General features: G+C 38.6%; 2 protein-coding genes across 4 annotated transcripts; both read right to left on the bottom strand.

Moving 5' to 3' along the window:
* Window positions 1-2103: 2103 nt before the first annotated feature.
* LOC311163311 (uncharacterized protein C8orf88) lies at window positions 2104-9805 on the bottom strand (the record flags this gene model as incomplete). Its single annotated transcript, XM_084222104.1, has 5 exons — window positions 2104-2142; window positions 3808-3914; window positions 7365-7449; window positions 8823-8899; window positions 9718-9805. The coding sequence occupies 5 exons, from the start codon at window positions 9803-9805 to the stop codon at window positions 2104-2106; spliced, it is 396 nt and encodes a 131-aa protein (XP_084078230.1).
* A 15341-nt stretch (window positions 9806-25146) lies between these two features.
* On the bottom strand, window positions 25147-49031 carry PIP4P2 (phosphatidylinositol-4,5-bisphosphate 4-phosphatase 2). 3 transcript variants are annotated; one of them, XM_084208745.1, is made up of 7 exons: window positions 48860-49031; window positions 42886-43034; window positions 41400-41506; window positions 39584-39707; window positions 33780-33832; window positions 27802-27892; window positions 25147-26723 (listed from the first exon to the last, which is right to left on the bottom strand). In XM_084208745.1, the coding sequence occupies exons 1-7, from the start codon at window positions 48963-48965 to the stop codon at window positions 26580-26582; spliced, it is 774 nt and encodes a 257-aa protein (XP_084064871.1). In that variant the 5' UTR covers window positions 48966-49031; the 3' UTR covers window positions 25147-26579. The 3 variants fall into 3 exon arrangements, with proteins under 3 accessions (XP_084064871.1, XP_084064872.1, XP_084064870.1); XM_084208746.1 differs by lacking the exon at window positions 48860-49031 and adding an exon at window positions 46145-46446; XM_084208744.1 differs by lacking the exon at window positions 48860-49031 and having other exon boundaries at window positions 42886-43246.
* Window positions 49032-55320: the final 6289 nt, after the last annotated feature.

The following is a 55320-nucleotide window of genomic DNA, read 5'->3' as shown; positions in this document are numbered from 1 at the left end:
CACAATGAGGTCCCTGCATGCAACCAAGGCAATTTGGTTCTTATTTTATCTGTAGTTTTGAGGCGAGTTATTTGCCTAAACAAAGGCATCTAGTGCACCTGAGTTACTGTAGAGGACACCAACTGGTCTCCAGCTCCCAGCTGAGGATGACACGTCACCTGTAGTTTGTCTGTCATTCATGCCAGGCCCATGCAGCATGTGGGCTGGAATTCCAGGTAAGTCTCAGATGACACCAGATGCCTACCTTTAGCAACTGAACCAAGCCCTTTGCCAATAAAGTTCATGAGGCCTGGGTTCTCCACACAAATATGGATGTCAGAGAGGGATACCTGCACATCTGAAGTTATGTGCCCACGTTACAGACAAATTTCACCTTTATCTCTCTCACTGTAACTCAGTGAAAGTGAATGCTTCAACACCAAAGTCCAAGGCTTTCCTCTATTGACATGATCCAGCTACCAATCTGTCCATTTGTAAAAGGGCACTGAAATTACCCTCACAAATTACATAAGTTTAAAGGTTTCTTGTCTTCATCGAAGCAAATATCTATTCATACTCCTGAACAACTGGCTGCTGTTTTTCCTATGCCAAGATGTTAGGCTAATGTATAGCATGGGAATTTTTGTCACTACTGACTTACCAACAAAGGAAATAGTGACATGTGACACAGAATCAGGGAATATCCTTAAATGAAAAATGACATACTACACTAAGGTTTGTAAAATTTTTCATTTTCACTGGAAAAAATGTATTAAAATCATTCTTACAATAACCTGCTTTAGAACTTCATGTCAATTAGGTGCTGGAAGGGTAAAAAAAGTTGTAGGAAGTCATATGTCCTTACAACTATAGAAACTCACCTTTGTATTTATACTAGTAAACAAACACTTTGATGAATCATACACAAGAAGAAGTTTGAGAAGTTTCACTTAGGAGTTTTGAGAGCTACACAAAGAAACTGTCTTTGACACATATTGGGAAAAAAGATCCATATGATTCACTCTAAGAAAATCTCAGTGATTAAAAACTAACCAACAAAAAGATTTGCATCATTCAGGAAAAGAAATATAGCGCCAATCCAATGCAACTTGACAGGTTTTTGCATTACTGCAATTGCCATTTAATACAGACTCATTTAGCTTTCGTAATCATTCGTGACAGAGGGTAAAAAATTGCCTGCAGTACCCAAATGATATTATTATAGGTCTAAATACATATTCAGAAGTTAATTCTATTCATACAAGATACTTATTAGTGATGCCTATCAACTGATGGATGCTTTCAGGAAGTACTTGAACTACTGCTTTCCACTTCAGTATTGGATACCATAGTCATTTAAGGGAAATAGAACTAAGTCTGCATTGGTACACCCATTTACCTATGTAAGACAGAGGATTAAAATCTGTCTTGTTCCTCAGTTTTTCCTATTACTTTCTACTTTTCAGAATCAAGAACAGTGGACAATTATTTACAAAGAACATTAAGGAATGCAATGCATTGGCAGGTCTCCTGTTCTGATGCAGGATGTGAGAAAATGTCTCTTGTAAGTATTACTAATAAGAGACTTCATACCTTGAAAGAAGGTATGTGTATCAACAAGATATTAAAGAATATCTTGTGTCAAGATGAAGATTTTAAATTAAGAAGAAGCAAGTCAACTTTTGTAAAAAAAAAACTCTCTCTCCTACTAGAGGAGTACCTAAGACATCTGAGATTTGACAACGCCAGTACTCGTTGTTCCATCTTTACTTCTGAGGAAGGGAGTTGGGAGCAATCAAGAAGTCCAAGTCAAGTATTTATTTAGAATTTATGGTCAGGCAAAATATCTGGCTACATAACACAAACAATTCAATGACAAAGTTCTGCCACACCAATATGTAAAATTATTTATTTTCACTTTAATCATATTGCCATTTCAGGCATTACAAATTAAAGGTTTGTCTCTTAAAGCATTCAGGCAATTACAGGAAGAAACAGGCATTTTCACAGGTTTCACAGGGTCGTACTTCCATCTGCAGGCACCCAAGTACCTTCAAAAATCTTGAAGACCTACATCAAATGTAGCTCCCTCAGTGACAGACTCTGGATCTTCCAAACAACATGTCACTTCTTGCAGATGTCAATGAAAGGTTTGTTCTTTACCTGTAAGACAAACCAACCCTCAAATTACTTCCATTTTAACAGACCACTTCAAGTTTTCATTTCAGTCTGCTTGTAATTATTTTCTACTCCACGTACATTTCACAATTTGGAATTTTTTAATGATAGCAAACAGTTCTATTTTCATTAATCATAGTGACTTCATCTAAAATTTTCCTATGTGTATCAACGCAGTAGTAAGTTACATCTGTTCAAATGCTGAGCTATGTATTGGTAGCCCTGATCCCCACATCTGAAAAATTCCCAATGTCCTTTGGGACAAACACAGTCCACAGTCCACCAACTGTAACAACTTCATCTCCCTTCTACAAGTCATTCTAGGAAGTTTCCTTCATCTGACAATACCACTTTTACTCATTAATGGGCACATACTTCAGCAGTGGCTTCAAAAATTCAGAACTAGGGAAGTCTTAGATAGGCATGAACTGTCTGAATACTCAGTTCAGCAGCAAACTGTTGAAAACCACCTGCTCCAAAATACAAGCTCACTGACACTGTAGGATTGTCTGTTTGTCATTAGCAATTTTTTTGCAGGGCACCTCCTGCCACTTTTAAGCATCATTCATTTGATTTACACCTGCATCTCATCAATCCCTCTGGTTTCTGTGCAGAAAAACAGATAACATGACCAATCAATAGGCTGGAATTTTGGCTGAACTAGGTGATCTCACTGATTTCTGTATAGGGACTCTCTTTTTTCCTAGGAATGTAAACATTTGAAAGCATACAGATTATCAAAATTTGCCACTCTTAGAAACCCAGGTGGTGGGAGAGGGGAGAAAGTTAGGAAATTGAAGAGCTGAGACTTCCAAATCTGAAAGCAGGTTTTCAAACCAAGCTTTCATCTTGAGGGTAAATAGAAAGATGTAAAAAGTAAGATGAGGGAAAGGTGATTATGGTCATATATTAGTTAATTTTTGTTTTTTCAAAGGACAAAAATTTTTGAAGTTTAAAAATGCCTACAAATGTGGCCAACAAAGTAACCATGTGGACATACTTTTCCATAATAGGAATCCTATTTCTAGCAGAACTACATCCCAATGGTCTCAAAAGCAACCTAATATGTAGCCTAATTTGATATGATGTTTACACAGAAGATTCTCCCACAACTGGGGTCCAGAATGGGATCCAGTAGATGTTTTCTCCTAGCATATGAAGTTTTGAAGGATTATTTCATCACAAACATTAAGGCAGCACACATGGATATCCTTCATATTCATTTCTACTAATTCCTCCCCAAAACCAAAGACCAAAGATAATGAAAATAAAAACTGCCTTGTGCTCATTAATAGTTTTGTGGTGGACACTGATGCATGAACAACTCTAACAGTGGATTAAAATTTTTACCAAGCTGTAAATTTATCAAGATTGTTCTCTTCTATTTTGAAAACATGGAAACATATCTGATCTTTTTCCTGAAAACAAATTAAAAACCCTTTCCCTTCATGTGGTAATACCCAGGGTAAGATGTCAAGTATCAACTGGAGAAGTTGCATACAAAAATTGTGTTGAATTTTTCAATCTGTCCTTTAAAGGTTTTACCAATTTGATAGGCCATTTTGAAGGAAAATGCTTCCTGTCAAACAGTTTATCAAAAATTCTATGAATGATTTTATAACTTGATTTACCACAAAAGAACACACTTACTGGCTTTTCAAGTACAATTGGGTGATCAGGAAGAAACTCTGGTTTCTTCTGAGAGAGAGAAACATTTGAAAGCTTCAGAAGGAAATCTCTGCTGTATTGGATCCTTTCTGTGAATATACAAAACCACTAAGTTCGACATTGTTGTTTAAGGAATTAAGATTGGAAATTCAGAAAAATTATTTGGTAACTTATAGAATGGTAGAAATGCTACACATGGAATATAAAAATCAGTTTTAAAAACAGAAGTAATTTAAGTCATATATTGCATCAGGAAATTCTGAAGTAGATTACAGAGCATTTCACTTTAACTGTATCAAACCGACACAGTAAACAGAAAAGAAGAAAGAAGGTGAATGCAACCTTACAACAGACAGACTCCCTGTATCTTGTTCTAATTAGCAGAAACACCACAAACTGGTCTTGAAATCTACAAGAAAATCTGCTTATAACTCACTCCAAAGTGCCACCTATTTCTAAGGGGCAAATAACCAAAATGGGGTGTCTCTTTTCTTGGAGCTAATAAGTTAAATGTCTTTCAACACCTAAAAGTAATGACAAGATCTGCTCCACATAAAATGGCAAACAGATTAATAGCAGTGAAATACTTTTGAGGGATTATGTTGGATCAACAAGTGTCAGAGCCTTTCCGCAGAATATGTAGGCTTCTCATTTCAGTTTATAGCGCTATATCTACTATGGCATAGCTTTGGATACAGTATACCTAGCAATGTCTGTATTTATGCTGATATTCTCAAACAAGAGCAGAAACAAGAGAAAAGGAATTAGGCAAATAAGGAACAAACCTTATCTCTGGTCCTTGATGACAAAGAAGCATATTGCTTTAGAAATGATGGGTTTCCTGCAAGATTATTACACTGTCACCTGATGGACAACAGTTTTTGCTTCTCAGACTGTAGGATGTTGAAAAATGAAGCTGCTATCAATGATGACACAATTTTTTCCTTTTGAACACAAATGATGCAGTAACTGGTGAACCTAAGGGAGGGCATGTGGGTAACTTTGAAAAAAAAACAGTTTAAAGAATACGAGCATACTTGAAAACTTATGTCTTGTTTTTACCTCCCTTTGATTAAAAACCTGTGAAGATGATGACTTCTGTAAGGCCTTTAACACAATCTGCCACAACATCCTTCTCTCTACATTGGAGAGATGTGGATTAGGCTGGGGGACTGTTCAATGTATAAGGAACTGGTTGGACAATTGCATCTGATCTCATGTTGGAAAAAGTGCAGAGGAGAGTCCCTAAGCTGATCACAGGGTTGGAACACCTCTCCTATGAAGACAGGCTTAGATAGTTGGAGATGTTCAGCCTGGAGAAGTGTCTTGGGATACTTTGGGGCAGCTTTCCAGTACCTAATGGGGGCCTACAAGAAGGCTACAGAGGGACTTTTCAGAGGCATGTTATGATAGGAAAACGGGGAATGGCCTTAAGATGAAGGACAGTAGGTTTAGGTTAGATAGGAGAACAAAATTCTTTACTGTGAGGATGGTGAGGCACTGGAAAATGCTGCACAGAGAAGCTATGGATACCTCATCCCTGGGAGTGTTCATCATCATGCTGGATGGGGCTTTCAGTAATATGGTCTCCTGGCAGGTGCCCCTGATCATAGCAAGGGGTTGAACTTGATGACTTTTTAGTCCCCTAAACCATTCTATGATCCAAAGAGTAGTGGTCATGTCTGGATGCAGATCAGTGAGTGAAGAATGGAATCCCTCAGGGCTTCATATTTGGACCAATACTATTGAGTAACTTCATCAACAGCAGACAGTGAGATCAATGGCACCCTCAGTAAATTTGCAGGTAACACCAAGCTGAGTAGTGCAGTTGACACACCTGAGAGACAGAATGCCTTCCAGAGAGACCTGGAAAAGCTCAAGAAGTGGGCCCATGGAAACCCCATGCTGCACTTAAGAACTGCTGAGACAGAAAATTGAAAGCACAGTACCGCTGAAGAGATACCAAATGGAAATTATTATCTGGAACCTAAAGTACAGCTGAACATAAACAGAGTTCTAGAAGAAATTTCACTGTGCAAGGAAAAATAAGAAGAAAACAAAAGACTTATTTGTAAGCAGTAGCTGAATAGTAGGGCCTCTAAAGCTGTGTAACTCGGAAGGAAAAGATTACAACTATCAGCAAACAAACAAAAGCCCTTTGAAAACAAGTGTGAGAAAAAGTCTGAGTGTGGAGAATTGTGGAGTAGACTCAGGGAGGCATCACAGAGCAATTAACCACTGCAAACGATCCAAAGTGTTGGATTATACAAGAGACCAGGATCTGATGAGAAGCTGTTTAAGATCTTGTAGAACAAAACAATCTCTACCCACCATAAGCAGAATAGATGACAAAGAATCAGAAAGAAACCACTAAACAGACAGAACTTGACAAGTCTGTCATCTAACTAGATCCAAAAGCCAGAATTCTCTTCTATTTATCAAGATCAAAAATAGAAGAAATGAACCTGGGCTTTAAAGAAGATACATGGAAGACTTATTTTCAAGTCAGTAACACACAACAGAACCAAACTAATGCTCAAGAACCTGAGAGGTGGTAACTTCAGACTGACAAAAACACAAAAGTCTCATTAAAACCTAATATAATTCTTTCAAATTTTGAGTACAAATAGCAAAAGAACAAACTACATTTTCAGAGATTACTTAAGGATTGGAAATTACAGATGGATGCCTGATTACAGGCAGACAGAGACAAATGAAACTGTCTCAATAAACTGGTGACCTAACCTGGGTCACTGACGCAGTTTCTGTGACATGTTTAAGAATGAAGAATTAGGTAGGAAGCAGGGCAGGGAAGTACTGTGAGAATGCATTTGAAATCTGAGATTATCCCTTAATAAAAAAAAAGGAGCAAAATTTTGACTTGGCTAAACTACCATTTCTCTATGAGTACAGCAGCAGGCAGTACAGAGAGAAAAGCATAAGGAGCAAACCTTAAGGAGAGTACTGACACAGAAACAAACAGTCCAGAATTAATAATTTAAAAAATTAATTCATATCTAACCCTTGAAATGCTATTATTTCAGAACCAGGACAAGGAAGCCAAAATGCTGCATTCTTAACTTGATTACATTCAACAGTCTGTATGCCACAACTGAGCCCTGCAACAGGCTAAAGGATGCAACTGAAATCTGTACTTCTACACACAAGCAATCTATATAAACCCAGGGTTTAGTGTGAAGAATTTTTTTTATGTTTGGGGTCTGTTTTTTCGGGGGGTTGGCTGTGGTTTTTTGTTTGTTTTGTTGGGTTTGTTTGGGTTTTTTTAAGAGTTATATCCCGATATGCAAGCAGCTGTAGAGCTTCCACTGGTAGCAGTGGAAGTTTTCTACCTCAGTTACGGTGAACTTTTACACCTTCTCTAGAGTTTTATGTGAAAAGCAGAAAAGTTTTGTACTGCTCTCCAAACTATCAATGCACTGGCTGATCAAAAATAAAGCGCAGCCCACATCACTTCAAAGTTCAGCTGTCCACCAACCAGAAAATACAATCCTGACACAGCTCCACATGCAGTATTTTACCTTTTTTTTCTCCTGATTCATGTTGTTTTGGTTGACAGAGCATCATAGTTTGAGTTAAGATCTTCACTTCAGTCATTTCAGATGACTAAGACAGGAAGGAAAATTATGAAGCTTATTTCCTTTAAGCATATTAAAACAAGGATACATGTTTCTTAGTTAAAAGTAACAGTTGTAGGACAGTTTAATTTGACCCTGTAGAATGTTACTCTTGATTACATTCAATAAAGGAATAAGACAATACAGATGAACATATTTGAGAGATAGATATTTTTTACACAGGATTTTACAGTGCTATTGCTAGTCTTTAAAAAGAACACAATTATCCCTTCCTTTTCTATTATCCCGCCTAGAACGCAGCCACAAGCTGCCACATTTGGGAATAATAAAAGCAGGAAGGGCTTTCCTTAAGACCAAAGGATGGACTTGGATTCTTTCATTTAGCAAAAAGGAGATGGTCAAAAGTATTATTCAAAGGTCTTTTCCATATGCTACATTAAAGAAAAGGTAAAAAAAAATATAAAAAATACAGCTATGCCTATATCAAACAAAGGCAAAGTGCAGCTACATGTAGCTAAATACTGATGAAACTGAATATTACAGCACTGATGACCAGAGGCTTATTTAAAAGGGAGTAGTTTGTTCTCTTCAATAATTACTGCTCAAGAGACAACTGTGAGTGTAAATTTCCCTGTGTTGGATCAAAGATAGGCTCCCAAGACCTTGACTTTTTTTTTAAATTTTTTTAAAGTCAAAGGCAGGTTGCAGAAGATTAATACGATAAAGAAGGCCTATTGGATTACTAAAACTCTTCTAAAATAATAAAAAAATAAAGTAAAAATTAAGGAACAGGTGTTTATTCTAACAAAAACCCCCATCTATCAACACTCTGAAAAAACATTCAAATCAGAATCAAGAAACAGTCAAATTCAGGCTATGAAACATGAAGCATTCCATTTGGAAGACTTCAAACTTCATTTTCCAGCAAACAGCTACAACCAATTTCAAGTCTGAAAAACATATTTGTACCATGTCCAAAGTCAAGCACTTCTAGCAATAAAGCATAAAGTTTTATGCTGTTTGCTGTCTCAAATGAATTTGTGCATGTGCTAAGAACAAAAAGATTTCTAATTTTATTATTTACAGATAATAAGTGAAGACAGAATACATGTACTCTAAGTTTAAAAGAGCTGACTCAAATTCAATGAAGACTAAAGAAATGCCACACAGATTTTCGTAAGAATCTTAAATTCCTAAGCTGCATTTTTCAGCTATTAGTGCATGCAAATACCAGGGAAAGACATTCCTGAAACTCCTAATTCTTTTCAACAGTTCTGACACTGCTGGTTTAAAACATTCAGAGTCAAGGACACTCCAAGCTGGAAATAGTTTTCATTTGGTTACATAATAGGTCAGCTGACCTCCAATTTATAAATAATTATATTTTTCCAAAATACTCACCCAGTTAACCTTACTCTGCAAACATACTTCAGTGCTGCTGGGTAATTCAGTCCGAATGTTTAATGCAATGGGTGATGCTGGTGAGCATAAAACATTAAGAAAAAATAATTTCAACAGACACCACAGTATTATTTTGTGATACTTGCCCCAAGAAAATTCCTTGCTGCACAGACATTATACAGGCATTTATTCAATTTAGAAGCTCCACGTCACCACAGGACCCCTTTTCCGTTTCTTCCATAAATTTCATACAGAGTAAAAATTGATGATGTCACTTACTTTCAGTCCACATCAGCACAGCTGATGACTTTCTGGCCACCAAAAATTTCTAACTTAACAGTAACAACTATAGTACTGCAATAGCTAGGCTTTAATCTATAGTAATCTAAAATTTAAACCAAAATATTCACCCCGACATAAATACTGCATGATTATTTTTCTGGAAGTTTTTTGGGTTTTTTGTTTTGAATTTGTGTGAAAGCTAGGTAAGAACAATGCAGTGCAGTGTACTGTACCTTAGGCATCAGTACTTGCAATAAAACCAAAATAATCTGTTAAATTATGTGTATTCTATGTTTTCAATAGTAGGATCAGCTACCCCAAGAAATCCAAATTTAACACAGAAGCCTGATCCAGCTTTCTGAAGCTGCATTTCAGATGCCAATCTAGAAGAGCAGTACCAAGGAGATCTGCATAAATCTAATACAGTTTAAATTGAGATTTTATCACAGAAATGATGTGCTAAGATCAACACACAGCAAGGTATTTACTCAATGTAGTTCAACACATTAATTTAAAAACAAAACAAAACAAAACACCTTACACATCCTTGTTACTTCCCAAAGCATAACCCAAACTGTGGTAAAGTGAACTGCACCTTAGCCACGCTACTCACCTTGTTTAGAAGACAGTTGATGCACAGGTCGTGCTGGCTGAAGGGATTTACCAATAAACTTTTTTGCTTCTGTAACATTTTGAAACATCGCACTTCAAAAAAGCAGCTGAAATCATTAGCATTCAGTTTCACATATGGATGTTAAACAAGAAGAGCAATCTACCTACTCCTTGTTAGTTGCATTTGACAAAGCAATATTATATCTGGAAGGAAAAAGCAGAAAGGTCTGATGCATCCATATTTTAAGATGATTGAACATGCTGGATAAAATTTGCATGAAGACAGAATCAGACACTTCTCTCATTTTTCCTTCCAATTGAGCTACCCTAGCTTCTTCTTAAGATTCTTTCCCTGTACGTCTATGTACACGTGTGGAGAAAGGAGATGGGGACATGATGGAAATAAGGGAGTTTCTAACATTTTAGTTCAATGGGTTTTTAATTAATTAGCATCAGCATTTCCCTTATCAATCTGTTGTCTGCACAGGAGTTCCTTACATATCTATATAAACTTACAGGACTGTTTTTTAATAGCTACTTTAGTTAAATTAACACAGTTTTGTATCTTCCCACTCAGTTTGGCTGCTATAGAAGAATCAAAAACTGCTAAGGTGGAGCTGAGCTGAAAAATCTCACACTTTAAATAAGCAATCAAAATGTTCACTTGTAGTATCTGTATCTTAATGGATCTCCCTCTCATTCCCATCTCTTTTGTCAACTGGGAGATTTTATGACTTGAAGGAATTTCAGCTTTTTTAGAGAAAAAGAATACCAGAAAAAGCAACCGCCACAATATAAATGATATTGATTTTTTTTTCTCTAAGAAAGTTTACAAGACAACGGAATAACTGTTATAACAAAAAAATTCAAGAAATAATCACAACTGCAAGGGTTACAACTACATTGTCCATTTTCAGTACAAAACAGGAAAAGAGAAGCTAGGCTATTGGTCTTTGTGTTATAGGAAGACAACTAAAAATCATCTGAGAATTTACTACATTATAATTTTTTGAACCTTCTAACACAGTCAAATAACAATTTTCTGACATATGAAGTTGGAGCCCAGTAGAAACCAACTGTTTCATGGTTACTGTCAGAATTAGAACAACTAAACTAAAGCTAGGAAAAAAAATTTGGTTTGATTATCTAATTTTCCTACCCGCTCATCTTAAAAAAGAAAGACTTCAAAGGTGTAGTCAAAAGCAGCAATGAAAATTGCTGCAGCTGAATTAACTAAGACTACACATATGGATGACATAATTAATTTTACCCAAATTATGAATGCTTGTAAAAATCACATTTAACCTTGATAGTGAATTTCCACAGAAAGCAACGCAGTAATAATACACATTTGCATCAGAAGAGTGAAAAAAACCCAACAAACAGGCAAGTTTTCCTTCATGCCCTGACAACAAATGATATGCACGCTTTTTAATAATAGGAAAACCTGTTTAAGAGGCTGCCTATCTTCTAGAATGCAGCACACCTCTATTTTTTCATAGTGTTCTGACAATAAAAACAAGTCGTGTGGTGACAGCAAAACACATTTTGCCTCTCTCCCCTCACCCTCCCCCAGGAGGACTCTAGAAAAGATCTCAACAAGTTGTCTACCCCAACCTCCTCAATTAATAGAATGTTCCTTCTGACCAGTGTCAAGGAAAGTGGAGAAGGAGTCGTTTAAATAGCTGAGAAATAAACTGCTTCCATGACAGACTACTGCAGTAGGGGCAGCATCCCAAGAACGGCCCCTTCCAAGGCCACACTACTTCTCTGGGGTCACTCCCATGGGAGACCTGCCCAGCAGAAGGGAAGCCTGGTGGCACCAGCAAACAGGCCTGAACCAGTTATCTAGAGCCCAGGATTTTTTTTTTCAGTATCCTAATAAGCTGGATATTGATAGCAGCGATATTCCAAGAGCCCATCTCAAGTGTTCGGAAGGCTCTTTCCTAAATGCGTGCAGGGGAGTTGACGCTATTTTCATGAAAAATCCCCACGAGTAACCAGAAACTGACCGTCCCCCCTCGCCCGAAATGGCACCGCACTGGGAGCCCCACGAAGAAACAAAACCTCCCTCCGCCGCCCGGCCCCTCGCCCCCTGCCCAGCCCCCGTGCCCTCCCGGGGGCCGGGGGATGCCCAGCCCACCTCCAGCCGCCGGCAGCGCCCCTGCCCCGCGATGCCGCTGGCCGTGGTCCCGCTGAGCCCGGACCGTCCCTCAGCGCGGCCGGGCGGGGCGGCCTTCGCGCGGCGGCTCGGCCGCGGCCGCGTGCCGGGCGGGGCCGTTCAACGTCGCGCCGCGGGCCGGGCACGGCCGGGGCTCCGCGGGGCTTCCCGCCGCTTCCCGCCGCTTCCCGTCGCTTCCCGCACCCTCTGGGATTCAGGGCAGCGGGGCACACCGGAGAGCTGCCCTCAGAGAAGCAGGCCTGCCAACGGGCAGGAGAGGCGAGCTGAGGTGCTCTGCCCAGCTCCCTCTGGGGTTAGACCTGAGAGGGACTGGAGATGGATAAAGGTGTCTCCTCCTCTGACCCACAAACGGAGTCATGTCCCGTCAGGGCCTTACAGTGGAAACGGGGAGAAATCAGTGACTTTTGAACACAACTGTGAGGCCTCTACAGCTAACCTCATCGAGAAAGAAAAGGGCAATTTGCAGGCCTTGGAAAACTGCCCTGATGGCTTGGGGCCGGAGGGACGAGAGAATGGCCTCTCGTTTCTCAGTTAGAGAAGTGATGGCATCCTGTATGGTTTGGAAATTCAGAGTTTTTCTCATTTTTTGCTCACAACATGTAATTAACAGTAGCAATGAACACACCCTACTAACTCTCAGAGAAGCACACTAAAGTTCCCTGATGTTAGTTTGCTGGACTTCACCTTACTTAAGTTAACAATATTAGTTAAAAGTTCTTAAGTTTTTGCTGATTTTATTTAACATATATATTTCATATCACCTACTGAGAACTCCAGAAGTTCAGAATAGAAGGTAACACCAAGTACATAATTACATAAATAACAAGTAATTAATTATTAATATCCAATGTTAAGGTTTATAGTCCTGTCAAGTTTATAAAGACTGTTTTGCTGTTTCCATCAAGCATATTGGCTCTGCTCTGCTGCAGTCTCTGAATTTTATTAACTTAGGTATTCAGAGATTAAATTGTCCCTAAAATAGAGGCTATTATATACAGATGTCATGCTCCTACAGTCTTCTCTCCTAACACATCATCTTCCAGTTGGTTTCCTGAGCTGTTCATGCATGATGTGCTATCAGCCTTCTCTTTGCAGACACTGGTGCAGCAACCTGCATACTCACTAACCCATTTCCTGCTGTTTAAGGTCTGATTTAAAGTAATTTCTCCCAAGCGAATTAGTTTATACTCAGACACGTCCTGTTTCTTCTGACCCACCATCCATTCTCACAAGATTGTCATGTAAAACAGTTGCTGTCCTATTCTTATCAACCATTCCCTTAGCTACATAAGAACTAACTATAAATTATTGATATGTAAGTGCCCATAAATATTAAATGTCTCTGGCTGTTACTGATGGGAAGTCAATGGGGCAACTAAAACAAAGGTGTGGTTTTTCATGGGGTTGTTGTGCTTTTTGAAAGACTTACACAAGAGCGACGTTACCCTTCTTCACGTATTGAAATGGTATCACCTACACATGTAGCAATAGGAGTTCTTCCAGTCTTTTTGCATATTTAAATAGGCTAAGGATGAACTAAACAGTAAAAAACCTCACACGTGTTTTTCATAGGGGCTGTAAACTGGGTTGCTGCTGGGTTGTAAGGCAAGGAGAAGGGGCAGGAACAAGAACACAGTGGGGAAAAAGGAGTGTGCCAGGTATTTTGAAAGCTTGTTGCTTCTGGACGTGCCGGGGAGAGGGGAACATTGGGGCTGGCAGTGGATGTGTTGCGCGGCGCTGCCGCGGCAGCAGGAGCAGTTATCACCCCGCACGCTGCAGCGGAGCTGGCACTGCCGCACGGCAGCGGGGCCGCTGGGCTGCAGCCAGCGCCCGAGCCCGGCAACCTGCTCGGCTCGGCAGCTTCGCCCGCCCACCGCGCAAAGGGGAAAATACATTCGCTCATCACCTGTCTCCCAGTTTGTCTGGTGCGGGCAATTACACTACTGAAAATTTCTGTTTCGTTTGGTCGGTATTGTGTTCTTAAATGATGATAATATAGTGTCCTCTCAAATACCTGATATATATGTATATATGTTAAATATATATACTAAATATACTTAAATATACTTAATATACTAAATATATTAAAGGATTTTTAGCTGTGTGAACAAAATGCTTATATGTAGGAAAAAAACAAAAACAACCCAAAACCAACTGGTTTTTCTATTTGATGAACTAATCAGGGACATTGGGTTTTTTTAACATACTGATTGTGCTCCTAAGGGCTGCAGAAAGTGACAGAGTCACTCTTGTTCCCTGTACTAGATATAATTCAGGAAAGCAGAAAGCATTTATTAAAGACAGTATCAATATTGCACGTGTAAAAATGAGCAATTGCACATCTAAATGAGCGTGTAATTGTAATTGCATGTGATCTTTGGCTTGTGATGGATGGCACTTAACAGCAAAGTAATGGCTTTGTGCTGAAATGAAAGGACTCTTGGGTCAGCCTGAGGGCACACTTGTAGTTGCAAGTTTTAAAAGCCTTTTCCAGTGTAATTTGATACTCAGTCCTGCAGCCAAGTGTTATCATATTTGAATATGTAACTGTAATTTATTTAGCAGTACTTCTTTGGGAGATTTTTTTTTTCTTAAAGCCACTTTCAAAATAATTTCATCACAAAGCAAAAAAAAAAAAACAAACCAAAAAAACCAAAACAAAACCAACCCTCTCACCAAACCACTATTTCCAACACTTTATTAAGTGTATACTAAGTGTATGCTTTATTAAGTGTATGTTAAGTGTATGCTTTATTAAGTCAGTCAACAGAACACAGCAAGAGACAAGAATGTCCATGTAAATATATATATATGCACACACAGAATATTATGGTTGCACTTTGGTGGAATGGCTACTTTCAGCTAAACTAGTGATTTGCCCCGTAGGGGTAGCCCAGGGAAAGAACACAAAAACTCTTCTACCCCCTGACTCTTCCTGAAATGGAGCTACTTGATATATCGAGGTTCATCTTTCAATAGAGTTGAGAATTCAGAATATTAATCACGAGTATTAATCTTGTTCTTTTTGACTACAGAAAGTGTTGAATTAAAAGTGGGACGCTATTGCTGTATTTAGTGCTTACTATGTGTAACTAGAGGAATGTTTATGATCAGCATATAGTACTATATAAAATATCAAAAATATTTTCTTCACATACAAAAATTTTCTCAAGTCTGTCAAATGTCACACTTCTCAAATTAGGATTCTGTATCTTCCTTTAAAATTAATTTTCTGGTAGCATTAATTGTAACAGATTCTCAATATTTTTCTTTAAATGTGGAGAAAAAAATCTCAACAATGTTGGTCAAAAGCACTGTGTAAGTACCAAAGAACGCCTACATGACAGATAAAATTATTTTATAAATAAAATACATATCAAAACTAAACACTCATTATTTTGGGGGAGGTCTGCCTTGTTCATCTCTATTGCTGAGGATGAATTGCAGAGGAAAATTCCTGCACCTGAACTGAAGGTGCATTCAGGATGCACTGAATATTCTCAGTAACTGCAGACATCAAACCCAACATCAGCATTTCAACTGACCTTATTTTGAAGGCTCTGAAACACCAGCTGCATGTCTTGCTTCTTGAAAGGGCTCCACCTGCCACAGGCAGGAGGATTAAAGGGCAGAAAGGCCCATGAAACATGTAGGCTCTGCTGTGTCACAGAGGAGCTGGGCAGCAGGGTGTGTGCTTACTGCCTGGACCAGTGCTGGCACTGCACCTTTATCAGACTTGCCCTCTTGTTTTGATACACAGAACAGTGTCTCTGTTGAAGAATTGGCCTGTGGAGAGCAAAACTCAGATGCAGAGCTTGAGTTTGCTATGGGATTGCATTGGATAGTGGAAAAAGATGCCATGGGACACTTGATGCCTGGAGAAGGAAAACTGATAGACTGCAGCTAATAGCTTGACAAACTTACTCTGTATATAAAAGAGGGTATTAGCAAGTATCAAGGTAACTGCTGCTCGCTTTTTTTTTTTGGCATTAACAAAAGAATAAGGTAAAGAAGTTAGGAAAGATTTGTGGTTCTGCTTAGAACCAATCAATAAAAATTTATCTATATCTATTAATCGATTTTTCATTACAAAGTCTTATAATCTATGCCTGTAAGTCTATAATCTACCACATATGCTTAGTAGTAGATAGATGAAACAAATAAAACAAAAGACAAAACTCCCCTACACATACAGTTCTCTTGTGTGGTTTTAGATATTCACAGGGAAAGAGACTCACACATTTAATAACTAATAATATTCCTATCAGAGTTCATTTTGCTTTGGGAGAACTGAAATTCTGAAATCACAGCTTAATATATTTAGTGAAAGTTTTGCACTTTTTTCCTGGGCCACAATTTCACCTGTTATTTGTATAGATTCCTTTATTCTGAATTTTTACATCTGATGCATCTATCATAGCTGAATTACAAGACCTTTATGTATGTTGGAGTTAGTCTCTGAATCTGAAAAAAAATCTTCAAGAGAAGTCAGCTCATGCTTCAATGCAATGAAGAATTCTGCTTTCCAGTATTTCAGTCATGGGAGTTGGTTAGTTTTTAGGGTGATTGAGATTGTGGTCATAGCTTTTAATACCATGAGTATAGAGTCTTATTACTAAGACATTGCTACCTTTAGATTCAGACTCAATCAGCATGATTTAGCAAATGGCACCAAACCATGTACTGATAAATAAAGATGCAGTGGAATGTGGACAGGATAGTCAGGACCAAGAGCCTAACAGGAAGAAAAAAAAAAGACCAAAGTTTGGAATGTTACATAAGGAAATGTATTAACTGTGCAAAAGAGTAGTGATTATAAAAAAATACACACATTAAAACTATGCACTCATGCTTCTTTGGATTGAGATAATTGTTTGTGTCATAGCTGTGACATGGTCATCAAAATTGTTGACAACTTTAGTTTACATGCCAAATAGGAAATATAATTTCAAGTTAATACAACTGTTGTGTGTTCAGATGTATGCATATACATGTGACCTAATTGAAAATCAATCCTTTGTAAATTAATCCACTTTTATACACACTGAGAAATAAGATTTGCTTTTCCACCTTGAAATACAGTGTAAAATGGCTAAATGCATATTGCTGACTATTGGAATGGAATAATTGTGACCTCATTTAGCTTTTGCTAGAAGTGAGGTATGGCTGATTTACAAGGCATGACAATAAAGTTCCTTAGTTATATTGCAACTTAAATTATTTATTTACATGAGAAAGATTAATATTTCTATAGCTTTTAAGTTAGTACCTACATCAGTTCACTGTTCTTCTATGCAGTGAGTATCTAGTAGCCTGCAAAGATGAACTAATAAGACAGCAGCCAGTGTAACTTCAGTGTGTTTTTGATCTTTCTGCATTATGAAATACATTGTCTCCATTATCAGAAGAGGCAGGGGATGAGCATTAGTCTTGTCCTAAACAGAGTTTGGAGCATACACCTTCCCCCTGCACAGAGATAATCTGGCTGCTGTGTGTGCTTTTGAAGACAGTGAGAATGTAAGAAAGAACAAAACGTTGGGCTTCACTTCACTGTGTGGAACTGTGATCTCCTGCCATGTGAACTAGCATGAGAGAACCAAGACAGTGAATAGAAGCAATCTGAGAACTAGCAGTTCAGAGGAGTGCAGAACAAAGTCTAGCAAGTTTTGCCTGTCTGCTTAGCAGCTGCTTTTTCTCTGCCAGAAATAGCAGTTTCATAGACTCAGGGAAGTAACTCCTGCCTGTGCAGGGACTCCTTGTGATAGAAACTAATTGCCAGAAGCAGGAGAGCTCTGGCAAGAGAACACTTACACTGGGGTGCACTAAGGGAAAATGCATTGCGTGCCTTGGCTTGGCATTGCCTGCTGCAGATCATCCTGCTAAAAGAAGCTAGAAACTGCACAGTTTATGCTCCAATGCACCCATCCTTTACTTACTCTCAGCTATCTAAGCTTGCCACTTCATTGTGGCAGTGGACCCATCAAATTTTGACTGTTTGGTATCTCAGGACAGCAGGGTGTTCTGGCCAAGAAGGAACTTATTCTTGCCCAAATGCTTCTGATCGTTTACTGTGTGTCTCTTAAACATAAAGGCAGGGACAAAGCAAAGGTTATCAAAAAGCAAATGAGAAGAAGGAACAACATCAGGTCAGAATCACAAGAACTGTTGCTGTCATTAACCAAACATAGAAATAATTAGAAAAACCCAAGCACATGAATAAAAACACATACAAAAAAGCAAAATTACTACCTAAAAATTCTAGTTTGGAACTGAAGCCCTGTGACTACCCCAGGAATTTAAATTAATTTGATTTTCTGAATATGCAGAAGTTTCTTTTTCTGTGTAAGAACTGAAAAAAAAGTAATTCACTGCTTGTAAAATGAACAGTTGAAGTCTGATGTTTGTGAGAATAAGCACACATCATAGCCCCCTAACTGGCAAAAATGAAAGGATTTTAATTTCATCTTACTGAAAATAAAAAAGAAATGTAAAAAAAATCAGATCAAGTTCTCATTTTTGTGTAGGAAATACTGTTTGTTGATTAGTCTGTGAGCACAAGCTTGCAGAGCCATTTGGCCCCATAAGGCAGTTACAGGTGTTCCTTTGTTTTAATTATTAAGTCGCACTTTCTTGGGCTTTAGAAGTATTACACTAATAATATGTCTTGGTCTGGGACAAATTCATACCAGTACATCATATCTATCTATTTTTTATTATTCTACCACAGCTTATACTAGAACTTTTTTTAAAATATATTTTTATGGAGCTTTAATGTGGATTTGGTGTTTATCATATGAGTGTAGTGAAAGAAATGTGCAAAAAAATTGTCTGCTTATATAAACTGTGTAAATAAAAATACATTTTCTCTCCAACTTTGTAAATATAAAAAACTATTTTCAAATAAGTATTTCAATTTTCATGCTTTTAACTGCCACTACCAATCAAACACAGCCTTTATGAAAAAAACTGTACATTTCTAGAGTAATCTTTCAAATAACATTTTATTTGCAATTTAATCAATGAATTTAATCCATTTTGAGATTTCTTTAGTTCTTAATCCAAAGGTTTTAATTATGCACAAGAGCATTTAGGAAGTTGAGATTTTGAGGAAGTCTTCTCAGCCATTCTTCAGAGAAGTCTATCACTAGGATATCAGTTTCCATGAGGAATCATCATGTAAGCTGCTGTGACCCTCTCCACCTGTCCCACCTTCTCCACCCAGGAAAGTTAAACGGGGCTGTCAGAATCCCACTGAACATTAGACATGTGCTGCCCTGGATCAGGAATCTGTTCAGTTTACCTCACCTCTGGAAAGTGACTTCAGGGACTTCACTGTGTTATCAGTCTCTCTATCAGCAATACCATATTTTGTAGGAGAAGTAATCCAAACTTGATGTCCTGAATCCAAGCAGTTAGCATTATTGAAACTACATTCTACAGTTGTACTAAACGGAAAATGTTCTATCACTCTACTCAGTGTCAGAGAAAGAAATGGTTATATTCAGTGTAGCATATTTTCCTCATCAATTCAGAAAATATTGTGGACTTAAAGAATGACAGAGATTCAATAAATAATAATGGAATAGGAAACTTAGGTTTCAGTCAGCTCACATAAATATCTCATTAAATCAACTCACGCCAAGGCTTACTTCAAGTCAAGATTAGGATCGGCTGTTGAAATGACAAATCTGAAATGAAAATTCCATTCAAGTTTTCCAGCTCAGCCAGCCTGTGTGCTTACAAGTGTGAGACCAGAAGCAGCTAATCCTAGTAGAAAAGTAAATGAAGGTTCGTCTCTTTCACCAGGCAGCAACTGACAGAACCAGAGGACACAGTCTCAAGCTGCATCAAGGGAAAAACAGGTTGGATATTAGGAAAAACTTTTTTACAGAAAGGGTGATAAAATTCTGGAATGGCCTGCCCAGGGAGGTGGTGGAGTCACCATCCCTGGATGTGCTTATGACTGGATGTGGCCCTCAATGCCACGGTTTAGTTGAGGTGTTAGGGCATGGGCTGGACTCCACAATCTTTAAGGTCTCTTCCAACCTAGTCATTCTGTGAAATTCTGTGAATTCTTTGGAATTTCACAAATACAAACATTGGAATTGCAAAAAAAAAAATTATCATTATCTTCTTTCTCTGCCTACTGTCAGGAATCAGATCAGTATTAGCAACACTTAATGCTGTATTAAAATACATGAGCTGCTATGGGCATAAAAAGATTCTGCACTGTGATGGAAGTACTGTCCTGCTCCTGTCACTGCAGCAAGGGCTGGCTGCTGTCACAGCCAGGCTGCTTCTCTGCAGTAGAGAAGGGCAGGGTCTCCCACCCTAGCAATGCCTCACTGCCTGTGTGTGACAAAAACTGCTGTCCCCACATGCAGCCATGCATCAGAGTGAGCTCTCTGCACTCATGACCTGCTCTGTTTCCTTATGCTAAAGTATGGGAAAAGTCAGTCGTTTTCAAGCTTTCACTTTGGAGTTCTAGAAACAAACAAACAAATAATTCTTTTTCCCAATCCAATAGCACTACTTTTTCTTAGTTTTAAACTTAATTGAAAGAGAAGGGCTACAGAGTAGTGTTGTTCTGTATTCATGACACTAGCTTAAAATCACTATATTTAAAAGATTTTGTTTTCTGCTTTCTGCTTTTAAACAAAGATGTAGAAAAAAGGCTTATTCTCACACACAGGTGAAATTTTTCCTGAGTCTTACACCTAGCCATATTTCAGATCACTTTGCAGGAGAGTTAAAATCACCAACTGATCCTACCAAACCACTCCAAACCAGGGTGCAGGGGTAGCTGGAATTGTATAAAGCTATGTGGTTTTATTTAAGCATAAACAGCTTTTTCCTGTTCTCATTCCTGGCAAAACAGTACTATTTGAACTGAAACTGCACAGAAAATATATATGAAACTTTTGGGATGGAAAATTTTTGATCAAAAAGATTAATATTTGACATTATAAACATCAAAGCAAAATAGGAGACACCTATAGCTCAGGTTTTAAAGCACGCTTCCTAGTTCATTGACCTGTCCATCAAAATAACAATAGTGTATATTTATGCTAAAAGCAATGTAAAGTATTGCTTTCTTACTCCTAAATAAGAAAGGTGCAGAAACTCCAAACCACACTATAGACTTTTTTAGCCCTCTTCCACACTGATTAGATGAGCTCAGTAATTTTTGATGGCGGGAAAAAAAAACCCAAAACCAGAGAATGCCAGTTTGTCAGACTCTGGTTTCTGAAGGGAAGACTCCTTAGGTGCCTGCATTTTCAATGAAATACAGCCAGAGAACACCTGTGAAAATTTCTTCTGTCTGCTGGTTCACCTGGTTGGTGGCTGTTTGGGGTTCCTTGCTATACAACCTGCTCAGGGCATAGGGCTCCAAGCTTGCAGAGATTCATGGAAGTTGTGTTATACCTTTCAAATTACTGTTGAACAGAAATTCTGTATTAAAGATTCACATCTTCAAGGTACTCTATGTTTTATCTCTCTGACATAGTTGGAAATTATGCTCAGTATGTTGTTAAAGCATTCCTTAAACAGGCAAGAATTTGGTATACTTCATAAGTTTAACTTGAGGAACTGGCAGATACACAGTGGTATCAGTTGCAGATATAAAACTTTAAAGCATACAAAGAAAAATACCATAATCCCATTTACAAAATAAAGGAAGACCCAATATACTCCAATAATGCTACACAGACAAATAATATAAAATTCTCTACCTATTTCCTATCTAGGCAACTTTGCTAATTTTCTTAACAAACTGAAAGCATGGCAAGAAAGATATTATGCATGGGTAAGAGACTTCATTAATAGACAATGAAAATTTAAAGATTGCTTTGGAAATACTAAAAATTGACTCTTGATCCTTCTGTGAGCACAATATGTTGTATGCCATTTAGTCTGTCAGCAAATTCTTTCTCCCAAAATTTAACTCAAATCAGTCCTGAAATTCCATCAGCTAAATAATTTTTCCTAGGAAATACTGAACAAAACAAAACAAAAACAACAAAAAAGTAGCATGCCCTAAGAGATGTTTTCTAACCTCAGTCTCTTATTCTCTTCTCCAATTGTTTGGGGTGGTTTTAGACATTAAGCAATGCATGTAAATCTAAGGAAGCTGGAACTATAACCATGTCATTACAAATTTATATAAATTCATGCAGAAGAGCTCCGATTGAATTTACTTTGAAATAAATGGTGGTTTCTCCATTGCACAATATGGTGTTACTGGATAAAATGCTAATATGCAATAGTCTTTATGACCCAATGCATCTCATCCAGCTTTGTCTTTCAGCCACTGCTTATAAGTGTTCCCTGACCCACTTGATAATCATTTTACTAAGTCACTGCAATGACACACAGTTTGTCATCTGGATTAATTTCCAATCCATAGTCATAGCTGTTGCTTTTGCTCACAAGATGTAGCTGAACGCACTTCTTTCAAATGAACTGTTAAAAAGAACCATAAAATCCACTACACAGGTCCAGATCTAAAGTCAGTTACTGTCATATCCTTCTTTTTTTTTTCCCTAAAAGCAGCCAACATGAATGCCTACAAATGAATACTAAAGCAGAGGAGGTGATACAGGGATACCTCCCTGGCAGACTCCCCCAGATTCCACTGAAGTGTAACATTACAAGTTGCTAGCTAATCAAACTAACAAGCAGCTTTATTGTTCTAAAGTAAAACCCCTTTTGTGGCTAAAGCTGTAGGAAACTGAGCCTAGATATTCTTTTCTTGTTGGCTCAAATATCCATAACAAAATTCTTGCAAATAACTTTAATCAGATTAAGTTCCTCTCTCCCCTCTCCTTCAAGACCTCCCTCCAGCCTTCTGCTCCTTCGCCTTCATGCAATGTGCTGCAGGTTGACAGCATCAGTGAAATCACAGAAAGAAATCTGAATTAAGGAGGCACTTCCAGAGTTACTTTCAAGAGGGATATTGTGTTTCAGCAATGTGTGTACAATGCAGTTGCTCATACTCCTCCAGTACAACTCTGCTGCTAAATCCTGGGATTGGGATAGGCACAGTTGGAAGGCTCAGGAATGGGGACAATTTAATCTGGTTACTGAGTCAAATGTTGTAACTCCCCTATAAAGAGACTAATTTTATGTATGAAGGGGGATTTAATACAATGAGAGTCCAGCTTTCAAATACTATACATTCTATGAAATATTATGGGTAGAATTTTTTATTTCAATTAATTTAGTGATATTCATTTTTTAACACTGATCTATTTTTCCACAACAGATTTTTTTGAAAGGGAAAGTTCAGTCCCTGGCACTGTTAATCCAAATCACTCAGGGAATTAAGCAGGAAAACAGGATGAATTAATATAATGCAGTCACTCAACTTGCTCTCAGTTTCTAACAGCTGGAATTAAAAGAGATAAACAGCATACAAACTTGACAAAGCATTAAGTATTTCCAAAAAGCTGGTATGCATGGCTTGTCACATCTTTGCAGTGTGCTAATCACTATATTTGAATAATTTTACTGATGGGTTTCTCAAGCTTGCTTAGAACATTTCTAAGATATTTTTAGAGTGCATACTCCCTTCAGTGTGGAATTTTTGCTGTTAGAAAGGGCAGTGAGATAGATCTAACATGACAAATCATCTTGCTTCTACTCACCTATTTATTATTCAAGGCCTTAAAGTGAGTTACAAAGATTTTCTAGAACTTCATATGAAGCTGCTGCCCTGGCATTCCCTCTGTTTATAAAGGCATACACTGAAAGACAACATCCATTTCTCAGCAATAACCACTAATGACTCCACAGCTGCTCCAGCATCTTCTCCAGCATCTTCTCCAATTCATGCTGAATTTCTTATCAGACTGGTCTGAAAGATTTACCTTCTTTCAGCATGCTACTTGTGACAAAGATCTCCTAATAACCTAATTTTCAGAAACACTACCCTCTTGGCCTCATAAGACAACATATTAACATGTATGGTGGGTATAAAAATCAGTAAAAGACTTATTCATCAATAGGTTTATAATTTTTAAAATTTAACAGTTTAAGATCTGAAGTCTTTCCTAGTCAAGGACACAGTTTGTATAAAAGCTCTGGTGGAAAAGAGTGGAAGGAGAGGAGGAAAGGGGGAGAACTAAAACCTCAGAGTACAGAAGTCCTTAATCATTAATTTCAGTAAGTCCTTCCCATACCTAACACAAAAAAAAATACCTTGAGGAAAAGACTATTGAAAATGAACAAAACCAATGAGTGATTATAAAACCTGAAAGTTGTTCTATTGGTCAGTATGCACAGGACAGGATTTTAATTAAGTTCAGAGAAGTTTATTGTATTGCTATGTAGTTCAGCACAGAACATCACAACTGTCTACAAACAAGCCTGCTTCACAAAAAGCCACATCCATTGGAGTCCCTGAAAGTCCCATCAGATTCTACCATTACATTTCTTAGCTGGTAAGAATATCACAATTCTATGTACAATCTATGTGCCAGCAGTGGTTGAAATGTAATGACATTTCATAGGAATAACTTACCATGTTTTACTTTGCAAAAGGAAGTAGTAGCAAACATTGTGCTAGTACACTGATCCTGAGAAAACTAAGCTGCTTTGTCCATCCCTTCTGCTGAAAAAGGTTGAGAAAAAAAAGAAGAAACACGAGACAAGGAAATAAAGTACAGCTTAACACAGGGGAGAAAAGTACAAATTCCTTTGATTCATTAAAATAACACCATACCCAGCCCCCTCCCACTCCTACCCTCACTAAATTTACAAAAGCAGTGGATGATTTTCTGTACAGCCCTAACCTACTTTATTTTACAATGTGGAGTGCAGGCAGTATTTTGAAATACCAAGTACCAGGAAAGAATATTCATAGATTCAAAGGTAAGTGAATACAGCAAATCTCAACAGCAAAGGGATGTAAAAAGCACTAGGAAAAGAAAGGAGTATATTAGTCATTCAATAAGCCATTGACTCAAGAAAATAGATCCCAACAGTGGTTTCATCCCTTATTTACATCCTCACTCTTCCTAAAACATCAAGATAATTGCAATTTAGTATTGCTATCTTATGCTATCCTAAGGCTACCATTTGGTAAAAATTCCAAGCTCACCCTTGGTGCGCCATGCCTTTGTGGCCCCTGTATCATATTAGCAAATTCATCCACTTACACATTTTTATATACATATAAATAACAAAATACATTTAAGTTTGAATAATAATCTTTATTTCTTTATTAGCTTATTTGTAAAAGGTACATTGTAATCCTGAGCTACTGCTTTTATACATTTAGCGTCATACAAAGACAGATCATTTACAGTTCGATCATTTACATTTATTGTGCTCCAAAATCCTTATCCGGGTATCATTTTGACTTAGCAGGAACATAGATAATTTAAATTACATGTATCCCTGAAACATCCATATTAATTTACCCATCTGACCCCATTAGCTAAATTACTAGTTGTCTAAATCACTCAGGACATTCCTTCTGAATTTAGCAAAAACTTGTTTAAAATTATAAAGATGGGCAGTGCAAGAACTGGTCCCTCAATCCTTTGGGAATACATCATTAGAAAAAACTTTCTGTTTCCGTATTCTCTTGGCAAGTCAGTGCTAAATTGATTAGATGTACTTTGATGGAATGGTCCAAGTAATAGTTTACTAATTTCCTTATTACAGCAGTTAATGAGAATTTACAGTGTCTCCCTTTGCAGTGACCAGTGTCATAACTCTCCCAAGCAGGGAAAATCTGATGTGATCAGAGGAAAGTAAGAGGCAACCCATCACCGTCTTATTGTCATCTACATGACACTGAAGTATTACAAAACAAGTCATATGAAATGCTTCCCTTAGACCCTGTAAAGGAACTTGTAAGAATAACCAGAGTTAAGTTCCATAATCCGAGCATGGCTTTTAGGATTTGCCAGTTAAAAAAAAAAAAAAACAAAAAAAAAACCAAAAAAACAAACCGAACAAAAAAAAACAACCGGAACAAATCAAAACCAAAACCTCAGTCCCAGGATCCTTGAGGAAAAAGCATTTATTCTAAATGAAATCTAACCCTGGATAAATGTAAATTTAATTGGACTACCAAAATAGCATCCCTCTACCTGAAAAATCTCCAAGCATACAGTGTTTACAAATGTCTCTCTAGCAACAGTGTCAGTCTTTTAAACATTCACAACTTTCATTTCCTGAATAAGGTCACTATGATCTTAGGCAAAAGATGCAGTAAAGCAGTTCAAGCAAAATGCTTATTGCTTAGGTTTTAAAGCAAGCCACTTGAATATAATTTTAGTTAAAATGTTAAGTACAAATGTGAAGCTACTGTAGAAACACTTATAAACACTCTTGCTTTTGAATTCTTACTGATAATCTAGAAAAATGGCAGACGGATTTTAACGTAACAAAGGAAATGTAAAACTTAATACTGTCTGTTGAAATAAAATTCAACGCCTATAAAGACAGAGTTATGAACATGTAAACACAGCTTTAGTATTCAGAGCTAGGGAATCTAGCAGCAAAACAAACTATTTGCATATAATGTAGTGCAATGAACATTTGTTCTTAGAGACCCCCAGTCTTTAAACTACTTTGAAGAGAATGGAATCCTTACAGGAAAGGTTTTAAAAGTGTCCAAATGTAATATCCAGAACTACTAGATGCTCATCTATAACCTAACAATTTCTCTATGCAAAACTGTGCTCTGGATAGCTGACTTTAATGGCCCCCCAGTAGCAGGCTCGAATGAGGCAGATTAAACCTAAGAGATAAGCAACAGCCCAAGAAACATATGTTGCGTGAAATCGCCTGGCGAAATCTTGTGTACCAACCTAAAAAGAGAAAAGAGCAGTGTCAAACATACAGCACTATCTGTTCTTCAGGGAAGAGCAAGTTATATTAAGGAGAAGCATTTCAGCACCTTTTCAACTCTGGTAAGGGTAAATTAGGTGTTAGCTTGATTATGCATAACCATAGGATAATTGAGCTTGAAAGGGAGATCAGGAGATCTCTAGTGCCAACTCCCCAGTCAAAGTAGGGTCAACCCCAAGGTCAGACCAAGTTTTTCTTGGTTCTAACTCAGCTAGGTCACAAATAATTCCAAGGATGGAGGCTACACAAGCTTCTAGACAAACTTCATATAAAAATGAAGTTAGAATAGAAAAAATCCTATCCTTTCACATAATTTTCCAATTCAGTAAGGTCATAAAAAATTAAAAGAAATTTGTCTCTCACTGTTTTTATTTCTGGCTTTGTTTCCATTAGGGAACCTAGAAAATCTTTCATAACTCATTTAAGATCACACATAAATAATTATTCAAGTTAAAACAGAAGTTAGAGGCATAATGAGAATTAAAATATGAATTCACTGGAGGTATTTCCTAACAAGAACTTTTCTGGGATTCCCAGGTAGAAAGCTGGCTCTAGTAATCTGTATGAGATACTGGTAAACCAGACACCACTGGTTCCACTTAAGAGAGTACAGCTTTTACAAATTACAAAGACTCATACATATCTCTAGTACTTGGAATCCCATTCACCTCTACTGCAGTGCAACTTATATTTTTGGCTATACAGTGACATGTATTTCTGGAAACACGGAAGTTTTGAGAGCTCTAGCAAGAGCAAGATGTTCCAGTATTTCTACAGTGAAGTGAACCACTTTTCATAAAACTGAAGTTTTTAGAGATGAAGAGTGAAATTTAACATGAGAAAAAAGAGATTATCAAAGTGCCAGAATACCTTTATTTAAAAAAAATCATCTGAGTAGGCAAAAAAAAGAGATAAGCCCACAGTTTTAATAGAGATGACAAAATCCACACCAATTTAGGAAGTTTTACTCAAATGACTCTTTTGAACACACACACCCCCCAGCACACAGCTGCAAATTTATCATGGGACATCACTCACAGTTAATCCAACACCAATGAAGATGCATATCATTCCAATTGTGATGTATGCACAGCAGCGCCTCCGTGGCAGTGCACTTCCAACAGAAGAACTGTTACAAAATAAATGGTATTGTAAACTAAAAGCAAACAAAAATCCCAAACCCAACCAACCAAATAACAATCACCACAAAACCCACCCCTACCATCACCAGCAACTGTTCAGTCTCAATGTGGAATGGAAAGAGAATGGCAATACAACATCTTCAGTTTATAGAGCTGTAAGCAAAGTTTACGGTCATACTACAAACTACAGGACAGAGTCCTCATTTTAGTTTTAAAGGAGAACTGTTGGAGACTATCTAGTACCTAAAAATCTAGGTGCTTACAAGAAAGGGAATGGTGCCACACACACAGTTTAAGTGTGTCTACCTTCTGCACCCACAGTTCATCCCAATAATTGTCGTGGATAGCCTCTGGATGGCAAAACTCAAATTGCTTTTCAGCTTCCATGCTGGTTGCAAGACACCCTTCAGACTTTTAGTACATCAGCATATGGCTGCAATACTTCACTGCATCTAAGTAACTGAAAATAACTTCTCCACCCCTACATGTCATTAATAACAACCTTCACTATCCATTTCTTGGATACTCAATACTGTTCAGTGACTAAACTGCTCTGAAGATAAATACAAATTATTTTAGTCACAGACATGCAATTTTTTCCCATGTTCAACATCTCCAAATACTGAAATTCTTTAGGCTATTAAGTCAACTTGAAGAACATGACAAGTTCTTCTTACTTTGCAATTTCTTTCAGAGTTCTACCACAATTTAGATGAGCTGCACAAATAACTTCTGACAACCAAGGTAAATAAACCCCCTGGAAGTTCTGTCACTCATCATCAAGACGAGGAACTCCAGGACAGACAACTCTGACTCTACCTGCTGCATCAAGACAGTGCTTTATTCTAACAGACTATAAATGCAAATAAAACATAACATTATCTACTACAGGTTAGAAAAATTATTCTAGAAGCTCAGCATTGCTTAGCAAATACATCTTGAGTCACACATTTGCAATCACATACAGCTTACAAATGAGAAAAATAGGAATATGATTTAAGTCCACTGAAACACAGTTAAAATGACTAGAGAGGCAGAAGTGCTTTTATAAAGCACAAATTAGCCATCTTAGAGGTGTTTTGAAGCATCCTGAAGAATACTATCATTAGTTAAATACTTCATCCTATTCTGGGAGATCAACACACCTTTGGAATAGCGTAATGCTTTTGCTTATATCATGATAGTTCAACTTATTCAAGATAAATGCACAACAGAAAAAAGCACTGCTGAACAATTGAAGCAGTACATATGTCATATGACTGACCAAATTTCTGGCTCCAGTTAATTAACCACATAGCAGGGCCTCATATGCTTAGCATGTGACTAAAATTTTTTAAGCATTTGTCTTAGAAAGCCTTCAAAAAGATTGCTTTAAGCAGCTTTACTTCAACGTTATTTCTTTACAAGGAATTTCTGAAATGCTCCAAGAGAAAAAACCAAACAAACAAACACCACTGCAGTCCTCCAGCTGACACAATGAGCTTCATCTTTCAAGGCAAGAGTTGAATAAAGTGACTACTCACAAGCCATTTTCAGAGGAGCTGGAAAAGTCCCCAGTCAGTACTGCTCATTAGCTTCCATGGGGAAATTACTTCCTTAGCAAAACCTCACAATACATAGTGAAATGGGGCACTGGAGGGTGGCTGGGGTAGGATTAGGGTAAGAGAATTCCCAGTCAGGCAAATAATGGTATCTTACCCTCTCTCACACACACCTCCGTGCACTCCCCCAAAAGCCACTCTACAGCCATTCTAGAAAAGGGATATGTTGTTCAATTCCAAGTTACATGAGTTAAAAAAAATAAAACCAAAGTGTAGTTTTATAAAAGGGAACAAGGGAAGAGACTGAGTTTGCCAAACTGACCTTAGGTTCCCTCCTTTGCAGGATTTTGTGGCTATGTACTCAGAGTTAATTCTATTACAGAGATGGATACAATAGGATAAGCTGGTAAAAATGTCATGTTCAATACATCTAAAACATACATGATATTTATTGTACCGTGTATTGCCCACAGAGTCAAAGCTCATTCTGGGAAAGAGACTTTCACTTTCAGAGCTGACTTACAGTCTTTATTTTTGTAATCATAATATTGCAGGTGCTGTGTGTATTTTCCATCCGTATTTCTCATGTGTCTCCTCCTATCCACTAAGAAAGGCTGGGGGAGAAAATCAACTCAAATACCACAAAATGGAAATGTAAAGAATGCTTAAATTTGGCTGCTTTTCTCTTTCCACAGAAAGCAATGATTAAATAAAGATATTAAAGTTTTTATAGTCATGTAACAGACCTAGGAGTCCAAAAAATCACTACTCATTTTTCACCTCCCAATAGGGATGTTAGCCACTGGCCTCCTCTAGATAGCGAGGTTTCCTGTACCCACCCCAAATTACACATAAAACCCCCAAATTAACTTAGAATAGAGAAAGTTGAAACTCTATCCCAAAAACCTACCAACTGTGAAAACTCTGACAAGCAAAAAAACTTTGACATCTGGCAATATTAAAAATAGGATCAAAAGAACTTTCTTCCTATTACAGAAGCAACCAATTAGTTCCATTGTGGGAATAGGAGGGAACTCTCTCAAAAGCAGCAGTTCCTTCTTTCTGAGCTGATGCTGAGGAAGCAAAGGCACCTGCCAGAACTCTGGGCAGCAGCAGCAGATATAAAAGAAGCCAAATCCAATACTGCATCAGGGAGTAATTAGAAGAGGGGAAAACAGCTATGAAAGAAGTACCACTGGAAGGAATGCTGGGTCTTTTGTGCTCCAAGTGACAGGAATTATGACCAGGATTTCAAACATGCTTTTAAAAGGAAAATTAGAATGCCAATATTTTGAGGTAAATAGCACTGGTGAAATTAGCCTCCACAGCAGTAATGGGGTTCCAATGTCTCTCTCTTTCCTAGAAGTCCTTTACAGGGCAAAGGTGTTATAAATTCATCAGGGGTCACCATTTTGGCAGACCTTAAAAGGTAAAAGAGATAGGTTCTATAGGAAAAAAAACAGATTTGACATTCTGTAATAATAACCTGTACCATTCAATTCCCTTTCTAGTAACTGAATTAATGAACTGAATTTTGTAGATGATTTAATAGACATCTTGAGAAAGAGAACAGCAAACAAAAAAACTGTTCCTGCTGCTTCATCATTAAATGGGAAAAATATGAGAAGCCTTCCCTGAACCTCTCACTCTTGGAAAACAAGCTGATAAATATCTGGTATTTAAAAATACAGAAGAACACTAAATCAGCAAAAAGAAACCATTTCTCCCCCATTCCCAGGTGTCACTATAAAATACAACCGTATCATGACAATTTCCTCATCAGCTACATTTATTTTTCCTATGCAAGTAAGGGCCTGTGTCAGGCAGAGCCACTATGCATCAAAAGGCTTCTGCAAACACCTAACCTATACTAACATGACAGGTTTATAGTCCACTTCCAAAGAGATTTGGTCATTTACCCAATAAGATTTTATTCTCTACAGCCCAATTATTTTCTTACATTTCCCAAGTTATTTTGCAAGACAAAACAAGTGCATCACAAAACAAAGTCATATCACAGTGGCAGCACATAGATGGGATTAAAAAGGGACAAGAAGATCCTATTTGCCCCTACATTCAGATATGAGAGGTTCCTTTGTTTAGGTACTATGAGGCATGATGGCTTTATTTCTCCCTGAACACTGTTTCATTATTAACTTTTTCATGTAATAACTGCTGATCTCCCCTGCAGTTTTAGAAGACATTATTAACATAAAGATCTACTATCCATCAACCAAATGGAAGGTCACAAACAAATTACTTGCAGAGATTCACTGCACTTCTAAAAACATTTGAAACCAAATTATGAATCTAAAAGTGTCAGCAGATGTCTCCTTGAAAAACTTACTGTTGCACTGATTCAAGGGGCCTTTTACCTTAGTCTACACTATCCTTTTCTCAGTGACAATTATCAACTTAATCAACAGAAGAAATGAACAGTTCTACATCTGACTACTCAGCTGCTAATGAAAGAAGTTTTGCATTAATAAGATGAAAGCCTACATTCCCTTCAAACTACTTGGCTATGCTGACCTCTGACAAAGACCTGATAGAAAGCAGGTCACCACAGTTATTTGTTCCATCATCATGACTCAAAGCTGTGTCTCACCTACGCTGTGCCCTAAATCCATGTATCAGAAATGTTTATGCTGCTGGAAGTGCAGAACTCCCAACCATCACATCCCAAAGGCGGGAAAACACCTCATTTGAAGCTAAATTACAATATTCCACAGTTTGCATCCTCAGCTCAAGGACAGATGTGCCCACTTGTTAAAATTTGTTTTGCATTCTGCAATACAGTTGCCATGCAAGCTGTAATTATCATAAATTGCACTGCAGAGAGGCTCCCACTTTCCTACATATGGATAGCATGCTTTGCACTTTATGGAGGAGAATATTACAAAAAACTTTGAATTCAGCAGGAATTTAAAACAGAAGCCAAATTAATCAACACAGGACAGACCAAAAGATCACATGCTGTGACTTTTGACTGTTGCTTGGAGCATAGTTTATTTTGTGGCTGTTCTTGTTAGGGTTGGGCTTTTTGTTTGTTGGTTTTTGTCTTTAAGGTTAAAGAACAAATAACACTGACCTAGGGAGAGTCAAAAGAAAAGCCAAGGTCAGCTAACAAGGGTGACATAAAATAAAACATAATTGCAATTAGTTTTAAAACAAACCAAACAGTAAAACTCCAACCCCTCCTCAAGGACTGAACAGACTTAATGTGTCAGTACACACACCCCTGCAAAGTAGCATCTCTTCAAGACTGAGTTTACTCAACCTCAGCAAATTAGAATATATCCACAACTCCACACTCGGTTGGTTACACCCCTGAGGTTAAACACAGGACTAGACTGACTTCTCTAGCAAATACTCCAATAAAAAGGTTTAAATCAGTGTTGAAGGCCAGGCCATGCCCACACCTACAGTACATTTATCCAACACTTTCTTCTTCCTAAGGGACCTGCTAGTTTTCCTACAACATGCAACACAGCTGAGGTTCTCCATTCCCAGTGGAAAACACATTTGTTCCTTTAACTGGAAGTCACACTTGCCTGTCACAGGAAGACAAATATTTAAATAAATAAGCAGGACATGAAGGTCTCTGAAGTAATATTTATGTCTTATTTCATACCATGTTGCTGAGATCCCATATAAATTGAAAGTATGTTACTAGTGCAACAATTCAAATTAAGAATTCCTGAGCTCAGATAAGAAAGGCCAAACAAATACTCAAAAAGAGAGGCCCAAAAAAACCCCAAACCAAAACAAAAAGCTTACAGCTCTTGTACTCTAATTTTTCTTGTTCTTCTTTAAGTTATAACATGAGTACCCAAGTTATTCCACAGTCATTCATAAACATTAAACACGACAACACATTAAGAGGCTTAACACAAGTTGGGTGCTGAGTTTATAGTACCAGTAAACCTTCTTCCAAATTAAGACAAGATTATTTCCTTTCCTCCCTTTACAATAAAGCAATTCAAGTTCTACCTTTAAAGATGATATCTGATTACTACTATGAAGAGGTAAAATTTCAAGGACATAAAATGTTAATTTTAGCAACCTATTCCTGTCTATTGTTAGCAGCTTATTTTTGCCTCTATCAATTCAATCAGAGCATTTTCATAAATGCAGGTGGATATGTCAAAGCTACTGATTTCTGCATAAAGAATGAAGAATTCACATCCACACAAATCTGCTTTAGCCTTGAAGTTCAGGTGAGCACAGCAAAATAATCAGCACAGACAACACATTTTACTCCAAAGACTTACAGAAGAAACACTGGCTACTTCACAGTAATTTACATAACCTTGCTTTTCAGAGTACTTACATTTTTTTGCAGTGTGGGCATTTTGCTAGTGTGTTAAACCTCAGTTCCATCCACTGTAAAAAGAAAAAAAGAAAAAGGTTGAAAAGCAGACCTGAGAAAATGGTTGTTGCACTTAATGTTAAATGTCACCAAGGAAACATTTTGCTTCTCAGACTCTTTGACTTGTTTTTTGTTTTCTTCTATAAATGGGATGCCCTTTTGTCAGTGGCAACATCGGATTAGGATTTCCATGTGAACATTTCCCATGACTTGCCTTAGTATTACAAAATATGCTTGACGTAACGTGGTTGCATCCACAGGCGTAGTATGGGCAACATCATAATATTAATAGGTTTTCTTCTCTTACTTAAAGACTGTGAATATACCCAGAATCAAAATAAGTGTGTTTTCTTTGGCACAATTACAGACAGAAGTACTTTCCAATCTTTTCCCAACCCTTCCATCATTTATGAAAACTAAGTTATGGGTATACAGAAAAATGTGGTAAAGAATATTTAAGAAAGTAGATATCAGGTTTTACACCAATGAAATAGAGAACACTACTGACTACTTTACATGACTGTTAAAAAGATGATATGTAAAACTGTACATACTCAGGTCACCACCTTCCATGCTCAGACTGAAATCTATGTGGGAAACAGCCTTAATGAAAGCAATGCCTAGAACTAACTCAGCCAGGGGATACACAGTTATATACTCAGTTAAAAGCAGCAGGTTCTGTTCTATTTCATTCTGTGATAACAGTATTAAACAAGCATTTTAAACATGTTTGCCTTGGTCAAGGGAATAAGGCTCTTTTTCTTCTCTCCGTAAGCAGTTATTTTGTAACTGCAGCTCTCTTCCCTTGCTTTCCTCAAGAGGAAGGTAGTTGGAAGTTTTCTGGGTGATGCAAAAAGTCACAGTGCAAGTTAAAAGCAGGAGAAGAAGCCACAATGCAGATCCTCAGTGCCTCCATGAAGCACTTCCTTATCTCCATGAGAAATCTGAAGCTGTCCAAATGAAGTGAAAGTGTTGTAACTCCTACAGCCACAAATCAAAATCAGAGCCCACCCTCATATGGAAAACACCACCAACCTACAGCAAACACCACTTAAAAGCTCAGAAGAATTTATGATTTTTATGAGCAAAGAAAGATGTGTCTTCTCATGCCTTGTCAGTATAAAGAGATTTTGCTGTGAGCAAAATTTGAACTGCGGTATTTATTGAGCATTTTCCTACCTCTTGAATATCTCCCTCAGTTTTTTTTCACTCGGGGATAAATCTCCACTAAAAATAAATCCATCTTTTATTCTCTTGTTCTGAAGTATCCATTTACACATTTACAGGACAACTACGTAACCGGTATTATTTGTTTACAAAACTTGACCAAACTGATGTAGCAGAGTTTTATTTTATTCCTTAATAAAACTTCCGTAATGCTTCCCACCCAGACAAAGCTTTTTAAGAGCATTAATTCTACTTCCACATTCCTGGCAGAGGAGCAAGTTCAGTACTTTTCTGCATCCCTTTCAAAAACCTACTAAATTTCCCTTAATTCTACACAGTGAAAGTGGGATAAAATGCAATTGTCATTATTGGAGATGGAGAGAGGCCTTGCCAGAGCAGTTATTTCAGCTTTTTAAACTGCAATTCCAGAAATAAAGGGAAGTCTAATTTTCCAGGATCTATATTTTACCTAATTGTAATTCAGCTTCACTTCTATAGACCAGTTTCAATTCTATAGCACAGTGCAGGCAAATCCATTTCCTTGGTTACTCATTAATAATCTTTCCAGAGTTTTAAGACTTCTAATTATTGGCCCAAATTTTTAATGGCTACAAACTCAAATGCATTTGGGCTGCAAATATTGATGGAAAAAGGAGTCAGCAATAATCTGTTTTTATTAAGAGATACCTGGAAATAACAGAAACAGCTATGATGCCTCTTACAAAGACCAGAAGTATTTGTAGAAAAAGAGCAAAATTGTGACAAGACTTTCAAAGTACAAGAACTCAAATCATATGAGCACAGTGGGGAAAGGTTATGTTCATGTACATTCTAAATCATGCTTGAGCTGGCATTTTTTACCCATACTCCGGAGGGCTTTAAAGTACCTAATATTGATTCATGTTGTTAAGAAGTTACAGTTACATGAAATTTAGCTCTCTGCTGAGAATACAATGATTTTTTTTAATTGCAGCAATACAATATACAGCCCAAATCCCTGGTTAGATGTACTGAAACACAGATGAGGAGATGAGGAATACAGAACTCATCAATATGTCAACTGTGGACAGAACTAGACATCCATCAAAGGAATTACTAGAAGAACAGTCAAACATTTTCCTTCTAAGCCTATAATAGTTCCCAGTGCATTCAACACAGGACAGTGAAAAAAAAAAAAGCCCAAAACAAACAGACATAGGTACATAAATACATACACAGTCCTACATACAGCTGCTGCTGCAAAAGAAGCTTCCCCTCCATTCCCCTCTGGTCCTTTGGGAAAGCAAAAGACTTTCGCAAACTAAAACATATCTTATTTTTCTGAAAAGTTTAATGGGCTTTCTATGCAATTATTTCCAAAGTAATATTCATATTTGATTACTTAAAGAAAACAAAATTGACAAAGCACAGCTGTCAAAGCATAGTGCTTAGCCTGCAGCCTGTGGCTTCCATAGCTTGCCTCTGGCTTCTCGTCCCTGAGGTCCCTCCAAAAACAGGACAGTAGCAGGAAGATGGCAGAGAGGGAGAGGACACAGGGACAGCCCTCCCTTGTCCCCCATTTCCAAAGGCAACTCAGCCTCTGACAGTCACAGACCATTGCAGGTAGAGGTCCCTCAGAGAGGAGAAGCAGGCTGGTTTCTGTTGGCAGAAACAGTAACTGCACCGTCAAAATCCAAAAGCTCCCAAAACAGCCCAAACCAGATTAAACTGATATTTAGCAACACAGTTAAACCCTCATCCTGCCCTCCTTTTCTATTCTATCCCTTTTTCCACTTGTCAAGTCCAAACCTGCCAGAAACAGTAGAAATACTAACACAGAAAAGACTTATAACAGGTTACAAGTGAAAAAACAAAATCTGATTAACAAGATGTGAAGTACTGATAGTTTGGCTACAATTTCACTTCAGTACTAAGCCATTCTTCCAGCTAAGACACAGAAATTTTAAGGCACTCTATAGAAAGGAGTGTGGTTTTCTAATTTGTGAAAAACACCCCTCCATGTGCAGAGGCAAGCAAAACACAGTCATGTTTTCAAATAGAAAAAAAAATCTGGGAAAGGTGGTGAACAAGCTGATACTCTTAAAAGAACACAGAACATTACAATTTGACTTTTCCATCCCAGGGATTCTAGCTTTGCTTGTCTATTCTATTTATTTTTTAACTGCCAAGTAAAGTAAAAGGGATAGCCTAGTGAGTTGCTGAGAGATGCATCTAGCACTACATATTTTCTTCACAATATGGAGATCAAAAGGCAGAAACACTAACTCAGAAACAGAGCTTCCAGGCTGGCTAACACATTTTTGTTGCTTCTCTGCTCATTCTCAACTCCAAGCAATTTCCTGATTTTTCTTAACTAGAAATTTTATTTTCAGAATCTCAAACTTAATTACAGAAAAAAGTAGAAGCAAAAGACTGATGGGAAAGCTGTGTAACATGAGGTAAAAAAAGGTTTGTTTCTTGATAACTCAGCATAAAAAAATAGCAAGCTTCCAATTTCTAATGGTTCAGAAAGTTTCTTTTCAACATATCATAAAGTGACAAATTGGTCTTATCCTGGCAGACAGGACTATGAAGTTCAAAATGTTGCAGTTCCCTAAAGCAGCCAGAAGATATGAACTCACATGCACAAATCCCAAACTAGAAAACTTAGCCTTTTAAAGCATAATCCAGTTGTTATGGGTAACACCAGACTTCATGGATTTCTTTTTTTTTCCCTTATGTTCACCTGAAGTAGTTCATAGTGTAAACTGCAAAGTTAATCTTGACTGTACTTATATAAAGTAACTAGGAGATCAAGATAGGTAAAACTCCTATGCCTGTGAAAGTCTCTAAATATAGGCTGGAAAAAAATGGCAAACAGAAAACCCACTTCACCTATCTTCAGTTTCAGAATACTGTTCTTTAGCAAGGGTTACAAGAAATTATGTGTTTTTAATATATAGGCTGAATTAGTATTTCTAGAGCATCTCTCTAATTGCTTTCCAGTTAGCAGATTACTTGTAAACTCCTCATTATATTCCTATTTCTTTTCAGAAAAAAAAAAAAAAAAAAGAAGCATAAGGGCCATCTCCAGCTCCCTGCACTCATCACTCAGTGTAATAGTTAAGACATTATAGCACACCTGTCCTGGATTCAGCTGGGACTATTAATTTTCTTCTTAATAGCTGTTACAGTGCTCTCTTTTGGATTCAGTAACAACGTTGGTAACATGCTAAGGTTTTACTTGTTGCTAAGTAGTGTTTACCCTAAGTCAAGGACTTTTCAGTTTCCCATGCTCTGCCAACAAAGAGGTGCACAAGAAGCTGAGAGAGAGCACTGCCTAGACAGCTGAGCTGACCAAAGGGATATTCCATACCATAGAACATCATGTTTGGTGCATAAACTGGGGGAAGCTGGCTGGGAGATGCTGATCACTGCTGGGGCACTGGCTGGGTCAGCAGGTGGCGAGCAATTGTATTAAGCACCACGTATTTCTCCTAGGTTTTATTCCTCTCTCTCCTAGGTTTTATTCCTCTCTCTCTTTTCATTACTATTATTATTGATATTATTATTATCACTAGCAGTATTCTTTTTCTGTTTCAATCATTAAATTCTTTTTATCTCAACCCACAAGTTTTACCTTTCTCCCAGTTCTCCTCCCCACCAGGGCAGGGGGCTAGGTAGTGTTTGCAGGGAGCAAGCAGCTGTGTGGTACTTCAGCTACCGGCCGGGGTTAAGCCACAAAAGCACCTCACTGATCCACAAACCTGAAGTGAAGACTTGAAGGCACAAGCCATTATAGAGTCTACCACAAAAGCCAGTCCTTCTCTCTCTGCTGGTACAAGGTGACACAGAGTGGAATCCCCCAAGCTTCCTTTTTCTTGCACAACATGTACTTGAGTATTCTCTGATTTTTATGTATCTTACAATCCTTTGTTTCACAAATGTGCCACCTCTCTGCTGACTGTTTTCTTTAACTGTACTCCTTATCTAGTCATTTCCTACAACTCACAGACCTGAAAGAGATTCAATCACTGCTGGATGATGAAGCCAAAGCTAGGTTACTTGTGTACTGCATTCAAAATTGAAGAGTGGCAGCACCTTATCCATTTAGAAAACTACAGCAAGTTAACAGCAGAAGAGCATTTGTGCATCCTTCCACTTCAAAAATGGGATCAACTGGCACTCTCACATATAAACCAAAACCTCCAGTTCTCCAACAACCTACAGATATCCCAATGGCAAGTGCTATAACCAACAGCTTTCTAGGGCTCATACAGCAATGACAACTGCTCCCTTGGCCACTGCAGAACACAGCCACCACTGCAAGTCTAAACAGAACCTGGAAAACCAATTTCCTCTTCCAGCACTGCCCACTCCCACATTATGAAACAATAAGACGTGGGCTTTATCTATCCACGAACAGAAAGACTGTTAAGTTTTTTTGAAACACATAAAAATAAGCAAATACAGACCATACATTCATATTACTGAGTAAAAAAGTTTTAGTTCCTCAGTGATGCCAGAGAGTGAGGCAATACACTCTAAAAACTGCTTACAACAAACAGCTTGAGGGATAGCATGGTGAGGCAAGAAGGAGAATCTGATGCTTTACTTACAAGGAATGTATTTCCACAGTGCCCACACACCACTCTAGTTCCATCTGCTGGAACTGGCAAGGCAGGTTGAGCTGGCTGCTCCTCTGGAATCAGCATCACTGGACCAAGAGTAATGATGCGCCTACTGTGTTAAGAACATTAGATACACATGTAATTAAGCTAGCAAAAGAGAAGCTGTGTTCAAGCAACTAACTTAGTCACTACCAAATATTTTTACACATTTAAACTATAATCTACTTGTTAAACAGCTGATGCACCCAGTTTTGGTCACTCTCCAAAGTATTTTCAGTTTTAAAAATATTCTCTTTCCCTGTAAGATCAGCCATACAAGCCTAAACCCTAAACCCAACCCTTAGACTTGCAAGCATATGATATACATGCTCCTCAGAAAAATGAAAACTTAATACTCAGGCTGAGCAAGTCTGAGAATTGAAATGTACATACCCATGTGAAACATGTAGAAAGAGTAAGGATCTTCCATAACCTAGTTCTCCTTACCACACTACTGACAACCATGTCAGTGTAAGAATATCCATATTTGAACAGTAAAAATTCCATTCACATTGAGTAAACCGAAAAGGAAAACCAACCTAGGTTGACTAAATGGAATCAATTTACTTTAAAGTATTTACTTTTATGTTCACTGTGTTTCCAGTTTACACAATCTGGCAGTCCAAAATGACAGTCCCCAAATTAACCAACTCAGAATGAGGATGAGACTTCTTAGAAAAAAGTGAAGGGGAAAAATAAAGCAGTATTTAATTTGCATTGCATCTCTTCCATCTACAACCAAAATTGTATTCTAAATGGCTTTCCTTCAATCTGGAGTCTTCCACTTAGGTCACACTCTCAACTCTCTCCTTCAAAGTACACCACACCAATTTTGTTCAGTTTTTAGCAAGACAAATACATAGGCTATCTTAGGAAAACTGCTTACATGTATGCTTTTGAGATTATTTTAATGAAATTAAGGAATTTCTAATTTAGTTCCGTTACCAACCATGTGATATATTATAACTGAACTATCCTATGAACATTTTTGCACTCTGAGAAAATGTTTGGAATGTTCTGAAGTCCTACCCAACCAAGCGTTAGTAAAAATGAGTTAATTCCCACAAGTCTCAAACTATGTTTCAAAACCAGAACAGCCAATAGACTGGTGACTAACTAGGGCACTTGGTGGGGTAGAACTCCCCTCCACACATCTGCAGACTCAGCCTTCCTCTTCCTTTCTCCTGTTAGAGCTGCACCACTTCTAATCAAACTCCTCCCACCTCAGTGGAATCTTTAACACCTTAAGCCCAATGGTAAGAGCAATCACTGTGGCAATCACAATTGCTTCTTTTATAACATGTGTGTACATTAAAGTTGAGAGCTGAAAGGACCGTGAAAACTCAGCATAACTAAGGAAGCTGAAGTCAAGCTGCTACTCCATCTCCCATCTCACTCCAAATCCCTACTCTGAGCTTAGCAGAGTGATTATTCTGCATGGTTACAATAGCTAAGTCTGCAAGAATGAGAAATGGAATTTCTTCTATTGTTCTTCATATTATTTTTGACTTACAAAGTAGTCATATAATGGGACACACACATCTGAGACTTAAAGAAAAGGAAGAAATTTTTTTCTTCTTTAATATTAAAAAAATATATTCAAAATGGACACTAGCACTGCCTGCAGCAATTCAGTAATGCTCTGTAACTGTCCATGTAAAGAGACCAAGGCTTTGAACCTCTTTTAGTTTTAAATACTCAACACAGAGACAACAGTTGCTTTAAAGAAACCCATCTCAAGGCACTGGAAGTGTTTTATTCTTACCAGTTTGGTCTTGGACAGCCTATTTTCCGAGATGTATCCTTACAGATAAGGAGACAGTTACATTGACATCTAACATACTTCTTCCCTGAAGGAGGGTTTTTGATTGGCTAAAAAAAAAAAAAAAAACCACAACCACCAGAGAACACACATCAGAAGTCACAGCAATTCACTTTTTTCCACATAACAGGAAGACAAAGCAGAAGTACTTCAGTGAAAAGTTCTTGTTAACAGAAATACACTTCCTCTTACAGAGGAAACTTCAGAGTCAACACAAAATTAGAAATTTTTTTCTTTCTTAAGAAGTGAAAATTTCCTTATTAGAACAAACAAATTCTGCAAACTCATGGAAAAAACATTCATACTTTAGCAATGACAATTCAAGGCTTAAGTCCAGTTATTTTTTTAATGTGAGTTTAAATAGTGATGTATTTAAAAAAAAAAAAAATTCAAAACCAACCACCCAAAACCAGTCAAAACATCAAACAACCTTTCTTGCCTGATACAATAGCTTTATTCAACAGTGAAAGGATCACAGTCTGTTTCTTGGTCACTAAGAGACTATGAAGACATCACCAAACTGTAATCTTATTTTAAACTGCACTGAAATTATCTTTCTCCAACCTGGGAGTAAAGTTTCAATGTCCCTTTCATGCAGCAAATCAAAAGGTGCACAAGACTTTGTTTGGCTTGAAACATTATATATTGGACAGAAAAGTGACTACCAGTGGCAGGTTCTCTACTTTCTCTTCTAAGTGGAAAAAAAATTTCCTGCCGTTTTAAAGCTTTCTGTTTTCAGGACATAATTTAATGTTCTTTTTATATAACAAATGCATAATAAATCCACGTAATAAATCTAATCCAGTGTTTTGCACAGAAATGCTTGCAGAAGCCGCGAAGCACTGCAGTATCACATCCCAAAACTAAAACTGGCAGGAGAACAATAAAAGCAGGAGGCCAAACAGTGAAGACCTGAATTAAGAGGAGAAGAAACAAATAGGTCTGTGATCACTGGAAAAGAACCTAGGACCTAAACATTTCAAAGTGGTTTTATTGTGGTCTTTTACAAGCTAACCAAGTGACTGATTAGTATTCCAGGAGAAATGCATTTATCCAGGGAGAGGTGCAGGTTCATTACTTTGTTTCTCCCACTCTCAGAATAACTCAATTCTACACTGTTCTTCATCCCATCAAAACCAATTTTATCCTTCTTTACAGAAGAGTAATTACTTAAATGACATCTTTGCTTTTCGTCCTCCTCGGGAGGAGACACCCTGCACAGCCACCTTGACCACATGAGGATTTATCCTAACTGCTTGTGACCACCCTCGTGGCAGCACGCCTCCAGCTTGCACACCAGCCACACTGACAGTCAGCTGGGCTGCCTCGTCCTTTTTCTCAGGGGTGGCAGGAAACGACCCACCTGTCCAGGTGAGGGCATGACTGCTACCCTCAGTGCCCTCCACAAAACACCAAAAATCCATTTTACCGTAGCTTCATTGCAGACTGTGCATTTAACCACGTGTTGGTGGAGCTTGCCATCCAAATTGATCAGTGACTGGCACACACGGCAGTTTATCACAGGAACACCGCTGGCATCTGGGCTCGCAATGGCAGTGTATGGAGGGGGAAGCTCTGCTGCAAGAGACAAGGAAATCTCAGCTGAAAAAACAGAAGATCCTAAAACTATTCCAGCAAGCATTGTTTCCAGCAGGCACAGGCTCAAAAAAGAAAGAAAAAAATCAAAAAAACACACCTCAAACACAGTGTTTAGTATAAACATAGAACAGAACTAAGTTTGTTTTCCCCTTCTCCACAACTTCTGTGTCCACAAACACATAGTTGTAGGTAAAGCAAACCAGCAACACAAACATACAGTGAATTACCCCAGAAATCTGGATCCAACAGAACGCATCTATCTAACTTTATTTCAAACCAACTTTTTGTAGTCCACAGAAAATGCATAGAGAAAAAACACTAAAAAACTCCAAACCTACTACAGTTTAGTAGTCTGGCTTCTGAAGAAAAAGACCCAGAAACTAAAACAAGGCACAGGTAAGAAGAGTCATAAACAGCATTCACAAATATCTAAAAGGACTGAAATACAGTCAAGTGTTTATCACGTATTAAAAGATACTACAGGTAAAAACACAAAAAAGTTCTGTTAAGAAAACAGGTCTTAGGATAGGAAGTGGCATGAAATGCTTCTTTTTTTTTTTTTTTTATTAGAACAGTAAATGTATGCTATCTTGAAGAAAAACCCCTGAAGTCTCAGAGTTTCTGCTTTCAAGGGTTCCAGATATTTTTCTTGTCCAGGAGCCAAAGTACCAATGCACAAGAAGGTCTTCAGTCACTTTGGAGAGTCTGACACTAGGAAGGCTTTAATGGCCTCAGGCCTCCAGGGAAGAGCAGACTTTAAACTCCAGCTTTGTCAGTCTTGAGCTCACAACAAAACAGGGAGGAAACACTGAAGATTATCTGAGGCTTAAGAATCCATGGAATGAAAATAATTCAACACAGTGATCTCTCACAAGCTTATCACCACCACTCTTTGGCATATAACAGCATGGACTTTTATTTCATCAAGAAGTTCAGGACTTTTCAGGTAAGCCAATTCAGAACAGGCATATTCAGTAGTTCATACTTAGCTGTTTAAAATACTAGTAGTTCAAAACGCTCTGCAGCCTTGGGCTTCAATAAGTTTTTCAAAAATTACATCCAAGCAGCTAACAAAATCTTCAGAGAAGCAATGAGAGCTCAGCCTACTTCCCATTTACCAACAGCACTGAACAGAGCAGTATCTGCTGGAGGGTGGTGAGGGAAATCATGGGCTGCTATCAAAGCTGACAAGCCTGAGTATTAAATTTAAGCCTGTAAGAATGCACTCATCACTCCTTCACTGTCTTGAAGTGAATGTCATAAGCTGGAGGGATATAAGAAAACCTGTCTGCCCTTCAGACCCAAAAGTCACCACACACCTTTGAAGTGCATGCTGAACAGCCATGCTGCTATCTCTCTTTGCTACTTGGTCTATATATGACCCAGACCTGTGCTTGATTTTAACTCACAGAGGCAGCAGGAAAAAGATGGATACCTTGAGAGTCTCAGACTCACATCCAATATACTTGAATTATTTCAGATGAGAAACAAAATTAACTTATATGCAGCAATACAATTCTGAATTCATGACACCAACTGATGCTGTATTTCTTGAGGAAGTGAACTTCACACTTTCAGTTCTGATACACTGGTTACAGAAAACAACATCCTTAAGAAATATCAGGTAACAGTACTGTAATTTCTTCTGTTTGTGAGTAAATACATTCTGAAAAAATGCAGCATCCAGAAAAATAAATATTAAATATCAGTATTTCGCAGTACTGTGATACCCTATTTTAAGTAAGGCTGTCACACGCAGGACATGAGACATTACAAGATATTAAAAAACAAACACACACAAGACAAAACCCTAACCCACACACTTTGGCAAGTAGAAACAAGCTCAAGCCTACCAGAGCACTCCAGAAATCAGGTTAGAGTAACCAGCGTGGCAAAGCCAAGGCTGCTCCAGTGGGTTTTGGCAGGGAGCAGGCTGCTTAACTGCTCCTGCAGGGAGCAGCTGACACTTTCTGGCTAGGGGAACAGGCAGCCAGAAAACAAAAGCCATGTTCCAAAGACTAAATACCAGACTCTCTGTCAAGACACCTCTACAGTTCACTCCCAGCTTTAAGGCTGCTTTTTTGAAAAGCAACAGTTGTTTTACAAAAGTTCTTGACTTTGTCCTCTCCATTTAAAGCGTGACAGCTCCGTTCTGTGAGCTGGGAATAGGGTGGCTAAGGCAAGCAGTATCTTTAAGGGTACCAGAAAGCAAAGAGACACACAGCCACCAACATTTCAGCTTTCCACAATCCACAATACTTGAACAATTGATAACCATACCTTCTGGACATTTATAAGTTTTCTATACCCATTTCCAAGTGACAACTCTTATGAAGCTGGTAAACTGAGGTGTGTGAACCCGTACACACAATGCCAGCCACTTCTTCAGCCTCATACTGGAGCTGCCTGGCTTCCAGGTAAGCAGCCTTGCTGCTCCTGTCCTGCTGGCTCAGCAAATATCAGATAGCAAGCGAATAATGGCTGCTTTTCAGAGCAGCGCTGCAGCAAATAACATTTGCTAGGGAGCAGAAAGCATGAGGTATCTTGGCACTGCAACCTTCATGCTCAAAGAAAACGTGGATTTTGAAGAGGTCCAAAAAAAAAGCCAGCAGAAGCCACCAAATTAAATATAAAGAAGAGTATACTGGGGGAGGGTAAGTGGGTGGGGGATGGTGAAAAGGAAAATAAAGACATTGTCTCAGAGTTAGCCGCTCATTACCCCTTAAGAAAAAGATTTCAAAGCACATTATCATACTTCGGTATACTTTTTTTTTTCTTGACATCTTGAATTTCAGGCTAAGTATAGTATCTAAAAACAGTGCATAAAGGTCTGTCAGTCTGTCATGCTGGACGTGACTGGTTGGTAGACAAGCTTCACATACACACCAGGAGACGTAATTAGATAGTGAATTCCCTGCTGCTGATATACCAGTTTACAGCTATATTATCAATTCTTCTTTAAAAAACAAAAAAAGAAAAAGCCAACAAACAAAAAAAACCCCACATACACACACAAAAAGCACCCCCCCAAAAAAACAAACTGAACAAAAAACCCAACACTAATCAGCAAGATTAGCCAAGTGTCCTACCATGCAGTACCTCTGACTCCCTCTTCACCCCTACAGAACATCGATGCAATGGAAGATATCCCATTTGCAACCTGAGAAATTCCTTGTGGTGCTTGTGCACTTTCCTCCCCTGGTAGTTGAAGGGTGGAAACAACAGAGAACCACTTGAAGCCTACCAGGGTCAAAGAGAAATTAATTTTATTTGATTAAAAAAAAAAAAAAAAAGTTCCTTATCATGACCTGTGAGGGAGTGGGTAAGGAAAAAAGTTTAATGACTGATGTCAGAAATACCTTGTTAAAAACTAAGAAATCCTGGAAAAGGCCCAAAACCCCTAAAAGAAACAAACAAAAAAGCACTGACTAACCACCCTACTACAGGGAACAAAACTGATACTTTCAGATTTTGTCAATGTTGTGAAAAGTTTCTTAAATACTGTGGCCTGCATCCACACTGAAAAGATTTTTCATGCTTGCATTATTAAGAACGCTGAGCCATTACCAGGATTCAAACATCCACCAGTTTACACAGGGAAGGGTCAGCTGGATCTCAGCTGCAGCTCAGCAAGGGAAGAGAAGGCTACCTTCAAAACCTTCAAAAAGTCTCTCTAATTTAAAGTTCAGGATGATGTATTTGGCACAGTAGATAATTATAGGGATAAACCTATTAATGTACATTCAGGTGGTAGTTTTGACACAAAGGGCTTCTTCCTCCTTCCTCTGCCACTCCACACTATCCAGGTGATGTTAATCAAGGAAGCTCTGCAGAAGGAGTTTGCTTTGGAAGCAAAGCCAATTCTTCCACAGGAATGAGTCTTCCCTCTAAGTCTAGCCTTGTGCTAGGGAGAGAGACGAAGACAGCCAGTCAGCTGGAAAGGCAGTTTAGCTTGCACGGATCCTTTCACTAAGGAAAGCCGACAGAGAAGGGAAGTAGAGCTATGGGCCTGTGCCACAGCCCTGCACAATTCTGTTCCACAGCTGTCTTTCTGAGAGTTCTGCACAGCAGCTCTCAAGTGCTACCTACTATGTTTGCTTATGGACTGATCAGACAAGAGATATTCGACATTCAAGAAAGCTCTATGTTGGTTCTGCCTCATTTTTGGGAAGAAACCACTTATCTCAAGCACCACATCCCACCACAGGTGCCCAACCAGATATCTCAAGTAACAGATGCCCATTGAAGGCACAGGAGGACACAGCTACTAACTGAAATAATAATTTAGAATCCAGCTCATTTCCAGGTCATGAGTTCTACCCTGGGGTCAAAAAAGAGTCACTAATCTAATGCATTTGCATTACTTTTTAAAGTTATAAAGACTTAAAAAAACCCAAAAAAAACAAAGAGATTGAAATGTATGCAAAAATGGTTACAGGATAAGGAACACTAAGAATAAAAATATCAAACCCCAGAATGTAAACTAAGGTAGATATATGGATACATATATATTTTTTTTTTTACTTGGGGGATAATGCCAATACTAAAAAATTGATGGCAAATAAACCCCAACTAAAAAGCCAAAGCATCCAAGCTCTGCTGTTTTTTAAGCCAATACTACTTTGTTCACTTCAAATCAAAGTAAAGAGTCAACACCAGCTACAGCCCTGAAATACATTTTCATATCAAGAAAAGAGGACTAGCTTTCCACAAGATTAAATATAATTCAGAATAGACAGATGCTCACTCATTCCAGTTGCAGGCATGTCATGAATCTATACAGTTAATAAAAATCGTTAAGAAAGGGCCAACACACTGGACCTACTGAGATAAGAATTGTAATCGTACATTTTAAAGGGTACTGCTAGCAAAGCTACTCTAATCTTATTCAGTCTTCATTCCTTCAGCTTTCTTCACACCTCAATTTCTGCTCTAAAATGTTTACCTGAAAAAAACCCAAAGGGGAAAAAAACCCTACTGATGTACTTTGATAACATCCTGATTCATATTTTCTAAGTGATTTTTTTCCACCTACTAATTAAATAGTCTGTATTGATCAACAAGACGATTTTCCCTAAGTCTGTGCAGCAGAGATAATACCATATCATTATGCCACAACTACAGATTTGTAACCGCAGCATCAGACTTGCTTTAAAAATAAAGCCATAACCAGCTATGGCCTTGAAACGTGTTTGCAAGGACATCCTGGCGGTTTTGGACTTCAGCTACCACACTGCACCGAGTCCCCTCGGTATCCCGATGCGGCTGCCAGGACGGGCTGACCACACCTGGGCACGGGGCTGAGGCTGCGATGCTCCCCGGCCATGGCGACCTGCGCGCTCGGCCCCACGCTGCGCCCCTCCCGCAGCCGCCCGTGCCCAGCCGAGCTGCGCTCAGCTCCGGATCTTCCACTTAATCCTGCTCCTAATTAATGGGGAAACCCAAGTCCAACAATTACCACGCAAGCTGCGGCATGCGAGCGAGTTATAATAAGCAGACCGGTTCGGGCTTGTTCTGCCCCTGCAAACAATTATTTTAATTTCTTTTATTTTTCCTCCTGAGCCGCCCAGGCCGGAGCGCGGCGGGGAGCACGGCCTGTGCCGCGCACGGAGCGGCGTTACCTGTTGTTCCCCACAGGCAGGGCGGGGCGGGGGCTCCCCCGCCGGAGGCCCCCGGCCCGGCCCCGCCGCCCCGGCCAGGGCGGGGGGACCCCCTCACCGCCGCGCCCGGGCGGAGGCGCCGCGTCCCCCGCCAGCCACAGCCACAGCGCCAGGGCCGCCCCCCCGCCCGGCACAGCGCCTTACCTCGGGGACTACTGTCCGGCAGATAGGGCGGCGCGGTCGGGGTGACATTGCCGGAGCCGGGCGCGGAGAGCAGCGGGGAGCGCTCGTCCACCCCCTCGGCGGCCATGGCTGCGGCGCGGAGGGCCCTGCCCGCTGCCGGGCGCGGGGCGGGGAGGCGGCCGGGCCGGCGGCGCCGGGGAAGGGGAAGGAGCGCAGAGGAAGGGGCTGGAATGAATGAGAGCGGGGCGGGGAGGAGGGACGGCGGGGCGGGGAGGAGGGACGGCGGGGCGGGCGCTGGGCCGGCCGGGCGGCCCCGGCTCGGGGTAATGAGGGCGGCAGGTTGGGGGCGGTGTCTGGAGGAGAAACGTAACGAGTTTCTGTCGTAAATAAATGTTACCCGAAAAAGAGTGCGTTCGTTGAGATGTGTGGGTTTTCCCTGGTTTTGTTTGTTTGTTCATTTGTTTGTTTTGTTAAGGTTGTTTTAAGCTCTGTGTTTGGATGTTGATATGAGTACCAGGGAAGTGCTATAGTCGATTTAGCTGGAACCAGTCGCCTTTTCCAGGACTCTGGGGATGCAGACGGACTGAGGCGGCACTCTCCGAGGTGACAGCGGTGGGAACCTTCAAGGGGGCTCTAAACGTGAGGAGATAAATCGACGTGTTAGCAAATCTGCTGCTCAGCGGGAAGTCTGTCCCCTGGTGCCACTGAGCTCTCAGGACAGAAGGACTAAATTTCCTTCTGCCACTCGGGCACCATCTGGAAGTCTCTGACAAAGAGGGAAAATAGCCTTCCCCGATTAATTTTTCAGACCATACTGAGATAAAACTGCTGTTTGTCCCCCTTGTGTCGTGTCCTACTGTCCGTCGGTCAGATTGCCACGGCTGCCGGGCGGCAGCAGCACCCGTGCGATGCGATTAACCAGAACCAAAGCGCTCCCTGAAACGACTAGCATGGAAGGCAGATGTTTTTGGGTAAAGGTGAGATCACGGCCTGAGCTGGCCATATTCCTTCTCTAATAATACAATTTATAAAATAAAATAGGATTTCCTGCATGGTGTAGAAAATTTTCTGCAGGACCTTTTTTCATATTTGAATCTGGAAAATCAAACTGTTGTGCAAAAACAGATTAATATGAGTCTATGTGTCTATTTCTCATAGACTCATATGAGAGTCTATGAGAAATAATCAAAACATTAAATTAAATGAGGGCTGATATGGTTTCTTTTTCGAAGATTTCAATCATTATTACTTTAATAACTGTAACAAGGAATTAATTAACTAATAATTTGGTGCAAAATTGTGGTTTTGAACATTGTTATCCTGCAGAGATAAATTCTGAATATGAGTGAGCTCTGATGTAAGGGATAACGTGCTACAAGGCAGCTGGTTGTGTTATTCCAGCTGTCTTCATCACGCATGAAATGCAGTAATGCTATAGCAAACCGCTTTTCTATCAGAAAATGTGGTAACTAACCTGTGAGATGCCTTTTTTAATATAAATTATATTGGACTTTCAGTGGTCCGTCAGCTTCAAAATAACTCTCGAGCTCTAACCAATACTTAAAATAGTTAACAGCTTTTTTTGTTTTGTTTTTGTTGTTGTTTGTTTGTTTTGTTTTGTGAGGATTTCTAAGGCTCAAGGTGTTTTGTGCCCCAAACTCTTTCTTGATCAGGTACCATGAGGCCAACCTTGTCAGGTCAAATGTGCATCATAAATCACCAGTAAGCTTAGTAAGGTTGTATCTTTGGCACATGATTTTGCTATCACATGCCCAGTTTTCAACAAGAACAGAGCTGTAGAGCTGTAGGCTTTTTTTTTGAGTCCTATTGCAGAAACTGGCAGTTGCAACCAGATTTCTTTACTATTTTGCTTGTATGGGAAAAGACAGAAATGATTTCTTCCGCTGTTAAAGCTGCCAACTAGGCTGCATTGAGTTCTCACAATGCCAGGTCCATCCTGCAGCAATTACACCGAATTGTCTGTGTGGGACCTCCTTCTCCTCTGAACTGCTCTTCTGACTTGTAAACTTCAAATTCCCTCCCAGGGACCTGCAGGGAAAGCTATGTCACAACTCAGTCTGACTGCTCAAGCCTGCACAAGGAGCTGAGAATTATTGTTATTAAGCATCCCAACATGCTGTCCTATTCTTGGAAATATGACTGTCATCTAAATAAGGACCCATCTGGGATTAAAAAAGAAAAAAAAAAAAAAAAACAACATTCCTACAGCTCCTTGACTTAACTTTCAGAGTTCTTTAAACCCTAGTCACCTGAGCTGCTATAGCAGAAATTAGGTGATAGTTCAGTCACCTGCCTCTGCTGTTCAGTATTTCATGTCCATGTGTTGCAGCCTGGTGTGTAGACCTGCTAGCATTGTCTGCTGTATCCACGGGAAGCTAGATGGTACCTTAATGTGCACCAGGAAACTAGGGTATGCGCTTGGCTGGTAACAAGCCTTCCTTGGATGCTAGTTGGGCTCTAAAGGAAGAATTCAAGCATCAGATAATGCCAGGCTAAAGACAGCTTAGGCAGTGAGACCTTGCTGCTTTCTTCCTGCTTTTCTTCTTCTAGACACAACTGCCATATTACACATGTTTAATTAAACTGCTGTGCAGTTTTCCTTCTATGAAAATCCTGCCTTCTCTGGTGGATGGGATGCTCTGCTCTGAGCAGTCCTGCTTGTGCCTGAGTTACCCAGCAGACACATCATGACTCGAGTTCAGTGTCATAGCACAAACACAGGTGCTTTTCTGCACTACTTGGCCCTGAGCTTCTTTGACTGGTGAGTCACAGCACAGCCTGCACATGCCTCAGCCTTCACTGTGGTACCTGCTTGTGCTGCCAAAGCATCTCGTGGGTTGCCAGCACTGAAGGCTGAATGATACAGACTACAAACCCAAGCACGTGCCTCCATGGGAAATGCCTCCTGCTGAAAACACGCTACTATGCAGCTTTGAACATGACCCAGGCAAACTACACCTCTGAAAACAGCCCTACAGAAGGTTCCTCAAGGTGTCTTCACCTGTGTCACAGAATGGAATCACACATGTACCTCTCTGTCCTGCCCCAGTCCTTTTGTTTCATATAAACTTCTGTACCCAATAAATGAGGGCTAAGCAAGGCAGCACATTGGTTACGACAAGGCTTGCATTTAGCAGAGAGCTAAAATGAAGAGGGTACAACATATTTTCTTCCTCTATTCTTATTAATGTCCCATGCTTAGAGAGACATTTTGAGAAGCTTGGTAATGCTCAAGTTTAATTTTTCTTCATTCTAAAATAATCATTCTCACTGATTTTTTTTTAAATTTTCTGTAGATAAAAGAATCTTAACTTTTGCGTGAGACCAACCATTGAAAATGTCGAAGCTCATTGTCAAGTGCAAAAGTATTTGTGTATCAATATTATAAACAACTACAACTCTTTGTTACTCTTGCCTCTTTACTAAGTAGTAAGTGTGAAAATATATCTCAAGGAGTCTGTTTGTCTTGTGCAGACTTTTTCAGGTATCATTGTAATTTTCTGTGTTATATTTAAGAACAAATAACCTCCAATAATAATTTTTTATCTGTCTGTTATTTTTAATTTCATAATAATGCTTGGAGTCTGCAAGCCTAAACCCACTGTGATAGGAGCTGTTCAAAGACACAGAGAAATACCCTGATCGCTTAAAAGACAAAAAAGATAAAAATAAATATTCAGACATAATACAGGTTATGCAAATTCCCATAACTTCTTACTCACAGTGTAAGAATTGGAGTATGGTCAAGGGACTGTTTGCTAAACCATGCTTCTTCATGGCAAGTATATGGAATAAAAATAGCAAGAAAAGAGGTTATTTTTACATTTTCCCAGATTCATTACATTGGGAGAGGCACAGTAAGCTAACACAAGACCTGGCTTATTTTTATTTTTTAAAACTGCAGTATTATTGTATTTATTATTTAAATATAATATTACCATTTTTAAAAACTGTAGTATTATTTTTTAAAACTGTAATACAGAGAGGTGCAGAGAAGCAGCATATACAGTGCACACAAAATTCTTTCAAGATTTCCATTCGCAAAGCTATCCTGTGCTGCAGGATCAAGTCTATGACAAGACAAAATTTCATACTATGGATAGTCTGAGAAATGTAATTACATTTCTGTGTATAGCATGAGATGCAGGATATAATAATCCTGTACCAGTTATAAAAATAAGTAACTATAGATTTGAATATGTGGTTTCAGGCAAGGTAATGCAACATAAACTAATATAATAACTATGATCCAGCATCCAGAATAGTATTTCAGAGCATATTTTGAAAGATAGGCAAGGCTTTTGAAAATACTTCTCAGTTGTGTCCTTTGTACCATGCTATAACCTAGTGAAGGCTTCCAGTTCCAGATAGGATTGGGACATGGAATTGATATGCACAACCATGTGATAATCTCTGGAACAGTTAGTTCTGATTTCATGCTGAAATGTTTAACTTTCTTTTCTTTTTTTCTCTTTTAATGTATGTGTCTATAATTTATTCACATGCAAGAATGTACAAGCACCATGAAAATGGGAACATCATACTATTCCATATATATTTTTACTTGGGAAAGGGCTTTTTTCTCTGCAGAAATTAGACAGCAGATCTACAGAGCAGAGGAATTAATTATGAACTCTTATCTGCAGAAGAACTTTACCTTTAGTCCCATCAATACTGCTCATCCCGCTGTAGTTGTGTGATAAGTCACCCTCCCACTGGCGAAACACAGACAAGGAACATTGTGTTATTCAGTGATGACTTGGGAGGCTGACAGCACCTAATGTTGCAGAAAGTGGTTGTTCCTCCAGCCCACTCCTTCCCACCTCCAGGGCTCCAGAGACAGGAGAGCCAGCACACCAGGGCTGCAGGAAGGGTCATGCTGGCTGCGCTGACAGCCTCTCCTGTCGCCACCCTCCGTTCCCAAAAGCAATGGGGAACATTTGGCCACTGACTAGACAAGTCTATTTTTAGTAACTTTTTATGCCATATATTCTATTCCTGTCACTACAGAGTACTCATGCAAATGTATGTAGGGCTGCTGCTGTTATAAAGCTGCAATTTCCTGGACTGCATTAATTTTACTACAGTAGATCATGACAGACAGAAATTATAAAGGTAAAGAAGTCTTCATTTACACAAAGGGAGGCGTCTTCTGTTATTTGTAACTGGAATTGCAGTTCTTGTAAAGCTTATTCATGTTATCATCTTTTCCTGATTGCACATCTGTCATTTCTTTTACAGTATTGGTGCTATTTCCAGTTAACCTTATTTTTAGAAAAATGGAGGAATTTTCAGTCTCAATTAAGAAGCAGTTCACACTGGAAAATATAATCCTTATTGGCAGGAAAATTGTTTCTGGGTTTTAAATTCCTTTACATTCCAGCTCCATCTCTATGTGTTACCATAACCATTAAGAACTTTCTTGGTCATCTTGAAGACACTTGCTTTCAAAAATCTTTATTTAATATATTAATCTCCTCTTAATAACATTACATATACTCAAGATTCTTGCCTTTGTTATTTGTCAGAGATTGCTACCCAATAAGTATTATATTATTATTAAATATGTATATCATATATAAATATGTAGATCTCTTTCTTCTGTAAAATCATTCCATTTGTTTACTAATTTGTTTACTAATCATTCAAATGTTTACTAATGTCAGTCAAATTGTACTTGAATAAACTTTTAATTCCTTTTTTTTACTTCATTTTCTATTATTGAATGGAATTCAATATTATTGAATTCAATTCAATTATTTCTATTATTTTCTATTATTGAATTAATATTACAGAGATAATTAGGTAGTTTTAAATTTGTTAGACAATACTAAATGTTGGCATCATATACATTTTTAATTTGATCTCTGATTTTCAGTTCTGAGGGGCACTTTGAAGGGAACGAGGAAAATATGGTCCTATGCTTTTATTTCAGCTTTTTTTTCAGTTTCCAATGGAGTTACTTTTTAGCCAGAAACACCTCTTAGTCTTGGTCATGAAACCAAGCAATATCCAGCTCAGCCCATATCTGGATAAGGTACACTGAAGAAAAGCAGGTAAAGATCTGAAGTGGTGCTTCACTAGATACCTTTTACTTTGAGGAAGAGCAGAGCTGCTGTACCCTCCTGGCACCTGGTGGACACTAAGTATAAAGAAGGAAGCTCCAAATTCAAGTGAAGGTTACAGCAGCTTTTGATCACGAGCTATCCCATGACACTTATCACAAGAACAGCAGAATCTTGGTCAAACTCCAGTCTGGATAATTAAGCATCTGACTTGAATTCCCTTTGCCATTTCAGTCTCAATGAGAAGCCTTCTTCGGTTTGAACTGGAACTCATTTCATGCAACATGTTCATTAAAGTGTTGCTCCATTTCAGGAGTGGATGAAGTGATAAACATACAGTTCATGATTTTTCCAGGATAATAAGAAAGAATAACAAGGCCTGTGACTCTAGTTATT

The sequence above is a fragment of the Fringilla coelebs genome, assembly GCF_963513975.1.
Source record: "Fringilla coelebs genome assembly, chromosome: 1".
Taxonomy (NCBI): Eukaryota; Metazoa; Chordata; class Aves; order Passeriformes; family Fringillidae; genus Fringilla; species Fringilla coelebs.
The sequence above is the reverse complement of the archived record's forward strand: the minus strand, read 5'-3'. Positions and strand labels throughout refer to the sequence as shown.

Excerpts from the sequence above, each read along its gene's own strand:
- PIP4P2 (XM_084208744.1), bottom strand. The coding sequence starts at position 43,179 with ATGTTTATACTAAACACTGTGTTTGAGGTGTGTTTTTTTGATTTTTTT. Across the intron at positions 33,833-39,583 it reads ACTGTGGAAATACATTCCTT|TGGATGGAACTGAGGTTTAA; the intron begins GTAAGTAAAGCA and ends TTCTTTTTACAG. Across the intron at positions 26,724-27,801 it reads TCATTGGTGTTGGATTAACT|GTTGGTACACAAGATTTCGC; the intron begins GTGAGTGATGTC and ends TTCTCTTTTTAG.